At 38.2% G+C, this 57,610-nt stretch overlaps 1 long non-coding RNA gene across 3 annotated transcripts; it reads right to left on the bottom strand.

Moving 5' to 3' along the window:
* Positions 1-4,937: 4,937 nt before the first annotated feature.
* Positions 4,938-31,952, bottom strand: LOC143264584 (uncharacterized). 3 transcript variants are annotated; one of them, XR_013038362.1, is made up of 3 exons: positions 30,337-31,952; positions 6,113-6,304; positions 4,938-6,017 (listed from the first exon to the last, which is right to left on the bottom strand). It is a non-coding gene; the product is annotated as an uncharacterized LOC143264584 (long non-coding RNA). The 3 variants fall into 3 exon arrangements; XR_013038361.1 differs by having other exon boundaries at positions 6,113-6,296; XR_013038363.1 differs by lacking the exon at positions 30,337-31,952 and adding an exon at positions 15,549-16,608.
* Between the last annotated feature and the right edge of the window lie 25,658 nt (positions 31,953-57,610).

The raw sequence follows: 57,610 nt of genomic DNA, 5'->3' as shown, positions 1-57,610 counted from the left end.
GTTATTTTTCATCATTGAAAATACACACGTGGAGTTGACCGTGTGTTCGCGACGGTGATAATGAAGTTAGCACTGCATCACGCAACGGAAACTTAATAACTGACATTTCTTTAATATCGTTGCTAAACGGGCTGCTGCGTACATAGTTTTGTAAAGTACTATTATTATTTTGGTGTTTACACGAGCAGGTAGCTTCAGACACCTTTGAAATATTTATTCACACTTTTTTACTTTTAGTTTTACTTATCATATTATGTGGCGATAAATTTGGTATATTTTTTATGTTTATTCGAGCAATCTGATATTTTCTATAAATATATTCAATTTTGTACTTTATATTTAACTGTATACCTCTTATTTAGTCTTTTAATTTTCACGTTGGACATATCTTCAAATATTCTTCAATTTATAAAACAGCTCCAGCTAGCATTGGTGTCCATAATATACTTATTCTTCATTTAAAACAATAAATGGTATTTGAAATGCTTTTTATAGCAGTGTAATTATGTAGCTTTGGAGATGGTCACATAAAATTGAAACACCTTGCACATCACTGGAAATACACCACTGGTTCCTCGTTAAGAAAGTTGAAACTTCTTTAACACCAGCGTCTTACGATTTACAATTTGCCCTCACGGCACTGTTATTAAAGTGAATGCATAATGCAGCTCGAATCTCGTATCGTCGGATCAGAGATGCGAACATCAGATATGTTTCAAAAACCTAACGAAATTCAAGCTCGGCTCAAACGTTCCAGAAACGAGGGAACTGGAGGAGCTAATAAATTCTTAATGAAATTAACCGGATACCGAAAAAATTCTGGAAACCAGTTTTTAATTTCTGGGAGACGTATTTTGGTAAATAGATGAATAGTTAGCTAGGTATATTAGAATGGGGGTGTGTATTTGGGTATGTGGGGAGATATAGGTATTTGGGGATGTGGGAGTCTCAAGGTAGAGATTTAGGTGTAGGAGGATTTGTGGAAATTTGAAGGTATAAGGATTTGGATAGGAATTTGAGAATGTGGGGATTTGGGGATGTGGAATGCTAGAGATGTGAGGATGTGGAAATGTGGATATCTGTGAACCTAAGTAGGTATCCATGGATCTAGCTATCCATGGATCTAGGTATCTATGGATGTGGGTATCCATGGATCTAGGTATCTATGGATCTAGGTATCCATGGATCTAGCTATCCATGGATCTAGCTATCCATGGATCTAGGTATCTATGGATGTGGGTATCCATGGATCTAGGTAGCTATGGATCTAGGTATCTATGGATTTAGTTATCCATGGATCTAGCTATTCATGGATCTAGGTATCCATGGATCTAGGTAACTATGGATGTGGGTATCCATGGATCTAGGTATCTGTGGATCTAGGTATCTATGGATCTAGCTATCCATTGATCTAGGTTATCATGGATCTAGGCATCGTTGGATCTAGGTATCCTTGGATCTAGGTATCCATGAATCTAGGTATCCATGGGTCTAGGCATCCATGGACCTAGCTATCCATGGACCTAGGTATCTATTACTCCACATATCTATAGTCCTAGGTACCTATAGTCCTAACTATCCATGTATTTACCTATTTCTCCATCCAGCTACCTATGAACCTAGACCTCCACATATCCACTTATCAATAAATCTAAATATCCATAAACTTCATCATCCATACATCCACATATCCACTAATTTAGGAGCACCCACACGTCTCCATATACCCACACCTATTTCGCTTACATAGCACACATTTGCATTTCGTATCGCTCGAAAGACAAGGTAAATCTACAGGTGTACGCCAGTAATAGCTGAAGAGGTTAAACAACGAAGAGACAAAAGAGTAGTAGCTGCAAGCACAGAGTGGAAAGAAGGGTCTGCAAACTATTGTTAATGAGAACGCGTGGCGTAACTCGAACCGGATGAAGCCACGAGGGTTGGCACCGGTAACTTCGATAATTAATACGAGGCGGCAGACAGTAATCGATTCTTCTCTGTTCACCTCTTTTTTCTCCCCTCTCTTTTTTCCGCGTTCTCGATACAGCGATTTCATAGCCAGGAATTACGAGCAATAAAACGCACCTGTTTATTCATGACAGCGCCGATTTATTTGCGATACGAACCACGGTCCATGATTATTGGGAACGGCCGAAAACTGACCAAATTGCCTGCCCAAACGAGCTACCAATTGTTCGATGCGTTGCTCTGATTTTTAATCTGACGTAGCGTCTGAAAAATTGACGAACTGCAACTTCTGTTTACTGTAATGACTTTAACGGAAGATTTTTGAGTACCATTCAATTATTTTAGTCTGCGATATTGAAGCAATCATCTTTCCAAAGTATCCGTATTAAAAGTTTGCAAAGGATGTTATCAATTGCAGAAGCAAGTTAATTTAGAAAGTGCAAGCCATTATCAACCTTAATAACAAAATTCGCAACAGTAAAATATTACTTCAGTTTGCAATATCCATTTAATCGATCATCTGCAATTTTCACTCCTCAGGTGATTATGGCAAAATACACTCAAAATGCAAGCAGCACGAAGGAGCTGGTACATTAATTTACAAAGTGGATCGTACAAACTGTCAACCTTAATGACTCGAACTTCGAATTTGCTGCAACGAACACAAGTTGAAAATTTGACCGATCTGCTATCGTAAAATATTCTGCAAGTGTAAACAGTGCCTTGAAAAAGGAAAAGGTTGCCTTAATTGCCAAGGAAACCATCAACCTTAATGATGTAGCCAACTCCAAATTTGAACAGGGAGCAAAACTGTTAAAATTTTGAGAAGTATTGAGAAACTGTATTGCTTAAGTATGTAATTCTGTATGTGTATCTGTAAGTGTAAACAGTATGAAAAAGATTCAGGTTGAAAAGTAGCCTTAATTGCCAGAAGTGGACACGGTAAACCATCAACCTTAATGACCATCTACCAAATTTGCAACATGTCCAAATATTTACTCATCCGAATAAATATCATAATTCTCCAAGTGCAAATAGACCTCGAAAAACAGATTAAAAAGTTAACTTAATTTTCGAAGTGAAACCAACGACCTTAATAACACTCCCTTTTGCGACAAAAATTCGTAAGAAATGTGACCATAACTTCCGCTATCAACCAGAACGATTTCCCGACTCGTTCATTTTTCACGTTTTCATCCCTGACGAAGTGACTGTCATTGCAAAAACGCGTTGATTGCCCGCTTCATAATTTAGTGTACACGCACAATTCCTCTGACCGTTTCGCGGCACGGAGTTTCGGTTAAGGCCATGAACGGCTCGTCTCCACCTCGATATTCCTTCTGGTCGTTCATTTGTCAAGGGATCTCCTTAAGCTCGACGATTCGACGCCGCTCGGACGCGACACTCGACTTTAATTTTTCAAGCTTTGCCACGACTACCCATGATCGTCGCTGTTTTTCTTGCTCCCGTCCGCTTCCCGTGTTTCCAGACTCCGCATAATTATTCCGGCACGCCGACAGCTTGCATCATTTGTCAGGATGAAGGTCCATCCTGGCCTTTGCCATGGCGGCCATTTTACTCCTCGAACATCCGTCCGTTATAGACTTTTCGACACTGCCGGAGATCGAACGGAGAAAACGATCAGGTCACTTCGTAAATCTCTTCACGTCTTCCATTGTTGTTTTGCTGTGAGAAGGTTTGAGAGACTTTGAGGAACGTAGGACTGGATTTATGAAGATACTCATATAAAGATCTACATATGAAGATTCTCATATAAAGATTTTCATAAAAAGATTCTCATAGAAAGATCTTCGTAAAAAGATTCTCATATGAAGATCCTCATATGAAGATCCACATATGAAGATCCACGTATAAAGATCCTCATATGAAGATCCACATATGAAGATCCATATATAAAGATCTTCATAAAAAGATTCTCGTAGAAAGATCTTCATATAAAGATCTTCATACAAAGATTCTCATATAAAAATTCTCACATGAAGATCCTCATATGAACATCCACATATGAAGATCCACATATAAAGATCTTCATAAAAAGATTCTCATATAAAGATCTTCATAAAAAGATTCTCATACAAAAATCCTCACAGGAAGATCGTCATATGAAGATCCACATATGCAGATCCTCATATGAAGATCTTCATAAAAAGATTCTCATATAAAAATCTTCATCTAAAGATCTTCATATAAAGATCCTCATGTAAAGATCTTCATACAAAGATTCTCATATAAAAATTCTCATATGAAGATCCTCATATGAAGATCCACATATGAAGATCCACGTATAAAGATCCTCATATGAAGATCCACATATGAAGATCCACGTATAAAGATCCTCATATGAAGATCCACATATGAAGATCCATATATAAAGATTTTCATAAAAGGATTCTTATAAAAAGATCTTCATATAAAGATCTTCATACAAAGATTCTCATATAAAAATTCTCATATGAAGATCCTCATATGAAGATTCACATATGAAGATCCACGTATAAAGATCCTCATATGAAGATCCACATATGAAGATCCTCATATGAAGATCCACATATGAAGATCCATATATAAAGATCTTCATAAAAAGTTTCTCGTAGAAAGATCTTCATATAAAGATCTTCATACAAAGATTCTCATACAAACATTCTCACATGAAGATCCTCATATGAACATCCACATATGAAGATCCACATATAAAGATCTTCATAAAAAGATTCTCATATAAAGATCTTCATAAAAAGATTCTCATACAAAAATCCTCACATGAAGATCGTCATATGAAGATCCACATATGCAGATCCTCATATGAAGATCTTCATAAAAAGATTCTCATATAAAAATCTTCATCTAAAGATCCTCATGTAAAGATCTTCATAAAAAGATTTTCTTTAAAAATTCTCATAAAAAGATCCTCATCGAAGGATCCTCGTTAAAGGACCTTCACCCAAAGATGTTGAAATTGTGGTAAGAGTTTGTAAAATCATTTTAGGTAAATTGAACATAAAAGATAAGAGAATAGCATTTGAAGTTTCAGGTAGCAGGACCAGAATTTAGAGTGCAAAATCTCGCATGGTGTCTCGCCGCTTGGAGCTTCTGTACAATTACAGATTAGCCACACTCACGAATCGGACCACCCGGATGGCTCTAATCGCCGTCAACTGCCTTGTATCTCAATTCGTCCTACGGAATATTGATTTTTTGTTGGGTTATTCTGTTTTTTCTGCGCGCTAAACCGAAACATCTAGCGATTGTAGATTGCAGTCGCCGCCGACCTAAAAAGCCCGAGAACGGTTGCAATTTCGTCGAAATCACCGATTCCATCAGGGTGGTCCGTAGACGCACCGTAGAATTTATACGGGAATTATACGAATTTGTAGAAACGTGTCTCTACAAATTTGAACCGAAACCGCTTCCTCGGTTTGAAATTATATGGGATTTAGGGGAAGTGCTTAATACGGTGATTAAACATTTTGAACCTGATATTTGCTAGTACGGCGGTAGTTGAAATATTTATTCGTATAATTGCTTGTCTCGCTTTGGGTCATTATTTCGTTATGGAAGATTAGGTATTTTATCTCATGTTGGGGTAAAATATGTTTAAAGATATATTAGAGTTGATGAAATTATAGAATTACATATTTTTCTAAATAATTTTATAGATGTTTTAATAAACTGCGTATGTGCAACCCTAACTGTTATTTTACATTATTGAAATCTTAACTCACGAATGACATGAAAAATTCAGATAAATTTAAAATTCATATCGCACCACCTCGATCATCAGCACACCTTGAGCAGCACACCTGATGACTATAATATTAATCACCAGGGTTCCTGAGTGAACTAATAATTTCACATAAGACACGAGAAGTGGAGTAGTTCGAGAGGTCCCCAAATTATGTCACCCATCGTTCGCATGAACCAAACCCAGTGCTTACGAAGCTCATTACATGCGGTCCCCTGCGAGCAACAAGTCGCGAAACGTGTTATCCCGGTGTACGGTAGCCCTCAATCTCGAAATTCAATTTACCCTGTGCGCATGTACACGCAAAGAAAAAAGGTTGATTAAATGAAGCCGTTGGTCCATTCATGTCTGCTGGATTCCCGAAAAAAGAGGACCTCTTACCGTTGCGATGGACTCGTCCTGGGACCATCAGCCCGGTCCAGGTAAAAACGTAATCGCCGACCAATTGTCATAATTACGGAATACTCGGTGCTCATCCATCCTTGCATCCGGGTGCACGTACGAAAATCCTGATGCATGCGTATCCAGGGAACCCAGCGAACGGTGTGGTCCTTCATTTCGCCACCTGTCCACCTCGACAAATGACCGTGTAGAGAGTGAGTTTGGGCTGATAACAACTGTCCGGTTAAAAGGAAATTAGGGACGATGGCGGACGACGAAAACCCGCCGCCTCAAGGATCAAAGGATAATCTGCTGTCATTGCGGAGGATGTATAATGGGCCACCATGCACGTATTTCATCCTGTCGGAGGGATGAAGAAATTGTGTGGACCTTGCGAAATTACGTGACGGGATGGGTTGACGGGAGATGGGTGCAATGCAGGTTACTGTGGGTTAGAATGGAGCTAAATTCGTGTTTAACATGGGGAAGTTAGGGAACTTCAATACTTTTTTAATTGAGTTGACACAAAGTACATAATATTCATATTCTTAAGTTGCTAGATGTATAAGCTGACAAATTATCAAGTTTACAAATGTTCAAATCTCCAACTCTCCAGATTTACCAAATCACCACAACCAGATCCACAACCCAAGTCCCCAAATCTCTCAATTCACCAGATTCCTAAGTTTCTAAGTGCCTAAATCTCCTAATCTATCAAATACTCAAGTACTAAGTCCTAAAACCTTCCAATCCACCGAATCACCAAATCTTCAAATCCCCAACTCTCAACTCCCCAAATCTCCAAATCCTCAAATTCTCAAATTCCCAAGTCACCAAATCCTTCCTTTCTGAAATACCCCCAAAGTCCCAAGTCCCCAAGTCTCAAACCCCAAAATCCCCAAGTTCCCAAATCCTAAAATCTTCCAAGTCCACCAAACCTCCAAGTACCAAGTCCTAAAATCTACCAACCCACCAAATCTTCAAATCCCCAACTCTTAATTCCCCAAATCTCCACATCCTCTAATTCCCAAATTCCCAAATCACCAAATCCTTGATTTTTGAAATGCCTCCAAATTCCCAAGTTCCCAAGTCCTAAACCCCAAAATCCCCAAGTTCCTAAATCCTAAAATCCCAAATTCTAAAATCTTCCAAATCTACCAAACCCCCAAATCTTCTGATCTCCAACCTTCAACCCCCTCAAATCTCCAAATCTCCAAATCCTCAAATTCCCAAATTCCCAACCCCCCAAATCCTTCATTTCTGAAATACCTCCAAACCCCAACACTCAACTCCCCAAATCTCCAAATTTCAAATATCCACATTTCAGCACCTAACCTCAAACATCTACTACCCTTTCCAAACCACAATTTCCAACTTATTTTCCCTGACTCGCAATCTATTCGTACACACATCAACATTTGTACGACTAATGTTCCGTGGGAAAGCAATCTTTGAAACTCAATGGAGTTTTACAACCCACCGATGGACAATCGTTGAAGCAAAGGCTCGTAACAGGTGTATCGGAGGTTTCCGGGTCATATCGCGTTATCGTGGTTCCGCGAGGCGGCGATATAGCCGAGAATATCGTCGAAACGATGGTGTCATCCGTGAACCACGCTTTTTACAGCGTCGATTAGCTTATCTCGAGCAGCGTAATGGCGACGCTCGTCTGACGACGTGAGCAAAAATGAACGTCGACGAGGACGAGGGACGCGAAGTACGAAAGACGTTTATCTAAAGTCGAGTGTTATGTGGTCAGGATAACCCGCGGTTGAATTGCAACGCGTCATAAAACGTCCCAATTGCTTGTGGACATGACTGCAATACTCGGCGCCAAGGTTTTTTTTGTTGGATAAAATGAAGGGAAAGGTGCGGCGATATAGTGTGTATTGAGATAAATTGTTCTTGGTATGTTGCTAAGTTCTTGCATTCACAGATACACTACTTCTGAAGTGTAAGTGTAAGGTGTAGGTAACAAGTTTCTGGACTTTCAAGTCACTAAATTTCTAAATTCTCAAACTTCAATGAGGCAAGGATCATAGCAGTCGAGGCTCTTGTAGAACCAATCAATCAATCGATGAATCAAATCTCAAATCCATGAATTCTTGTAGTTCTAAGTACGCAAACTTTGAGTTCTGAAACTTTCAAATTCTCATATTCTCAATTTCCTATGTCCTCAAATTCTCAGATCCCCAATTACCCACGTTCCCAAATTCTCAAATTCTGAAGTCTCTAAATGTACAAATCCCTACATGTCTAAGTTCCTAAATTTCTAACTCCTCATACCCCAATTTCCTACGTCCGCAAATTCCCAAATCCCCAATATTCTACGTCCCCAAATTCTCAGATCCCCAATTTTCTATGCCCCCAAATTCTCAAATCCCCAATTCCCTACGCCCCCAAATTCTCAAATCCCCAATTTCCCAAACCCCCAAATTCTCAACCCCCCAAATTCCCAAATTCTCCAATTCTCAGTTCCCCAATTTCCTATGCCCCCAAATTCTCAAATCCCCAATATTCTACGTCCCCAAATTCTCAGATCCCCAATTTTCTACGCCCCCAAATTCTCAAATCCCCAATTCCCTACGTCCCCAAATTCTCAAATCCCCAATTTCCCAAACCCCCAAATTCTCAACCCCCCAAATTCCCAAATTCTCCAATTCTCAGTTCCCCAATTTCTCAGGTCCCCCATTTCCTATGCCCAAAATTCTCAAATCCCCAATTCCCTACGTCCCCAAATTCTCAAATTCTTAATTTCCCAAGCCCCCAAATTCTCAACCCCCCAAATTCCCAAATCCTCCAATTCCCAAATCCCGAAATCCTCCAACCCCAACCTCCCAAATTTCTAAATTCCCAAATACAGCAAACAACTCCACCACTACTAGAACTATTCGCCCAACTGTCACACTCTAATTAACCTCGCGTGAAACTAAACGGTGACGCAACGCGAAACACCGCCGTCCCCGCGCCATCTCGTGAGGCACGCACAGTGCTCGAAACTGGGTGGTCAAGCAGCCAAGTCTTTCCTTATCTGCTAGCTGGACAAACGGGATCGGGAATTCCTGCGGCACGATCTCGAAAGGTGAACGACGAGGCGCGCCTCTTCGTATCGGAAATCGATACGGATCGTATACGGGACATCGCGTGAATAAGAAGCGGCCGATACCGGCCACTTCTGTGCTCTTTATTTGGCCCGGTGAGATTAGATAGTCGCTTTGTTACAGCAAAATATATTTCGTGAGATTTGCGGGTTGATTCGCGGCCACTCTGATTGGTCACCCTTCGACTTGTTCCTTCGACGTGGTCTGCTTGCTTTTTGTCTGTCGTTCGTTCGAATTGGAAATTTATTCAAATGCCTCGGGGCAAATGGCCGGAACCTAGGGAATGTATTTATTCCGGTATCTGAATTTTAAAATTGATTCATGCCACGGGAGGTGTTGGCGTGCTGGCCAAACGAATACAGCGAACCTCTGATGCAAGTTTTGGAAATTTTGTGGAAAATTGTTATTGTTTAGAGACAATTGTGACAGACAATATTTATGGTGTACATGTATTTTGAGCATGTTTTGTGACTTTGTATAAAGCTGTCTGTGTTCATGTGATAATATGTGTACATATGTGGCAATATTTATGGTACACATGTATTGTGTGCATATTTTGTGACTTTGTATAATGCTGTCTGTGTTCATGTGATAATATGTGTACATGTGTGACAATATTTATGGTGCACAAGTATTGTGTGCATATTTTGTGACTTTGTATAATGCTGCCTGTGTTCATGTGATGATATACGTACACATGTGATAATATTCATGGTGTACATGTATTGTGTGCATGTTTTGTGTCTGTATATAATGCTGTCTGTGTTCATGTGATGATATGTGTACATGTGATGATATGTGTACATGTGTGACATTGTCTTATAATCTTCTACCACAATTTGTCATTATAGTACATTGTTACTATGGTGATCATTGAATGAGGCATTCTATTGAATTTCTACTAGCATATTTTATTATCATAATCTTTACAACATAACCATGATTAATGACGTATTAATGTATCTACCATATCCTTACCACATAACCACAATCAATGATATATTGACGTATTGTATTGTTACTTTAATGTCACCATAGCAGCCCCTCATCATGTACCAACCTAACCTAACTATATAAAATAAAATATAAATATATAACAATAAATCTACCTACACATATTGTACATCGAACAAGTACATTCTAACAAATATGATCAACAAGTATGTTCGTATGTTATTAATCCACAAAGAATAGTTCGAACATCAAAATACCTGAAGATAAAGATCAAACGCGGAAGACAGGTTTAAACAAAGGGTAATTAAATGATGCGTAAAACGGAAGAAACCTCGCGTTCTCGGCATCGTTGTTTTTTTTTTATTACTTCCCGGTAGAAGTCGGCAGCATCTTCTCGTCGAGGCGTACCGCGTCAAGGCTCGTCATACGAGTTTTCTAATGCATCTGCTTCTAAGTAAACGGCAAGGAAAGAAGAGAAAAAAGGAAGAAGAAACGTGTCCCCGCAGCACGCTCTCCTGGAAAACGTGTTCAAGTGCACACGCGGTGCGACGTCAGGTCTTTCTACGATTCGTTAAGTTGTCTCACGACAGGCACACGAACGGCACGTAAAACAAATATCGCGGTCGACGGTTGACTTGATCAAATACCAGCGTATCTGTTAAAATAGGGTCAGCTGCACCTTATTAAATTCGTGACTGGGAAAATTAACCCGTTACTTCTTATGTTCTCTAGTTACTACTTTGGCTTTGAGTTTGGTTCGTGCTTTGGCAATTTTGTGAGTTGGGAATTTGGGGATTGAAGAAGATAGGGATTCATGGACTGAGGGAGTCTTTGGGGAACTGAGAAATTTAGGGATTTGAAAATGTAGGAAGGTTAGGGGTAGATACAGATGTTAGGGAATTTAAGGATGGGGGTTTGAGAAATTGCGAAGTGTACGATTTTGGGATTTGAGGAATTTGGGAATTTAGGGATTAGGGACATGGGCGATTAGGGGCATGGAAAGAAATTAGATGATTTAGAAAGGGAATTTGAAAGGTTTCGAAACTTGAGGATTTGGGGAGTTCAAAGTATGAGAAGTTTGAGAATATGGAAATATACTAATTTAGGGTTTGCAAAAATTGGTATGTAAGGTGTTTGGAAATGCAGGGATTGGAAGTTGGAAATTTGGAAACTTCAAAGTTTGGAAGCACAAGAATATGGCTACTTGAGAATTCAGGGATTTGAAGACTTGGAAATTACAGAAATTACAAATTTCAAAATGTGAGATTTTTCTGATCTGCAAACTTAAACATATGGAAATTTAAGAAGCTTGAAAGTGTAAAAATATCAGAAACTAGCAAATGCAAAAATCTGAAGAACAATAAACTTCATAATTACCGAATATCTAAACTCCAAAGTTCCACCTCTAAATTCGAAGAATTGCATTCTCACTAAACAACCTAACCTCATAACAACATATCTCTCAACATAACCTCAAAACTCTTCGTTCCACAATTCGACAAAACCTCTCCCTAAACACCAATTCGACAAAACCGTTTCTCTAATTAAAACACTTCCCTTTCCTCTAATTTTCCCTTACTTTCCTCTCCTCTCTCAAACAATAGCAACAGCTCTCATTACAATATAAAATGTCCTCCACTCCTTCGCGTTCCATTTTTCCCGACACGTGCCCGATAAAACGTAGACAGCCGTTAACGTGAGGCAAATTTTTTAGCAAGAGGACCGTATGTTCGTTGATAAACGAGCAGAAACGTGCTCTCCGAACACCGTCGTCAGATTAAACCGAAGGTGAGATGAAAACGTCAGCGAACGGTACGCCCATAGTTTTGCGTTACGTGTGCAGAAACACGTACGTACATCTGTCACGATCGATTAGCGATTAAATGCACGCGTTCTTCGATACGTGAGTTCACTGACGATTGTATTCTTCTTTTTCTTTCGCGGAACTTTACGCGAAACACACACACGTTCGATTGGTATATGAAAATGCACGTAATTGGGTGGATTCGATTGAATGTTTCATGCATTTGTACGTCATGTTCCGGGAGAATTTAATAGAATTTAGCAGAATTTGACGCTTTGTGTAAGGTGTTAAGGTTGGAGGCGGTTGGGGATTTTAGGGATTTGAGGATTTGGGAATTTGGAGATTTGGGATTTTGGAAATTTGAGAATTTGGGGGCGTGGGAATTTGGAAATTTGGGAATTTGAGGGCGTGGAAATTTGGGCACGTGGGAAATTGGAAATTTGAGAATTTGAGCGCGTGGGAATTTGGAAATTTGAGAATTTGGACGCGTGGGAATTTGGAAATTTGAGAATTTGGGCGCGTGGGAATTTGGAAATTTGAGAATTTGGGCGCGTGGGAATTTAGAAACTTGAGAATTTGGGTGCGTGGGAATTTGGAAATTTGAGAATTCGGGCGCTTGGGAATTTGGAAATTTGAGAATTTGGGCGCTTGGGAAATTAGAAATTTGAGAATTTGGGCGCTTGGGAATTTGGAAATTTGAGAATTTGAGCGCTTGGGAATTTGGAAATTTGAGAATTTGGGGGCGTGGAAATTTGGAATTTTGAGAATTTTGGCGCGTGGGAATTTGGGAAAGGCGGGAATTGGGAAATGTGGAATTGGGAAATATGGAATTGATAATGGTGGGAATGTGGAATTGTAGAAATGTGGAATTGCAAAATGTATTTTCATTGCCAACATAAAAACAGTAATCGAATCTCACATAACCCAAATCCCCATCTCCAAATTTCCATATCATCCATTCGACTAACTCATACCCGGTCATAAAACGTTCCGAAATATCGTTTCAAAGCTTTACGAGGCATCGTTAGAAAGTTTGACGTACGGAAGACCGCGAAAGCCAGGTTTCCTGTGTTCCACGTCATCGGTACAGATAAAAGGTAGTTGGAGTTAGGAACGGAATTTTTTTTCTCTAAATGGCTCCATCAACGCGTAGGAACACCTTGATGGACGAGAAACTTAATCTCGAAGAAGAACGCTGTTATCTAGGGTTGAAACTGCGCGACGTATGGTATCTAACCCGGCTGAGACAACATTTGAGGAAACTTAGAACCTGAGCGCAGGTAGATATACACGTCCAGAACCGCTCCTCTCTGCTCTGGGAAAGTCAAACAGTCAAACAACCACGCGCACCAAGTGTTGACTCGCGGCATACATTTGGTAGGAACACTTCCCCTTCGCCTCGCAAGACAAACAACCTGTCGCGATAATGATACACCGGATAACGACAGATAAAAGTGCATTGGGCGGACAAAATATATTGGTAGCGTTTGATTCGATCGTATTGCTTGCAAGACTTTTTGGAGATCTTTGAAGTTCAACTTACCTTCAACGTTCAACTTTGACGGTAACATTAAATTTTTTAGTAAAATATATTTGTATTAATATAAAATATATATGAGGAAGATCGATTGATGGCTAGAATGTTTCATCTGGAGGTTTCTTCAATTTGATCTTGGAGAGGAGAACATTTTGTTATACTCTTTAGAAGACATTGCCATGTATGCGCACTTTGTTATCACATATTTTAATGAACACATAGGTTGATGTTTAGTTAAGGATAGAACCTCTAAACTTCATTAGGAGATTTTTTGAATTTGAACTTGAAGAGAGGAACATTTCATGGTTACAATATGTGTAACACATACAGTGTCCCAATACAATATGTTCACACATCATTCACATATGTGTCAATAAGTAAATCAGTCAGATATTGAATGTATAATAGAAAAAAATTTCTGTTTCAAATCTTTTGATTCAAACTTGAAGAGAGGAACATTTCATGGTTACAATATGTGTAACACATACAGTATCCCAATACAATATGTTCACACATCATTCACATATGTTTCAATAAGTAAATTAGTCAGATATTGAATGTATAATAGAAAAAAATTTCTGTTTCAAATCTTTTGAATCAAACTTGAAGAGGTGAACATTTCATGGTTGGAATTTGTGTAACACATAGAGTGTCCCAATAAAATATTCACACATGACCACATTAGTCCAAAACGAAAATGTACACACACCTTCATGGATAACATTATCTTAATGTTTGTTAATTTTTAAGCTTTGAAGATTGAACTTATCAAAATGTTCATGTGTCCAAATCTCCCAAACGCAGAATTTTTCCAAAAGTGCAATCAGCTCCGTTCACGAAAGTTCCCTTAGGGAATTCGGAAACGACTTCAGCGTGGGTGCACGCGAGAATCTCAGCTCCAAGAGGAGGACAAACAGCTGGCAGAGATGAAATAAATAAGGACACGAGAGGTAGAGAAGACACCGACGATTCATTCCCACAATTAAGCAACCGTTCCTGTGCCCTGGCCTTCGAATTCGTCCTTAATGAAGGATAATCACGTTTAATTGCCCGCCCTGGGGCGTTAGGAGCACCCTAGGGCCAGGATCTCTGACAGTGTTACCAACAGTTTCGTGAGACCATCTTCAGGCTCTTTGCTGCCTCTCGCAATTAGTAGAGCTAGGTCAAAGGAAACATTAACGACTTCGGTTCCAGCTAAGCTCGTACTTTCATCAAAGATGGCTCGGGGGAGTTGGTTCAATTTCATTCGAGCACCGTGGTTTTTTTTTCGTCGATTGCGGGTTTCTTAATTTGATCAGTCGAAGTGGAGCTTTGGAGATTGAAAATTGAGGAGTGAAGATTGAGGATTGAAGATTGAGGATTGATGATTGAAGTGTTTGAACAGGTGCTTTGATTTATGGACCGTTGAGGCTCTGAAGGTGAAGTTGATAGTTTGCGTGATTTTGATGTATTTGAGATCAGTGAACTGAACATTTGTTACTTATGATTTGCAATTTACATTTATCAAGTATATGTAGATATTCTAATGTTTTTATGATCTTGAAATATTTAAGTCGAGTTACTTCAGAGAATATTTGCAATTCAATTTGATCTAAAATCTTCATGATCCTCTTCTATATATGCAAGATACTCTGATAATTTTATATAAACTAACCTAAGAACGAGACATAGATTAAACTGAACATTAAGTCAGTTTAACTTTGGAAGTCAGGTTAAGTCAGGTTAACTTTGCAACTGATCTAGATTAACATAATTAAATTATCTTATAAAATCGACTAACCAAACCTTGCCTTCAGAGTCCACATTTCCACCTACAAATCTACATGAACGACACATACGAACAAACACCACACGTCAAACTTGAAATCAAAATGGTCGACACCAAAAACCAAGATCTTAAATAAATGTACATACTACTAAAACTCCTATGTTGCTCAAAACATTCCTCCAAAGTCATAATTCACAATCAACCATCTCTCAACCAGCGCCAATATTGAATTTTCGTCTACAGCTGATTATCACCAAAGAAGTCATATTTACCGATTGTCGGCACGTATCATCGGTTCATCAAGCCGACGAAAATCCCGGAACGTCCTTGATTGAGCTGTGATCGTTGTCAGACGAAGCTCAGAGGTCGTCAGCGTCTAATTGCGCGGATAAGCGCTGTAATTCCGCGGCACGGACGGAAAGTCGTAGCGTGTCAACGGTTTTAACTGCGATGTAAATCATTCCGATAAGTATCACGCCGCTGTGTGCTGCCGCCACGTCGAGCCGCGAGTAAGGTCGCGCCACGGTATTCCTCTTTCGTTGTGTTGTACTTAATCATTTTCATACAAGTCGAGGTCCTCACTCTTTTACTTTTTTCTTCTGATTAATTTGACGGGTTCAGTCGGTCGGATTTGTACATTCGGATGATCAAGTCGGAGAATTGAAATTGGGAGGATGATGATGGATTTGTAGCTTGACGTTCATGGTTTTGTTTGATGCAGAAGAGAGTTGGGTGCATTTGGTAGATGGGAAGATGGTTAGGTCAGGTTAATTAGGTTCACTCTCGTTTTAAGTATTAGCTGTGATTTAAAGGGGGATCTTGATAAGTGGTGGTAAGTTGGGAATTGGCAGAAGAAATTTGAGGTATTGGAAATTTGGGAAGTTAGGGAGTGTGAAGCTTGAGAAGTTGGAAGAGAGTTGGGGGACTTGGAGATTGGGGAACTAAGAGAGTTGGAAGCTTGCAAATTTGGGAACTTGGAAATCTGGTAATTTGGAGATTTGAGAAATTAGAAATTTGTAGAGTTAGAGGTATGGAACCTTGAGAGTTGGAAATTTAGAGATATGGAACCTTGGGAGTTGGAAATTTAGAGGTATGGAACCTTGAGAGTTGGAAATTTAGAGGTATGGGACCTTGAGAGTTGGAAATTTGGAGATATGGAACCTTGAGAACTGGAAATTTGGAGGTATGGAACCTTGAGAGTTGGAAATTTAGAGATATGGAACCTTGAGAGTTGGAAATTTGGAGGTATGGAACCTTGAGAGTTGGAAATTTAGAGATATGGAACCTTGAGAGTTGGAAATTTAGAGCTATGGAACCTTGAGAGTTGGAAATTCAGAGATATAGAACCCTGAGAGTTGGAAATTTAGAGCTATGGAACCCTAAGAATTGGAAATTTAAAGCTATGAAACCTTGAGAATCGGAAATTTACAGATCTGTAACCTTGAGAATTAAAAATTTAGAAATATAAAACCTTGAAAATTAACCCTATGCCTACCCATACACCTAACCAAACTCCGCATCCTCAAATATGTATCCTCCACAATGACCATATCCACGGTTTCTTAACGGTGTATATTTCAAATCTCTTCGAACGATCTCGCTCGTTGAACAAGCAAGGCACGAACAGGAGCGAGCGACAATTCGGCGTAACATTCGAGCGGAAATTGCGCGTGCACGCGATAAAACGCGGCTGAAATCGAATCTTTCTAACGGATTACGGTGGCCGTCCATAAAATTCAAAGTTAACGCGGCAGGAACAGCCGGTCGTAGCCCACGCGTTTCTACGTTCTGAAACATGAGTATCCTGGCGGTAGCGGCAATCGGCCGCATTAGAGGCGACACTAGATCCGAGTATGCGAATTTTTTACCTCTTCTCCGTTTCCGTCGTAACAGATACTTATACCTACGTGCCGTATTTACGGTACTTTCAATGCGAATTCCTTTCTTAATGTTCAGAAAGCCGTTTGAGACGCTCGTCGAGCAACTTGCCTGCGGTCATCATGATTTTCCGAGACGAGGAAAATCTGATCTGAAGTTAGAATTCTATGTAGGTTCATCTTCTGGACGATGCTTTTATTTAACCCTATTAATAAGGAAGTTCGAATTCTTTTTCAGTTGAGAAGTTTTGATTGACTGCAGGAATGCAAGATTAAATTTTTAAATCAAACTTGAAAATCTGAAGGCTGCGTCTCAAACTTCCAAATCTGAAGGCTGACATTTCTTGATACAATACTTTCTTGCATAAGATAGCTGTATTTATACATAGACCCTCTAATTTGAGACCTGAAGAACTTCACTAAATTCAACAACTGAAAACTTGCAAATTTTATATAAATATATAAAGACCAATTATATGATGATAATTTAACAAATTTGATTTCGAAATTTAGAACAGTAAAATAAAAAACGAATTAACGTCACAAGACCACTCATCTCCCATAAAGTGATCCTCAAAGATAGGCCTCCACTAATGGCGACAAATATTAATTGTCCGCATAGACGAGCATAAATAGTCGAACTCGTCGCGGCAATTCGAGGGTGTTCATAAATAAGGTTGGAAGTATGATTTGGCCCGATAACCACCTCGAGGGTAATTAAAATCCCCAGGGTAGTTGTAAGTCGCTTCGCAGTACAGCCTGGAAGGAATGTTAGAGGGAATATTTATATGGAGGACCAAAGAGAGGTGGAAGCCGAGGTTAGGCGGTCGCGTGGTGTCTCGAACCTTTCCTTTTTCCCTTCTTCTTCTTCGTCCTTTCTGCGCCGCGAGCAATCACCATGAATCACGGCTTAGAATCGACACACGGACTTTCACGGGGTGGTTTGAAGCGCGTGGCTCCCGCCGTGGAACTTTTGTTGCTCCCATTGGAAATGCCATGATTCGACGGGTTTCTTATTGGACACGCGCTGAGAAATGAATTTCTCGAGCTTTCGAACCGCCAAGAAGGATTGAGCTATTGTTGCTGACTCAAAAGAAAACCTCCAATCGAATAAAGAATTTTTAATTTATTTGCTGCTCCTCTTTCTGACGAATATAACCGAAATTATTATTACAGATCATTATTATCGCGGACTGATAAAATAGTCTCTTTAATAACCATCTTGAAAGAATCTGTATATCTTAACTGGACGTACACACACTTAATTTGAAATTAAAAATAAACAGATAAGTCGATATTCTTTATCAGTGATCAAAAATCAGCACGGACTTTGAGAAAGTGTCTTGACAAATAAACTTGTAAATAAAAGCTTATTTCGACTAGCTTGTCGAAACTCATAAACAATTTAATCAGGCAGGTAAAAATAAATTCTACAAAATTAAAATTTATTTTAATTAACATCATCAACAGAAAAGAAAACGTTCAAACTAATCAGGCGAGTTACAAAAATAAATTCTATAAAATTCAGACCAGCTAAAATATTTATTTTAATTAACATCCTTAAAAGAAAAGAAAACATTCAAACTAATCAGGCAGATTACAAAAATAAATTCTACAAAATTCAGACCTGTTACAATATTTATTTGAATTAACATCCTCAACAGAAAAGAAAACGTTCAAACTAATCAGGCAGGTTACAAAAATAAATTCTACAAAATTCAGACCTGCTAAAATATTTATTTTAATTAACATCTTCAAGAGAAAAGAAAACGTACAAACTATTTAATTCAATCATGTTAAAAAACAACTTTCAATATCGAAATTTCATGAAAAAACAGTGTAGCACAATTTTCAATTACCTCCGAATAATTTCGCAAAGAGAAACTCTCGGTAATCGCCGCGAGAATCCGAAGGAACGAGTTTCACGAAACGCTTTATCCGATATTTATTATCGTTTCCGAGGAATTACATTCTTTCGTTGGCTCTTAAATAAGCTTTGGTACCAGACGATAGTAGCACCTAACAACTTACGACGAAAGACAGCGGACGTTCAGCTGGTTAGGAGGGAGTCGCTCATTAACTCGTACCGTTAATGATAATTGTATGGAAATATGAAATATATGTAATGCAATATGCAGCTCGTTACAATACCGGTTCCCTACGATGCACTTACAAATACTGTACTTTAAGATCTTTTGTATTTCCACAAGTTTCCATTTTGGTCATTTTCGTATTTCATTTTAATGAATTGAGGACAAATTTTTTGTAATCATTTCTGTAGTTCTGTATAAGTTTTAAGTTCAAGTTCTTTGATTATTAATTTTTCGTGTTTTAATGAATTGAAGTAAAATATTAGACTCTAAAAAGTTTGAGCAATATTTGTTTGTATTTTGTATGATAAAAGTTCTTCGTCCTTGATGAACAATTTTGCGAATTTCATTATAGTAAATTAAAGTGAAGTTTTATATTATATCTGAGGAATTAGTTGTAATTATTGTATGTATTTCCTACTGTATCTCCTACTGCAGTTCTTCGTTCTTGATGAACAATTTTTTATACTTCATTATAATAATCTAAAGTGGTGTTTTATATTATATCTGAAGAATGGGTCACAATTTTTGTATGCATTATAGTTAGTTTAAATAAAAATTTCTTTAGTAATGTAGAATTTGAAGAATTGTAAACACACACATTATTAAATACATAAATCATAAATAATGGAGAATTATCCATCATCCAGCAGTTGCATCCCACCCCCATCAAGCAAAAAAGTCATCCAAGGCAACCCAAAGATCTCGTAGCTCGTTCAGCTCGGTTAATCCGATGAATTATTATCATTATCGTTAATCAAGCAAGAAGGCGATTGGTCCGTTCGCACGATCCTCCAATAATTTTGTATCGGTCATTAGGCTTATAGGCCAGGAGAATTTATCGATGACTTACGGTGGATCAAAGTGTGGTAATTATTCGCGGCACGAGGAAAATAATCGGTTAGCTGATTGCTCAATCTCCCTATAGTACTCAGGATCCTGGATGTTCCTTGATGATCGTTCATCCCCAAAAATCGTCCACGTTGATCCCCATTGAGCCGACTTTTAATTTGCGCATTAGCGGCCTTATATACGCCCGACAATTAGTCCCCATCGATGGCCTCATTAATATTCCCGGGACGCGCCTCTGCCAACCGCCTAAATGCAATTTCCCCCGTGACGTCGCACGATCGACACGATCTCGCGATTATGTCGATCGATCATCGCTTCTGGTCGGCGGGCGAGGACTGAAGTCGATTAAAATCAAGTCCGTGCTCCTGGGAGTATTTAGCGACCTTAGTGAGAAAGTGAGGCTGCTGAGTCGACGAGCTTCGACGACCATTTTTTGCATCGGCGAAAAAGTGTGACTGATTTACGATCGAATTATTAAGCCGTTAATTGAGTCAGTTCCCCATTCGGACAGATTGCATGGATAATAAAGGATGAATGGAAATGAGTTTTATCGGGTTATTAACGATCGAATGGTGTAATGCAATTTTTGTACTTAATTTATACAACGTTGCGCAAACAGTGGGACTCTTAAGAGTGGGATACGTTGGAAGGGTTATTTGTAATAAATTGTTGCAAATGTGTAGGAAATTATATTCTAGATTTATGATATAAAAATAATTTGATATAATCTAACTTCTCATATTGTAATGACAAGTCGGTGACGTCCTCATAGTATAATATTATTATAGTAATAATGTTCCAAATCCTTCATTTCCCACATCTCAAAATTCTCAAATTACTGAGTTACTAAGTCTAAGTCTAACTCCCCCGAATCCCAAATCTTCAAATTCTCAAATTATTAAGTTTCCACTTTCTCCGAATCCCAAATCTCCAAATTCTCAAATTACGAAATTTCCAACCCCCGAATCCCAAATCTCCAAATTCTCAAATTACGAAATTTCCAACCCCCGAATCCCAAACCTCCAAATTCTCAAATTATTAAATTTCCACCTTCCCCGAATCCCAAATCTCCAAATTCTCAAATTAGGAAATTTCCACTTTTCCCGAATCCCAAATCTCCAAATTTTCAAATTACGAAATTTCCACCTTCTCCGAATCCCAAATCTCCAAATTTTCAAATTACGAAATTTCCACCTTCCCCGAATCCCAAATTTCCAAATTCTCAAATTATGAAATTTCCACTTTCCCCGAATCCCAAATCTCCAAATTCTCAAATTATTAAATTTCCACCTTCCCCGAATCCCAAATCTCCAAATTTTCAAATTACGAAATTTCCAACCCCCCGAATCCCAAATCTCCAAATTCTCAAATTACATAATTTCCAACTCCTCCGAATCCCAAATTTCCAAATTCTCAAATTATGAAATTTCCACCTTCCCCGAATCCCAAATCTCCGAATTCTCAAATTACGAAATTTTCAAGCCCCCGAATCCCAAATCTCCAAATTCTCAAATTACATAATTTCCAACTCCCCCGAATCCCAAATCTCCAAATTCTCAAATTACTAAATTTCCACCTTCCCAAATCCTCAATCTCCAAATTCTCAAATTACTAAATTTCCAACTCCCCCGAATTCTAAATCTCCAAATTCTCAAATCACTAAATATCCAAATACAACAAACTACCTTCACTATCCTCAAATTTAAGTCTATTTGTAGCGAATTGTAACTTTCCTCAGTTGTCTCAAAATTAAACTACTTAAATAATTCCTACCAATGCTTTATAACATACATGTTTCAAGAAAGGCAGTAAATATTAGCCAAACACTCGAACACATAAATTAGCTATGAAAATGGTATTCGTTCACACATGACGTACTCGCAGTCCATAAGCGAGTTAAACGATCGACTTCCGCGATTCGTTGGACACGTTCGAGGTTTCTACTTTCCAAAGCTCGCGAGCCGGTTCCTATCGTGAAGCTGATTCCACGAAGAAGGAAGCGTCGAGGCTGACAAGAGGCTACTGACACGGTTCGATGCTTCCTGGGCCGTGGCAGACTTCCGCTTTTGATTTCTGTATCGGAGGACAGGTGGCCGTAGGAGTCTCCCGCTTGGCCATCGGTTATTTCCGCTTTTGACCCGGCTTTCCCTTCAGATTTGCATTCGATGCGTGCTGCACTTGTCGCGCATCGCGACGCAACAGGAAATTCGATAATTAGCCACGCTTGCGGACGAATTTCAAGGGCGGACGGACAATGGTTGTGGTTTAAATATGTGTGAAGCCGTTAGGTTGTATTTCTTTTAGCAAGGTTTATTCTGAAATTTTATAAAACATTTACTGATGTGGGAATTTTGGAAGTGTGGAACTTTGCGTTTATTATATTTTGCAATTTTTTATTTTTAGAACTTTGAAACGTAAGAATACTTTTAACAGTGAGATTTGGAAGGTCTTGTGCTTTTTGAGATTTTGGAATTCTATAATATTCATTCTTTGAAACTATGTAACATTGAATTGTAGAAATTTAGGAATTTTTTAATTGAAAATCTTTGAAACTTTGTACCTTCAACCCTTGAAACCTTGGACGTCCATGACTGAGAATTTGTAAAATTTTATTACAATTGAACATTATTAAAAATTATTACAAATTCTGCCAATACTTCCTTTCCTTTCTGCAATAAATAATAAATCTCCAAACAATAAATCTCCAAAAAATCCCATACTAATCATGCTAAATACCCCTCATCGCAACTTCCTGTTTACAAAAACAAGGGTAAACGATAAATACGAAACGAAATGGAGCGTAAGGTGCAAAAAGGTTAAAGCAATTTAGCCCGATAGCAGAAAAATGTTTGAACCCTAGCAAAACCAACAAGGATTTAACCGAAGCGTGTGTTACCTGTCGAAATGGCTGTCACGCTTCGACAAGGCCGCCCCCTTTTAACTTTTAACGTTTCCTGCGGCAGGAAACCTCGGCCCGATGAGTTTTAGAGGGTTAGAAACCAGGGAACATCCCTTCCTGTTACGGAATGCTTCCTGCGCTTCCGTGTCAGGTTCCGTTGTTGTATAACGATGAAATATAAACAGGTGCATCTGTTTCCATCCAACGTCCGGACATAACCTCATTTGTAAATGTGATTCCTTGTGCACGTGCAAACTTTAACCGTTTCGTTAATCTTTTAGATCGAGGTTTTTGATACTGGTGGTAGTGAAATGATAATTAACTTGTAGAATCAGTGTTTGAGTTTATTTAAGTTTAATGGAAGATCTTGCAGCAAGTGATTTTTTATATTTTTGAGTTTTTTTGGAGACTCAGTGTGTTTATTATTTTGTGTTAGGTTGAGGAGATAGGGTTTTGATTCCTATTGTATTTTTTTAAGATGTTCAAGTTATTTTTTATAGTTATAAATGTTTGAACTTGTTTGATGTATTATGTTTGTACTATTAAAATAATTGTGGTACTAACAAATATCTATTTTATCTATCTTGCATATATTACATACATTGCATATATTTAAAATAGACTACATTCATCTATTTTATAATTCAGAATACAATTATATGGTACAATACAGAATATGTTTAATTAGGAGACTTCTGTATGTATAATTAAATGAAACAATTTTCGACTTAACCTTGTTAAGTTAAGTTTAATAACCAAAGTACCAAATAAAAACCAAAAAAACCTTCCCATAAAATATTTCCATAATCTTGACATCATACTCAAAAAATATTTCCCCAATCTTGATATCATACTTAAAAAACACATCTCCCCAAAAATTCTGTTCATTCCAACACGAAAGATCCAGTGAACCAAAGAACATAATCCAGTGACACAGATTTGCCAACCGCGAATACCTAACAGTACACATATCCATCTACAGTTGCATGCTTCGCTATTTCCAACCGCAAAACAGGGGAAAAAAAAGAAGAAGGAAGATGGAAGAGAAATTTGCGCTTGTATATACCTTCCTGTTGCAAAACAGCCGCACTTCCGCGGAAGGAAACAGGTCCTGCTATTACGCACAGCTGCATCTGCCTCGAATTAAATCTCGAGGCGCATATGCAAGCGAGCACCGATTTCCAGCAACAGGTTTCATTTAATAAACCACCGCTGGAAAGCCTCCCAGCGGTTACGTAAGCGGATCCGTAATAACGGATCACCGACAAATACATTCCTTCTTCTTTATTTTGTTTTGACCGTTTTGAGTCGGAATATTTTTGTGCTTGTCGCTTTTTGGGGGGTTATGGTTGGGAAGGGAAGAGGGATGAGGAGAGGACTGGTAATTTATGGGTTTTTTGGGGGGGTTATTGAGGGTGAGTCTTAGTAATTATTCTTGGATTTTTGAATTTCAGGTTCTACATTTCGGAATTCTCTATTTCTACATCTCCAAATTCTCAAATTTCTAAATTCCCACGCGCTCTAATTCCCACGCCCCCAAATTCTCAAATTTTCAAATTCCCACGCGCCCAAATTCTCAAATTTCCAAATTCCCACGCGCCCAAATTCCCATGCCCCCAAATTCTCAAATATCCAAATTTCCACGCCCCCAAATTCTCACGCGTTCAAATTCTCAAATTTCCAAATTCCCACGCCCCCAAATTCTCAAAGTTCCAAATTTCCATGCCCCCAAATTCTCAAATATCCAAATTTCCACGCCCCCAAATTCCCACGCGTCCAAATTCTCAAATTTCCAAATTTCCACGCCCCCAAATTCTCAAATTTCCAAATTCCCACGCGCCGAAATTCTCAAATTTTCAAATTCCTACGCGCCCAAATTTCCACGCCCCCAAATTCTCACGCGTTCAAATTCTCAAATTTCCAAATTCCCACGCCCCCAAATTCTCAAAGTTCCAAATTTCCGTGCCCCCAAATTCTCAAATATCCAAATTTCCACGCCCCCAAATTCCCACGCGTCCAAATTCTCAAATTTCCAAATTTCCACGCCCCCAAATTCTCAAATTTCCAAATTCCCACGCGCCCAAATTCCTACGCCCCCTAATTCTCAAATTTTCAAATCCCCACACCCCCAAATTCCCACGCTCTCAAATTCTCAAATTTCCAAATTTCCACGCCCCTAAATTCTCAAATTTCCCAATTCCCACATCCCCAATTTCTCACTCTTCGAAATCCCTACCCCCCCTAAATTCTCACCTTGTAAAATCCTCAATCTCCCCAATCCCGAGTCCCTAAAATACCCATACTTCCAAAAGTCCAAATCCCCAAATTTCTGACCAACCCCCCATCTCCATCAGTCTCTCCCAGTCTCTCCCTATCTCCCAGCTCTTCCCACACCGCTCCAGAAAATCAATCTTCACAAAAACCGAAGTCCTCGTATTTGAACAGACCTTCAGTAAAAATACAAAGCGATTTCGCAAGAGGATTAATGTACGCGTAATGTCAAGGATAACTCGTGCGTTACAAGGCGAGTTTTGTCGGCAGCTGCAGCTCGACACCTCGCAAAAAGGCGGCATAAATCGAATCGGTCGGATGATCGGGGACCGAGTCTCGCTGCCTCGAACAATGACAAATGACATAATGAATCGTGCAAATCGATCGGCGCGGAAAGATTAAGATAAATTATGTAAGAATCCAAGAATTGCTTCGAGAAATCGCATTACCGTTGCGCTTAACCGAGAACTGGTTTAACGTCGGTGTAAATCGCGATCGAAAGCGCATCTCGTTGGCTTGATCGATAAACGCAGCTGCTGTTAGAGGACAAAAACCTATACGAACGATTGTCGGTCATACCGATTTAATTATGATTTATTCGGCTGTAAATGGACGCTAACAGAGAGCCCGGTTCGTTTGGTTGCGAAAGATCGGTTTACAAATGACTCGATCGGTGCTTAGCCCTTTGCTTGACACGCAACTTTCGACACCTTGTTAATAAATCAACGGGTAATTGCTCGGTACGGGTGTCCCAGTTTCTTCTTCTTGGTCTTTTTAGGAGGAAAGCACCGGAGATGCGAAAGATTAAGTTTACTTCGAAGGTGAATTACATTGTTTGCTGTCGGAGCGAAAGGGTGGTTTATTTTAAACTTCCGAAAATTCAATATTTTATTGGTATTATTTGGGATATATTTTTTGATAAGCTGTTTCATTTGACTGAACTTTAAAAGTGGAGGTGAATTATGGTTTTAGAATAATTTACCTCTTTGAGTGACAAGGGTGGTTATCCCTAAGACTGTTCTTTTTTTACGAATTTTTTTTAGAATCGTTGAAGTTGTGATTGTGTAACTATTTTTTTACATTTGTTAGAGAAAATGTTGCAGATATTGTTATGTAACAATCATGATTATCAATAGATTTTTTCAACTGGATTTACTATTTTAACTTCTCGATCATTCAACGCTAAATTTTGTATAAAATAATAAATAATTAATAAATACAGTAAATACAGGCTTCGGACAGCATTGCAATATAACGTATCAATATAATGTATCGAAGTAAAAATTTATAAATTAACGAGTATCCATAATAACCGCAATTTCAAGATGGCTGACTACCCACGTGTTTCTGCCGCAACATCGTGTAAAACACCCGAAAATAATTTCTGCAAACAGTATAAAAATGTCGTTACATCTGTGACATCGACTTAAGCACAGTATTTAATTTAAACACCAATTATAACACGCTAAATTATAGCCTGTCAAAGATGATGAATATTCAATAATTATTAACATTGAATAGGTTGTTCCGAAGGAGTATACAAATGTTAAAGCAGCAAAGGTGCCAAATAAATTTATCGCAATAAACTTTCTGATTTATGTATAATGAAGAACTAAAGGTGTAAAGAAAATAACAGTGGATAATTATGAACTCCGCGTGCAGCTTTATGGAAGGTGTATAATTATATGCAAGGTGTTCGTTAAGTGAAATCCCATCGTACAAAACCGATGAATGAAAGTTTATCTTTCTTGCGTCATTCGAGGCAGGATAAGCGAAACAATTTCGTACGATACACTTGTGATTTATTACTTTCTTATATAAAAATAACTCGAGGAATACGACGTATCTTGAGGAGGCATATCGAGAGAAATATAAAATTATTTAATGTAAAATTGTTGGGTAACTTTTTTTTGATATTAGACTATCAATGAGTGGATACGGTAATTGTGGAGTAATGTGGTTATCACTTTGGGTTATTTAATTTTATTTGCGAAAGTATCAAAGTTGGACATACATGTATAATAAAGGACATATATAAAGAATAGATATATGAACAGATACATGTATATAAAAAATTGATTGATTGATTGATCTTATATAGGCCTCGATTGCTATGATCATTGCTCCATGTATAACAAATATAGAGATATAGAAGCAATTCTACATATGATTCCAATATTGTTTTGTCATGGAAAGATTTCAATATCACCTGCATCAAATTTTTGCAATTGAAAAAATTTTTATAATATCAAAATTTGTGGGTTGTTTCTTTGTATCAGGAATTCGAGTCTCAAAAAGCTCAAGCTATGTCAAAAATTGTTACCTAACTGTTCTGAAGCTTCTAAAGTCTATCATTATGAAGATTGTAGGTCCTAGAACTTCATATTGTAACTTCTTCAAAATTATCAAGTTTTGAAGATCATAAATAGTATATTCTACATATGCATATAAGTAAACTCTATTAAGCATGATATACTCTCTATTAATTTTGAAACATTAAGGTTCCACAGCTCTGCATCCCTTAGGTACTTCTAAAATCCAAAAATAATTGAATCTCCATAATTATAAACTTCTAGTCCAAAAATTTTAAGATACTGAAGCTCTTAAATACCAGAATACTCATATTTTAAAGTCCTAATGTTTCAAATTATAAATCTAAAAAATTTCAAAATAGCAGAATTCACCACACCCAAAAATTCCAGCTCCAAAATTCCAATGTCCCAGTACCAAAATGATAAAGTCTCAAATCTCTTAAATCCCAAAATCCTCTAATTTTGAAGTCATAATCCTTCAAACCCTAAGTCCCTAAAATCCCCAAACAGCAATATTCCCAAAGTCCCAAAGTTCCAAATATTCTTGAAGTCATAATCCTTTAAACCCTAAGTCCCTATATCCCCAAATAGAAAATCCCCAAAATCTTAAAGTCTCAAAGATTCTTGAGGTCATAATCTCTCAAATCTTAAATCTCAAAGTCCCCAAATAGTAAAATTCCCAAAATTCCAAAATCTCAAAGATTCTTGATGTTATAACCTTCACACCCTAATCCCTAAAATCCCCAAATAGTAAAATTCCCTAAATTCCAAAGTCCCAAGCCCAAAATCCTAAAATTCCAAAGTCCCAAAGATTCCTGAAGTCGTAATCTCTCAAATCCGAAATCTCGAAGTCCCCAAATAGTAAAATTACCAAAATCTTGAAGTCCCAAAAATTCTTGAGATTATAACCTTCAAACCCTAAATCCCAGAAATCCCCAAAATCTCGAAGTCCTTCCCCTAATATCCCAAAAATCTTAAAGTTCCCTTCAGCCATGATCCCTCAAATCCTAACTCCCTAAATAATAAAACCCCCAAAACCTCGAATTCCTAACCTCAAAATCCCGAAGTCCTAACCTCAAAATCCTGAATTCCCAACCTCAAAATCCCACGCTCGACTCCCTCCCACAAACCCAGAAACTTTTCAACAGCACAATCATAATTCCGTTGAAAAGCTGGAGGCGAGAATTCCACGTTGTAGCGCGGCTCTTTTGCCACGCGATAACCTTTGCACGCGGCTTCAGTCTCGATTCACTCGACTAACGAGTGTGCGCCCGTTAATAAGTGTTTACGTGTCGCCGGAAGATAAATCGCGAACGCCTGCTTCGTGTGGGGCTGCGATAACTTTCTAGTACGAGCCTCGGTGCTGCGTGCAGAAGCGCACGAGCTTCAATCGTTATCGGCAATTCACGATACGCCGCTATGATGCATTGATCGACTGCTGTTCCCTTGTCAATAAAGTCCTCGTGAACCCGAGGTCGGCTCCAAATGTCTGCACGATATCAAGTCCCTGCCTTAGGCTGAACGATTGCCGAACATTTTCAACTCTTACAGCTTTGTGCGGTTGACGTTTGACGTTGTTGAGTCTCGCTGCTTCTGCGATATGAAGTTGTTCTTTTTTATGCGACGATTGCTGGATCATGGACTTCTGAGAAAGTGTGGCTTCGGTTGAAATGTTCGACTTTGGTCGCTGGAATTGAGGGGCATTTCGTAACCGATTTTGTGGGAATTTAGGAATCATATCCAATGATTTTGTGGGAATTAGCTCTCTACTTCTCAAGTGTCCAAATTTCTCCATTTCCCAAATGAACTCTAAAATATATTCATAAACTTCAAAAGTTCCAATGATTTTGTGGGAATCATCTAATGATCCTATCATTTCCAATGATTCCCACAAAATCACTGGAAATTATAGGATCATTGGACGATTCTCACAAAATCACAGGAAATGATAGGATCATTGGATGATTCCCACAAAATCATTGGAAATGATAGGATCATTGGATGATTCCCATAAAATCATTGGAAATGATTGGATCATTGGATGATTCCCACAAAATCATTGGAAATTTTAAAGTTTATGAATGTATTTTAAAGTTCATTTGGGAAATGGAGAAATTTGGACACTTGGGAAGTGGAGAGCTTGGAAACGTGAAAACTTGAAAATGTGGAAACATGAGAAATTAAAAGTTTGTAAACTTCAAAACGTAGAATTGTAGAAATGTTCAAAGGTAGAATCACAGAAAGGTAGACACGTGGACAGATAGAAATGTGGAAAGGTAGAAACGTTGAAAGGTAGAGAGGTAGAAACATTCAAAGGCAGAAACGTTGGAAAGTAGAAACGTTGAAAAGTTGAAACGTTAAAAGGTAGAAACTTAGAAAGATAGGAAAATAAGAGTATAAAAAGGTAGAAAGATAGAAACTTCGAAACGTAGAAACTTCGAAATGCAGAAATTTCGAAACATTGAAACGCCGAAATGTAGAAACTCAGAAACGTAAAAACTTAGAAACGTAACAACTTAGAAGCGTAAAAACTTCGAAACGTAGAAACTCAGAAGCGTAGAAATTTTGAAACGTAGAAACTTCGAAACGTAACAACTTAGAAGCATAGAAACTTCGAAACGTAGCAACTCAGAAGCGTAGAAACTTCGAAACGTAGAAACTCAGAAACATAGAAACTTAGAAATGTAGAAACTTCGAAGCGTCGATACTTCGAAACATAGAAACTCAGAAACGTGAAACTTGAAAATGTGGTAACTCACCGATTTAAAAATCCAAAAATTCGCGACAAATACACAAATTCCAAAACATGAAAAATTAAAAAACTCCGAAACTTGAGAAATTGATAATATCAACCCACAAACAATACAATATATCAATCACGTGAGATCTCCCTACTAGTTAACACAAAGCGACCACGACTTAGTCACGAAAGACCATCACTATTTTGCGCAGTAACTGAACAACGTTAAAACTTGTTTACCAGAAGTTCACGCGACGCGCTAATGCAAAACAGTCGGTCAAAAAAATCCGAGGAAACAAGAAAAGAACGGACGTACCATAATTATGAAACTCTGTCCCGTCGTACGACGTAGTAAAATTCTTTTTTCTTTCAGATCGAATCATGCAGCAATACGAAATTCGAAATTTCTCGTGCCTCTTTCACGAGGCGTAACCTCCTCAATTCTATTCTTCTTTTTTTCTCGAAATTACAAGCGATTAATTAACTCCGGTGATAACATTGCTTCGTTCTCTTTTTTCAACTACTACAAGTGCCAGATCGTGAACCGTCTCGAGTCTTTAGAAAGGTTTAGATTGCATGTACGATCATCAGGGGTTATCACAGTCGATATAACTTCGGAGTTTTCCTTCCTGAGATTAGATTAACTCTCGAGAGCGTTCTATTTCGATAATTTCCGCCGTCTTTAATCCTCTTTTTTTTCGGATATTCTACTTGTAATCAACAGTCCAAGAACGTGAAATCGATATTCGATTCGACGTTTTGCAATGACTTCCACAGAATTCTGAGATTGTTCTGTTCTTTCTTTTGTGAAGAAAAATGCTAATATTATCGATTTTCCTTTTAGTAAAACCTGAGTAGGTATGTAGCTTCTCCTAGAGTTTAGATTACCTGAATTTCGCTAATTTCTTTAAATTTTATACTTCACTATTGCATACATATTCTTTGCTTACAATTCTCTCAGATACAATTCTTTCAGGTAAAATTTTTTAGGTCCAAAAGCATCATATATGTGAAAAGTTCAAGTTTTTCGATTTTTTAAATTTTTTCCAGCCAAAGCTTGAACCCATGATTCATTCGAATTAGAGTACATAAATACCTTTGTTTCGGTGTTTCGCTTATGACCGACGTATTTAACAAGCCACACGAGGAACGTTAACTGCTGAAACGAGCTGGAAAGCGCTTCGTTAGTACGCTGTATTTCACGAATACTTAATTACCCTCGACTCCACTTCAGCGCAGATACAAATAATCGTAAAGTCAGCGTATATATTAATATTGTACGTGAACTATTAATGCGGCCTCACCTGGCCATGTCGGACGTTTATCGTCTTCAATTTATTTTTCCCGCGACGCCCACCGACGATAAATTTCAACGAGCTATACGCTTTTCGCGTATTTATTATCGTGTTACGTTTATGTTCTCCTTTCATGTTTTTCCTTTTGAGATACTCTTTTTTCTCGATATCGATATAATTTAACATCTGATGAAATTCGTTTTACACGAATATGAACAATTTGTGGTAGGTTAGGTTATATCCATTCCTATTTTTACGAAGATATAATTCAACATCAGATAGAAGTCCAAATATGGACATTTTGTAATAGGTTAGGTTACATCGATTTCTATTTGTATGAAGATATAATTTGACATCGGATAAAATTTGTTCAAGTATGAATAATTTGTAACTGGTTAGGTTACGTCAATTTCTATTTTTATGAAGATATAATTTGACATCAGATAAAATTTGCTCAAGTATGAACGATTTGTAACTGGTTAGGTTACATCAATTTCTATTTTTATGAAGATATAATACATCAGATAAAATTTATTCAAATATGAATAGTTTGTAATTGGTTAGGTTACATCAATTTCTATTTTTATGAAGATATAATTTGACATCAGATAAAATTTGTTCAAATATGAACAATTTGTAATAGATTAAGTTCTATTTTTATTAAAATTTCTATTTTTATGCAGATAAATTGTACGTAATTAATAGTGTTTCAAAGTAGGAATATTTTAAAAGAGGAATTGTTACTTGACCTACATAACCTAACAAAATTGTCAATGAGAATTATTAAGGATGTTTTGCAGAGTACAAGTAATTTTGTCTCGTAATGAATTTCATAAGACATGAAGATATAAAGTTAATAGATGAAATAATTCTTTCATCTGATTCACCCATGCTATACATGTAATATCGCATATACCTGAGACACCTTGTACCTGCAAGTTATTTTATATTTGTTTAAAAACGTCCAAAGTTTTAAACGACTGCAAATGACTTCATTACGGACTTTCCATTGTGAATCACCGTGTGCTCAGTGACTTTATAATCGCTGAAAGAACTAATAGCCTTTCCGAACTCGTAAAGTTACGTGGCTCAAAAATCCCGAACTGCTCTCAGCTCTTAAAAAGAATCGTTTCAATCTATAGAAGTGATCGCTACGTTCTAATTATACCTAAGAGTTAAGTAGTAAGAAGTCGAGAATTCGCAAAAACTTCTATAAAAAAAAAAAAGAAGGTTATTATCGAAGTATTCGAACAATTGGATTCGCAAATATTCTGTCACGTCGCAAGATAAGTTAAGTACAAAGGCAAGTATAAACGCACGCGTAAATTGGCACCGAGAGTCATAAAGCACGTGTAGGGAATCGCGTGTGCAAAACGGAGCACACTGCCGGGGCATGCTCGTGTCTCACAGAAACGATTATACCGGCCTTCTTGAACCGGCCAAGTTGGCATTATCTCCATGGAAGAAGCCACCGCCGCCATTGACGCACAACTTTAGCCCGATAAAAGAGGCTAAAAGGTATTCTTTCCCGCGACCTCCGAGCGGTGTTATCGGCGCGTGCGAGTAGCTCGTAAGAATCGTCCACGATAAAAGTCGATTCTCCTCGTTCGTCGTTCGATCATCGCTGGAACTACCGCTCTTTTATTACTCTCTTTGTTCTTCTTTCCTTTGTTCCTTTCGATATCTCTTCCTACTCTTCCTCTTTTACTTCGCCATTCTTCCTCTTTGTTATTTATAATACTGTCTCTTTAATTTCAAGTGATTTCCTTGTGGGTGAATTTGTGTACCGTGTTTGTGTAGCGTTGTGTAGGCATTTTAGGTTCATGTGCTACGGGTGCCATTTTGAGATACTTGTCAGGTCTGACATGTTCTAAAATCAGTCTTTGTTACAGATGGTAATTAGTCATTTTAGAAACATTGATATTTGTGTATTCATTTTTGTCTGACTTTACATTGATATAAATACTATTTTCTACACTTGTGTTTGGTTAGACCACGTGTGTTCCAAAATAGACTATTCTTTGATGTAGTAATCTACAGTTTTATGTTCATTTGACATCTATTTTATGTCCACATAAACATACTATATTCACGTAATCCTCTCAGTTCTGAAATTCATATTTCACATGCTATATCGAGATACTTTGGATCATGAAATCATATGCAGCGTTCTATGTTCGCAAGTACATAAATCAACAAATCAAATGAATAATGCATAAAGATACTCGTTAAACGAATATAATGTATAAATCAGATGAAATAGATATACGTATAAATACACGCATTAAATGGATATATAAATCTACAAATTAAATAGATACATGTATAAATATACACATTAAGCGGATATACATTTGCTTTACTATGTATAAATCTACTAATAAGTGGTTAAATAAATCTACAAATTAAATGAATATATGTATAAGTATACACATTAAAGGTACACATAAATCTACAAATTAAATGCATATATGTATAAGTATACACATTAAATACATAAATCTACAAATTCAATGTCTAGAAATTTAATATCTATAGATTGAACCTATAGATCAGATTGAATGAAAATTAAATGTATAAATGCAGATGGAATAGACACATAAATCCAAAATCATCTGAATATACGTAGAAGTATGCACATTAGCTTGCACAAGTGCAGTAAACGTAAATGATAAATTTACAGAAATGCATCTGCGACGCCATATATAACAGCGTGTAACATCTCGTTAGGGTTGGCAGCGTGGTTGCGCAGCAATTCCGTGAATCCCGCAGATCCAAGTATCTCACCTTGCTCTTTGTCTGGTCCCGTAGACACGTTTACTCGCTTCTACCCGCGTCCCTCGGCCGTTTCCTCGCGTGGTTCGTTCATTTTTCTCCGTCGAGCTCGTGTCCGTTCGGCAGCGCACAAAAGCCGGCTTGCGTGCGCCGGTATCTTCGACCTACGACCCTCGCCTCGGCTCCTTATTTCTCCGGGCGAGCGAGAGAGGCTCGAAAAACACGGCGTTACGGGCGCGCGTGTTATCGCGTGCGCGCAGGGGGCATCGCGGCTATCCTTCCGTCGGGGTCACCGCGAGGGGTCATCTTCGTGACCCGACCAGAACCGTCACTGCCGCCTAGCGATGGGAACGAGGCGCTTTCAGACCACTATATCGAACTATCGCTTTATCTTTGTCCTTTCGAATTGATGGAATAACTTTCGAATTAAATAACGATGGCTAACATCTGCACATTCTATGGTGTTTTAGGACAATTATTGTATGAAGTAGGACAAGTATTGTATGAAGTAGGACAAGTACTGTATGAAGTAATATCTCACTTCATTTTTAATGAAGATACTGAACCACTTAGCAAGTAATGTACTGACTCAACCATAATCTAGTATGAATCTATTGTCACTCTTGACCTGATCAATACAGTAAAACTTTGGTACAATCCTACTCTAAAAAATATAAAAAAATTTTGCTCCGTTATGAACGCAGTATTTTAATGTAATTTTAATCAAGCCAGTCGAAGACAATGAAAGGAAAGTCTCGTGTTGAAACATTTCTTCTTTCATTATACGGAGTCATCGATTTCAAATGTGACCTCCGATTTGCAAATAAATGAAGTTAGATTTACATGTACAAATTTCAAGACCTCAAGCCTTCTTCTACAACATGCTATATTCAAATCCTATTATTTTTACCTTCACACAAAGTCACGTTTCATCATCCCAAAATTCTAAGAGCCAATCTTTATCATCATTTCGTCACTTCTCACACTCGAAAACGTCCACGTGTACCTATGACTCACGACACTCCTTAAATTGTCCACAAGAAGGAAAACTCGAGAAGGAAAAAAGGGACGTGGCCAGATAACGCAAAGTCGCGGCTCCGATAAACGATAATGGAAGCTCGATAATCCACAGAAGCTGTTTGCTCATAGCCCAGTGACAATCACGTATTCGATAGATACGTGTTCATCTTCGATTCTTAGTCTCATTGCTATCTCCACAGCTCCCTCGAGTATTCTTTCGATCGATTAAGTCGCAGGTAAATATACCGGTCTTACCAGTTTTTGGCACCGCTGCTGATTAGAGCCTAATCGAAACGCTGCTAATCCGCTTACGTCAGCCTTCGGGCTGACCACTCGATTCATCATTAGCAGACACGCGATTCTATCTCCTTTATGATTGACTGATACGATACCGCCCGAGGAACCGATGCGAGGCTATTTGTTCGGCGAACAAAGAAAATTTCATTTTTATCGGGTGGAATCGTTTCGTGCATGTTTCGATTGAAAGGGATGTTAGTTATAGAGACAGAGTTTATACATTCTTACTCTAAGTCTTACTTTGTTTTATTAAGTTTTACTCTAAGTCTTTGACAATTGAATGAAAGATGTTGACTTTGGGACACTCTTGCTATGAGATATGTTCAAACTTGAAAACCATGTCTGATAATATCTGGACAGTAGCGAAATTTCAAGAAGGTTAAAGTACAACGTTTAACGTGTGGATAGGTTAGTCATGCTTGAAAATTAGTCACATGTCGAAAATCGCTAAACTTGATGTGTCTTATACTGCAGCAGATAATAGCGGTCTTACGTCACCCTCTTTCCATCAGAGTCCTTATAGAAATCCATAAGCCACAATATATAAATAAAATCCACAAGCAACGTACAAAAAAGCTCCACATGTTTATATATTGATACATACTTGCTTTCATTAGAATATTGTATCAATACCACTTCATACTCACCACTAACCCTAATCACTCTACCCAACTTCAGCACACATCACAACATCGCTTCTCCTACCTTTCCATCAATACCCATAATCTCCAAAAACGTTCCAGCTTTTTCCGAACCCGAAAGAGTACCCCATGAGTATCAAAGCTAACCCCATGAGGGGTCTTATCTACCAAAGAATCGTTTATGATCGTTTCTTAATCGAGCAGAACACGATGCAGCAAAACCAATCGTGTCTACCGACAGAACTACAAGCCGATCGAAGCGTTGTCGAAAAAGGAAGAGTAAAAATAAGTCGATGGTGGGCCTGGAGCGGCAGTCAGCGTAATCATCGAATCGGTTCCCCTCTCATTGTCCGGTGCTCAGGTAAAATTAATAAATCGCCTCTCGGCCAACAATCGAAGCGACCCATCTCGACGGCGTGACATTTAAGGGAAAAAGAAAAGCGAGAGTTAGAGGGAGCCGAGGTCGAGCCGGTTGAAGAGAAAGAGAGAGAGTGTAATCTGAATGGTCGTCAGACCGGCTGGTTGGAGCTGGTTGGGGCTGGCCGGTTCGTTTGGCCCACTGGAGCGGACACCCGGAGGAAGCACACCCGCCGGAACGTGGCACGCTTTGTAGCCTCGTGTATATACCGGCACACGTGCAACTACGGATACTTGCGATACCGACGTGCGAGTATATACGCAACGTCGTGTACAGTCTATGGCAAATCTGACTTACTTTGGGAAATGCTACTCGATTTTCACTTGGAACAAATGTGGAGTTTGGAATTTGGGAGAGGAGGGGGCTTTGGGAGTTGAGAATTTGAGGTATGGGAAATTGGGGATAGGAGAGTTTGGAGAAGTTGAGAATTTGGGGGTTCGAAGTTGGGACGAGTGAGAAGGTGGAGAGTTGAGATCTTGGGAATGTGAGAATTTGGGGATGTAGGTATTTGGGAGGTTAAGAATTTGGGGATGTGAGAATTTGGGGATGTGAGAATTTGGGGATGTGAGAATTTGGGGACGTGAGTATTTGGACATGTGAGGATTTGGGAATGTGTGGATTTGGACATGTGAGGATTTGGGAATGTGTGGATTTGGACATGTGAGAATTTGGGAATGTGAGAAATTGGGGATGTGAGAATTTGGGAATGTGAGAAATTGGGGATGTGAGAATTTGGGGACGTGAGTATTTGGACATGTGAGGATTTGGGAATGTGTGGATTTGGACATGTGAGAATTTGGGAATGTGAGAAATTAGGGATGTGAGAATTTGGAGATCTGGGAATTCGGGGATCTGAAAATTTGGGGATGTGAGAATTTGGGGATCAAGGAGTATTTGGAAGTGTTCTAATTTGGCCACGTAAGAATTTGGAAATTTAGAAATTTGTAAATGTGAGAATTTGAGGATGTGAGTATGTGGATATGTGAATATGTGAATATGTGAATATGTGAGAATGTCCAAATATAAAAATTTAAACCTCCAAATACTTCATCACCTAAAAATTCATAAAAAAACCATCTAACCAAGTTTTTAACCAACTTCAAATCACAATTGTTAATACGTACAAACGTACAAAAGCTTGATAATGTATAAAGCTATTTATCAAAGTCACGAATACGTGACAGCGGCCATCAAAGTGTTAAGATCTATCCATCTTCGTATGCTCGGTAGGCATCAACAAACCACTCGATCCACGTATGCAAGATCTATGCTTCCTAGCCCTAAGACCGTGCACAGATCGTGCATGCCTATGCGTACGAGCACGCGTGCAGCACACAGACAAGTTTGGGGTCGTCACTCACGTATGCAGATACGATAGACACGAGAGATGGTCGCGATGACTGCACCATGGACGGTTCCGGCTAGTGGTGCGCAGTTCCCTTTTGGTGTCCATATTTTATACTTTTTCTTTCCCTTCTTTTGTACACGCTTCTTGTACCTTGCTTCAAATCAGTGAGTTCTTCAGTTCTTGCATTTTATATTTTTTAATTTTTGGGTAGTGGAATTTTGTTTTTAGGTATCAAGGTTTCAAAGGTTCCTAATCTTCAAATTCACAAATCATTAAATTCCTAAAATTCCAAATTTCCTAATTTATTAAAGGTTGAAATTTTCAAATTTCCCAAACTACTAAATAGTTAATGGAGCAAATACCAAATCCCCAAATTCCCAAATTTCCAATCTCCCAAATTTCCAACCCCTCAAATTCCCAATCTCCTAAATTCCCAATCTTCCAAATTTCCAACTCCTCAAATTCCCAATCTCCCTAATTCCCAATCTCCCAAATTCCCAATCTCCCAAATTCCCAATCTCCCAAATTCCCAATCTCCCAAAGTCCCACTCTCCCAAATTCCCAATCTCCCAAAGTCCCACTCTCCCAAATTCCCAATCTCCCAAATTCCAAATTTCTCAAATTCCCAAACTCCCAAATTCCCAATCTCCCAAATTCCCAATCTCTCAAATTCCCAAACCCTCAAATTCCCAATCTCCAGAATTTCAAATCTCTCAAATTCCCAAACCCCCAAATTCCCAATCTCCCAAATCCCCAAATCCCCAAATTCCCAAATTCCCAAATCCCCAAATCCCCAAATCCCCAAATCCCCAAATCCCCAAATCCCCAAATGCCCAACATCCCAACCCCCAATGCCCAACATCCCAACCCCCAAACCCCAAACCCCAAATTCCCAATATCCCAAATTGCATTTCTGTTTCCCCAGGACACCTGTAGATAGTTAGATAGGAAAAGTGTTTTCACAGCGTGTGAGATTTTTCACCGTGTACACAAAACCATGGCGTGAATCCTATCACGCTCCTCTTCAATCCATCCTCGTCACCGACCGAAAGATATAGCTGTTCCGTGGCAAGAGAAGCAAATAGGTAGGACAGCTAGGTCTGGGAAAACTACCACGGTAGGATGAACTCCGAGGCGTGAATTTTAAGCAGCTAGGCACGTCGGATGGACGCAGTAGTTGGAACGAGCTACTGAAAGTGCTTTCTGAAAGTGAAGATCACTTTTGCTTGCGTTTTCACTCAATTTCCACGCTCACCTTCTCTTGTAATCTTATTTACTGTTACTTCTATACTATCTTCCTTACTTTATACTGGGATGTTAGCTAACTTTTTAATAACTCACATAATATGTGTTTACTACTTCTTTCTTTGGGAGATCAAAATTATATGAGGATATTAATTAGATTGTGCTTGAGTGAACATGTCATGTGTATATATTTGTTGGTCTATTTTTAAATGATACATATCATGTGTGTATATTGAGGAGTCCAGTTTTAGATAACCTACATATGCACATAGTTTGTGGTCAAGTTTTATATATATATATTTTTATATATATATATTAATTTTTATATAATACGATCGAAGTAAGAACCTATTAATTTATCTAGTTTCTAATGATTCAAATGATGTACACAATAATTTGTATCAAGTTTTAAATAATTCATATGTGTACATATTAGTCTAGCTTCATATGATCCAAATGACATGATCATATATTTTATTAGTCAGTTTTAATGTAATCCAAATAATACAAAGATCACATTGATGCAACGGAGATCGATGTTAACAATAGTTCCTTCGTGCAATCAATCGATAGAAAAAAAAGAGTGAAAGAGTGAACTGTCGGAAAATAACGGATCGCGATGCACCATTCCACATCGTCTAAAGCACGTGGCAGTCGACCCGGTTCCGACCTCTCGACTTCGTGATTCCGAACGATTTTCTTTCGCGCCATCCCACTCCCTTGTCTTCTTTTTTCGCTTCTCTCTCCTGTTTTTCGATTAGAGGAGCTAGCCGAGCGAATCGTCGGGTTCCGGAAGGCGAAGCCCGATCGTCGATACCGGCAATGGCGCACCCACGATCCTTCGAAACGGACGATCGTGACGAACATGACTGACTATTCTTTCTTCTGCGATATCTCATTCTCCTTATCTTTCAATTCAAATTTTACATTTGTTTCGCACAGAATATTAAATCCGGATCCTGTTCGACATCGTTTCAAATGAAATAGGACAATGAAGATTAAAAAACGAATGTGAAAAAGAGATGCTCTTTAAGAAATTGTTGGAAGAAGTTATCAATGTAATCAATACAATCAATATAATCAATACAATTAATATAATCAATATAATTAATTCAATCAATAAAATCAATATGATCAATACAATCAATACAATCAATACAATCAATACAATCAATACAATCAATACAATCAATACAATCAATACAATCAGTACAATCAGTACAATCAATACAATCAATGCAATCAATACAATCAATGCAATCAATGCAATCAATACAATCAATACAATCAATACAATCAATACAATCAATACAATCAATACAATCAATACAATCAATACAATCAATACAATCAATACAATCAATACAATCAATACATTCAATGCAATCAATACATCCAATAAACAATCAAAGTTTGAAGATTTTTAATATTCCTATGAAGCACCAGTTTCATGTAAAAATTCAATGAAATTAGGTTGTGCAGAAGACAAACAATTTCAAATGAAAAATATTCGACATTTTTCTTTATTGAATGTGTATCTTCATCAAGTAGCTCTATTAGAATAAGCAACATGTAAATAAAATGCAAATAAGTTGTTATCGAAATAAAGAGGGTAAATATCGAAAGCAAGTAAGAAGCTCAAAGAAGCGTTTGTTTCGCGTCTCAACACCTGACAGCACCGGTAGCCGCGCGAAAATATCTCCCCCAATCATCTCTGTGCACCGTGGCACCGCGAAAAATCAGCGACGCGATCATGACGTTTACGAGAGGCCGTCGTTCCTCGAAACCGACCAGGATAACCCCCTAGCGCTTCCTCTGCGTCGTCACGGTGCAGAGGATCTCCGGGCCGAAAATTTCGACTCGAAAGTGGCCGCTCGAGTGACTCCTTTGTTCGGCGATGTTATGCAAAGGAACGCACGAAAAAGGAAACCGAGAAGGTAATGCCCTCCTAATTTTCAGTCGAACAGCCTCGCGCTCGTTACTGACTCCAACTATCACGAGGATGCGTAAAATAAAGATGCAACCTTTATGTGTTTTGTATATAGGCTATCAAAAATGTTGATGTGCTCATGTAATTCTTTATTTGAATAGGAATTTTATTTGTGAATAGAGTTTACTTTTATGTATGAATAGGAGTGGTTTTATGTATGAACATTTAGTTTTACATATGAGCATATAGTTTCACATGTGATCATTTTACATGATGAGACTTCATTTTACATGTGCACAAGATTAAATTTTATGTATGTACAAGGCTTGATTTTATATGTAAAGAGAATTTAATTTTATGTATGAACAAATTTTAATTTCACATATGAGCAAGACTTAACTTCACATGTGAACGAGACTTCATTTCACATATGAACAAAACTTCATTTCACATATGATCAAGATTTAATATTTTTACAATGAGACATTTTGAACAATATGAACAACTAACAAGACTTAACCTTACACATGAACCAGACTTAACTCCACATATGAATGAGACTTCATATCACATATGAACAAAATTTCATTTCACATATGAACAAGATTTAATATTTTTACAATGAAATATTCTGAACAATATGAACAACTAACAAGACTTAACCTTACACATGAACCAGACTTAACTCCACATATGAATAAGACTTCATATCACATATGAACAAGACTTCATTTCACATATGAACAAGATTTAATATTTTTACAATGAAATATTCTGAACAATAGGAACATCTAACAATACTTAACCTTACACATGAATCAGACTTAACTCCACATATGAATGAGACTTCATATCACATATGAACAAGACTTCATTTCACATATGAACAAGATTTAATATTTTTACAATGAAATATTCTGAACAATAGGAACATCTAACAATACTTAAATTTATATATGAACCAGTATTTATTTCACATATGAACAAGACTTCATATCACATATGAGCCAAACTTCATTTCACATATGAGCCAAACTTCATTTCACATATGAAGATTTAATATTTTTACAGCGAAACAGTCTGAATAATATGAAGAACAAAGACAACAAAAGCAAGATGTGGAAGTTGTCTCAAACACAATAGTTAAACCCGGTATAATTTTTAGGTTAGACGAAGACTAACGAAATGCATGGAGCATAAGCGGAGCGTTAGCGTGACATTAAGCGGAACGCGAAACTACGGCGAATAATTGCAACCCGAGTAACAACACAGAGACAAATATACCAGTTTGTGTGGACGGTGGGATTGTGTGGGTGTAACTACGGCTGCACCCACTCATGCCCAACTGCTCTCGGGCAATTAACCCGAATGGTAACGAGCCGCGTCGAGTGCGTCGATTCTCGTCTGCGGCTAACGAAATCCGGTGGTTTCGTTGCCGAAATACGGAGCGTTGTTTCTTTGAAACTATTTGGTTTTTGTAACGAAGAGAACGATTAAATGACGTAAAGAGAACGATAAGAGGGAAATTGTTGAAACGTTGATTTGCAATTCTAATTGGAGTTTTTAATTGGAATTTGCAAATTTTGAAATTTTCCGAATTTTCAGACTTGAGAATTCTCCAATTACTGAATCTATATATTCGGAAATTTTTTGAGTATATCAGAACAAAGTAATAACCCAAAACTAACTAGTAATTAAAAAAGTAATAATTCAAATAAACTAGTAATTAAAAAAAAATAATCCAAACGAGCTAGTAATTAAAAATCGAATGACCACATTGCACACGCGATGACAAAAAATTTGTATTAAATACAGTGACACAAATGAAGGCGCCGATTTGCAAACCAAACGAAGAAAAATAAGAAACGACATAAAAAGAACTGGCACGAAGACTCTCGTCGAAGGTGTAATTAATTTTTTCCCGTCCACCGTAACGCCGATTCATCATATTTCAATCGAGCCACGAATCAACATGTCGCTTAAGCAAAAAGCGAATCGAGTTCACTGTTAAATCGTCGAGTCGTTAAATAATCAGTCGCGAGCACGCGAGCAGATTGCCGCCGACGTTACGCAAGGGTACTCTTCGTTGCAGTCTCGTGCATCATGCACCTGCATTCTATGTACATACATATGTTCACCTGCAGCCTGATTGGAAGGCTAATTTCAAGTGTCTTTGGCCACGCGACGATCGTCGCGACGCACCTATTACGCAACCAACTCTCCACGCTAAGCACTCTTATCAACGTGTCTCTTATCTAACTTCAATAGCTTCCTCGTGACACACCCACGTCGATACGTGGGCTGCTGATAATGTGGAAGGTCAAACACCGGATACGACAAATTTCGGGACGTCCATTTTCTCCTTTACCATTTACACTTGTTCCACTCCCGAGGACATTTCACTGATAACACTTGTAAAAATCAAAATTAAATTCGATAAAAAATTCGTAAAATTACCCTGTATTTTATATAACAATTGTCGCTTATAAATTGTAACACTTGTTCCACTCCCGAGGACATTTCACTGATACGACTTGTAAAAATCAAAATTAAATTCGACAAAAAATTCGTGATATTTCCTTGTATTTTATATAACAATTACCACTTATAAGTTGTAATCATAATCATAGCCCTTTCAGTTTTGTAAAATATTCCTTGAAATGAAGAATGAGACAATAAAATATGAGACATGTTCCTTGAAATAGAAGAGACATTACGTATTCTTTGAAACGAAGGATAAGAGACTTTACGTAGACCATGAAGTATAGATGTTTACCATCATCACTCATATATTCATTCGATTAATTATACTTTAACGATCCGACTGTTGAACAGCACTGTAAATAAACAATAAATCAAGCTAATCTAGCAGTGCCAGTCAGGCTCATCTACACCGTGCATCACTATGTAACGAATTCCCATTAAAAGTATCTTTTATGGGCGTTGTCCGTGGTATAATTACCGAGGATCATTAAGGAGCGGCTTAAGCACAGAATCACGCTCGCAACCTCTCCTTTTTTCACCACGAAAGGCGTGAAACGACAACCTAGAAGTCACGCCGAATAATCATTCATCTGTGAGATGTCTTGTCTGATTTTCGTTCGGGGGAGACACTGACGAATCTCGGTGTAAATCGTTTTTCATCATCTTCTAAGTACTATCATTAACTGGTTGATCATGGTGGAAATTATATCGCGTGACAATACAGGGGAATAGGGAAGACAATCTGGAGAAATATGGCGCGTGGGAAATGTAATTTATGGGGAATGTGACGTATTCAACGTATGGAGAATGTAGTGTGAGAATACAATGCGTGGAGAGTACTGTGTATGGAAGATACAGTGAGTGGTAATCTAATGTGTAAAGGTTACAACGGGTGCAGAATACAATGTGTAGAGAATACAACGCGTGGAGAATACAGCGCGTGGTAATTCAATACGTGAGCAATACAAAGCTTGGTAATCTGATACGTGGTAATTCGACGCGTTGAGAATACAGCGCGTGGTAATTCAATACGTGAGGAATACAACGCTTGGTAATCTAATACGTGGTAATCCGACGCGTGGAGAATACAGCGCGTGGTAATTCAATACGTGAGGAATACAACGTTTGGTAATCTGATACGTGGTTATCTAACGCGTGGAGAATACAGCGCGTGGTAATCTGACACGCGGTGATCCAACGCGTAGTAATCTGACATGTGGTAATCCAACGCGTGGAGAATACAACGCGTGGTAATCCAACGCGTGGAGAATACAACGCGTGGTAATCCAACGCGTGGACAATGCAACGCGTGGTAATCCAACGCGTAATAATCTAACGCGTGGTATTCCAGCGCGTGGTAATCTAACGCGTGGTATTCCAGCGCGTGGTAATCTAACGCGTGGTATTTCAGCGCGTGGTAATTCAACGCATAGAATATACAACGCATGGTAATCTAACGAGTGGTAATCGAACGCGTGGTAATCTAACGAGTGGTAATCGAACGCGTGGTAATCTAACGAGTGGTAATCGAACGCGTGGTAATCTAACGAGTGGTAATCGAACGCGTGGTAATCTAACGAGTGGTAATCGAACGCGTGGTAATCTAACGCCCCATAACCTGTCGTATACTGATCGAGCGCTCACTTATCTAGCGCTTAGTACTCTAACGCACATATACCTACCGTCCCCTTATCTAACCTACACTAGTCTGCTCCCTCACCCTCTAACAACACATAATAACTGAACCCCACTAAATTAACACATGGCAATGTAACATATAATTTCCAAATCATAGAGAATCATTCTCGATCTTGCACCACGAAATCGTGAAGCGTTTCTATCTCTCGTACGCAAAGAATTCGACCAATTACATCGAAACTCCTACTGATTTAGGTGTAATTATAGTTCGCTAGTAACTGGAACACTTCACGGTAGCCAGCTTCTCTCGAAGCGCAAAGAGGAAACACGGTGGTGGTTATCGTTAGCCGTTTCGACGTTTCGACAGCCTTGGGCTGTGATTCTCCTGGCGTGGCGTGATCGTTGATCAATCGTGCTAACCAATACGAGAATTCTTCGATTCAGAATTATGCAGATGAACACTTCTGGTACCGTTCGTTTTCCTCGATGATTGCTAGAAAGAGCGGAGAGCGGCTGCGAATCGGGGACTGCTGTTTTGGAAAGTTTATTGTGATAGGTATGTCGGTTTGATCGATGGACTGTGAAATGGAGAATGCTAGATACTCGTAATTCTTCTTGTTGAAGATGATTGATTGGGTAAAGAGAACCATGTATTCGTTTGGGTGATGTAAAAAGTTTGTAGAGAGAAATAAAAGACGTGTTGGAGTTTGAATACATATATGTACTGCACATTTCACGATCACTTATGTAACCTTTAAATAATTCGATTTATTGTACCTTATACATGTCTACTTTATTTTATAATCCTTCATGAAATTCGAGTGCAAGTTCCATAAAAATTTAACATCTCAAAATCTTACATTAGTTTGCTAATTATTAAAGACAGTAGAATTAAGCTAGAAAATATTGAACGTACGATTGTACAATATGTAAGTTACAAAAAGGATGTTTCACACAGCAGCAGTAAACAAGTTTTTACTTAACATCAAAAGGTATCGCATAAAAACTGGTGCAAATTTGCAGTTTTTGCAAAGCATTCCAAGCTTCTCTTTCCAATTCACGCGTTCACGATCGAGCAATTCCTAAACGTCCCAAAGTGTCGATTTCACATTCGAGGAAGCATGAAGTTTCTTCGGTGCAGTGTAAAAAGAGAATGAAATAGAGAGAGAAAAAAATAAGGGACGTTTCGCGGTTTCACGATCGAACGAACTCGACTCCGGTAAATTCTTAATGGAACTGTTCGCGGACGATGGGTCAAGCGAGTACCAAACCGCAACCTCCGGTTCCCACCGGCGACTCAGCGTTATTAATTACGAAATATTTAGCGTTAAATTTTGTGGAACGACCGCTGCCAGCAATGCTGCTTTCAATCTTTGTTGCAGTCGAGGAATTCCACGGAGAGATCGATGAACGACGACCGCAAATCATCGCCTTCAGCATCGTTCTACCGTGTTCTTCCTTCCTTGAATTTCTCTTCATAATTCCTCGGTGAAACGATCGTGGAGTTAATTCTACGTTCTATTCTGGTTATTTGGAATTATTGGGTTAGTAACTGGACTTGTAACTGTAATTGAAATTGCGGGAAATGTGGGACGAGGTTGGTACTGAGGATGTTCGCTATATGGCCGAGGGGAGTTGTGGAAGTTTTGGGGTTTGGGTGTTGGGAGTTGGAAATTTGGGAATTTGGAAGATGGGGAATTTGGGGATTTGAGGGGTGGAGTTTGAGAGTTTGGGGAGCTGAGGAGTGGGGTTTGAGAATTTGGGGATTTGGGAATTTGGGAACTTGAGAATTTGGTAATTTGAGAGATTGGAAACTTGAGAATTTGGGAATTTGAGAGATTGAAAACTTGAAAATTTGGTAATTTGAGAATTTGGGAACTTGAGAGATTGGAAACTTGAGAATTTGGTAATTTGAGAATTTGGGAACTTGAGAGATTGGAAACTTGAGAATTTGGTAATTTGAGAATTTGGGAACTTGAGAGATTGGAAACTTGAGAATTTGGTAATTTGAGAATTTGGGAACTTGAGAGATTGGAAACTTGAGAATTTGGGAATTTGAGAGATTGGAAACTTGAAAATTTGGTAATTTGAGAATTTGGGAACTTGAGAATTTGGTAATTTGAGAATTTGGGAACTAGAGAGATTGGAAACTTGAGAATTTGGTAATTTGAGAATTTAGGAACTTGAGAGATTGGAATCTTGAGAATTTGGTAATTTGAGAGATTGGAAGCTTGAGAATTCGGAAATTCGAGAAATTGGAAATTTGAGAATTCAAAAATTTGACAATTTGATGACTCGAAAAATTGTAAACCCAGAAATATCCTAACCTTCTAAAACCTAACCTCTCTAACTCCCCCCAAAAATCTCCAAATTACATTATCTAAAAGTATTCAACTCTCGAATCTTCATTACTCCAGCAGTCCTTCCACGTATATCACCCAAAAACGGCAATATTAAATATTAACGACCAAGAGAAATGTGTTAACCGCTTGTAAACACGCGAAGAAACAGCGATATTATATTTATAAATTATCCGGTTCAAGATTCGGTCCTGTTCCGAATCTTATAACGGCGATAAGAAAGCATCGTAAAGCGGTCTCCGCCTAATGAGAATCCGTTCGAAACCGACCGTTTGTGCGTTTCACAAAAACCGGGTGCCCCCTTCCATTAAAAGTTGCAAACGATCCCCGTCTAATGAGATACCGAGACGTTAATGGCCGCTTTAATTGGGTTGTTAATTTTCGGAGATGAATTCATAGGGTAAAAATGCGAAAGGCTAATAGCGCCGAGTGGGAGGAGTCCCATGGATTAAATGGGCTATTTTCAGACCCTTTGGTGCCCCGGGAACCGAGGGCTACGTTTTTACCCGGACGTCCAATCATCGAATCTTCCTGCTGTGCTAGGAAATCATTTTTTCATTTATTTTAACTTTGTTTTTAATAATACTTGGAAATTATCGTGAGTTGGATAAATTAGAACATTAGGGGCTTCGTTCGAAATATATTCTAATTTTTGGGGGATGTTGTTAAAAATTTGCTACTGTTAATTTATATTCTTTGATATAATACAATGTAGTGAGGTGTAAGGTGTATAAAGTGTAAAAGAGTAAGGGAACATTAAATAAGAGGATATTCTTCAGTAACCTTTTCATGGGATGACTCTGTTGAAGTTAGAAAAAGAAATGATACAATTTGTTAGTATATTTATATTTTACTAATTTTATATAAAAGTAAGAAACATTAAATAGTTCTCATTCTTCAGTAATTTCATCATGGGATGACTTTGTTGAGGTTAGAAAGAGAAATGTACAAAATGGTACTGTCCACATATGTCCACATATGTACACATATGTCCGCATATATCTTTGATAACTGAATTTAAAAACCAAGTAAACCGTTTAGGTTATGCTACTATGAACCATATAGGTTATGTTACCACGAACCATCTAGGTTATATTAACATGAAGCATATAGGTTATGTTATCATGAACCATATAGGTTATGTTACCATGAACCATCTAGGTTATATTAACATGAAGCATATAGGTTATGTTATCATGAACCATCTAGGTTATGTTAACATGAACCATATAGATTATGTTACCACGAACCATCTAGTTTACATTAACATGAACCATATAGGTTATGTTAACACGAACCATCTAAGTTAACATCAGATCCAGATCAGCTTAACATGAAACCTCTCCACACAACCTCCATGCAAAAATCAGTTCTGACAACAGGTGCTAGGTGTATACTTAATCTCGGAAACTTAGGCCCGTTCTAATTACGGTGCAACGTCTTCCTCTTTACCCGATTTTTCAAAGCGTTCCAAAGAAAAAGTAGCCGGGACATCCATTCATCATGGTCCGTCCACTTTCGGGCAGCTGCATTGTCTTAGGTCTATCTCTGCCTTCACGGTTCCCATTGTTTCTCCATCTAAGACACGCACGATCGGCTCGAGGTAGATCGCCTCGTTAAATAGCATTTCAGCGCCGATTAACCGAATCTCGTAACTTCTGTTCAGCCACCCCGACGAATCGGGAGGCTAGCCGGAAAAAAAGCGTGTTCTCGCCGAAAGCGACCGACACTTCCACTACTTTTTCTGCCTATTGTCTTAGTTTCACGCTCGATTAACGAGGATCCGATGCGCCTGCAACGAGCGTTTTCGCGCTGCTGCTGAAACAATGAGGTTCGATTAGAAAATCTTGGGAAATGGCTGCTTTTGGAAACTGCCGAATTCTTTCGAGCAGTGAGGAAATACAATGGCTTCGTCTGGTAGGACCTGGTACCTGAACTCCATATGGCTGACAATTTCTAACTTTTCTGTTGTATGAAATTGTTTTTAAATTTTTAATTTTGTGAATGATAATTGATCGGTTGACAGGAACTTTTCAGTTGGAAGTAAAATTAAGGTTTGGTACAATTTTGCTACTTTTGGTGCAGCTCACATATGTGATAGAATAATTTGTTGAAGTTTAAGTTTGCTTATGAAGCACTTCAAAATGTACTATATGGTCATTGTATATTTTATTGATGTTATTAATTACTATAAATGTAAAGAATTTAGAAATGACCTTGACTATGACCTTGTGACCTTGTCAGCGACCTTGACTATAACCTTGAATATTAAACACATGTGTAGTGTATAATTGACAGTGAAGTCCATGCAATAAATATTATATGATAAAGTGTAACAATTTGACTACGTATAAATATCACATACGATTAATCACTGCACCATTTAAAAAATATTTGAGCTATTAAGAGGTTATCACAAAAATATATATTCTTAAACAATACTCATTTTGTACAGTACCTCCAGTTCCTTAAATCTCCCCAAACAATTCCAAATAATTCGTAAATCCCTATATTTCTATATCTGTAAATGTCTATATCCCTAACGAACGAATAAAGCTCATAAAAGCAAAGTGCACCTCAATCGATCATTCGGAAGAAAGAAGAATCTCAGGACCAGCGAATAATTAAATTTCGATGAAGAACTCCGTCCGGACGGTGTGCAAAGGGGGATAAATTTATGCGACCACCCCCAGAACTTGCTACCCTCATTAACGATATTCATTGGCGTCGATAATTCAGCCATTCATCAAGCCGATCTAACGATCCGTTCGGTTCTTGCGGCAGACCGGGCGAAATCGATTAAAGTGATCGACTGCGGGCATCTTTGTATAGAAAATGAAAGAAGGTAGATCCGCAGGGGTGATCGTTGATTTTCGTGAGCGAACACGCACGCATCCGACTAATTCACGAGACAATGCATCACCCTGTTCGGACAGAACACCTCATCAGACTGCTTCAGGTTAATGAGCAACGCGAAGAAATATGTTTTTATTTTTTGTCAGATCACGCGCTGAGCTTTGGAGAACGGATTTTGGAACCCTACGGAGGTGAAGCTTGTCCCCTTTTTTTGGTGCTTCAATTTATGAATTTGGATTGACTTTGTTTGGAATATTTGAGTCGCTTCGATGTGAAGTTCTGTGAATCTTTTGGAGATTTATGTGGGGCTAGATTTTTATTCGCATGTGTGCAAATTTGGGAATTTTTAAGTTTCTGTACTTTTCAAGTTTTTAGATCTCCAAGTCCTACATTCTCAAATTTCCACATAGGCAAATCTCCACTTGTGCAAGTCTCCACATATCCAAATCTCCACATATGCAAATTTCCACATATGTAAGTCTCCACATATCCAAATCTCCACATATGCAAATTTCCATATATCCAAATCTCCACATATGCATATCTCCACATTTCCAAATCTCCACATATACATATCTCCACATTTCCAAATCTCCACATATGCAAATCTCCACATATCCAAATCTCCACATATCCAAATCTCCACATATGCAAATTTCCACATATCCAAATTTCCACATATACAAATTTTCCACATATCCAAATCTCTACACTCCCAAATCTCCACATATCCAAATCTCCACATTTCCAAATCCTCATATGTCCAAATCCACACATTTCCAAATCCTCACATGTCCAAATCCACACATTCCCAAATCCTCACATCTCCACATCCACAAATCCCTAAATCCCTAAATTCCCAAATCCACCCTTCTTAACACCTTAACTCCCCAAATTCTTCCCTTTCGAGATTCACTCATTCCCACATCCATAGACCCCCAAATCCACGCATCCCCAAACTATCCTTCACTACCCCTCTCCACAACCCCTAAAATTCCCAAATACCCAAATCTCCAAATTCCCAAACTTGACAATCTACCAGCTATAAAACTTCTACGATCAAACCTCATCCCAGTGCTATTGAAATTCCCCCAAAACAGTCATCCAGCATTCCGACAGCATGTAGTCACTAAAATCCGTGTTTCGAAGACAGTGGAAACTGTATCGGTCTAAAAACGTGAAGCATCCGTTATTTCTTGCCGGCCTATCAGCATTCACGGTTCAAAGCACCGCTTAACGACCATCCAGAAGAAAGGGTTCTCCCCCTTCCTTGGCAGATAAGGATGTTCTCGTGGTGGGTCATCGATCAAATCGACAGGATGTACAGTACTCATTAGATTCGTCAGTTTCGGCGGCATTTTTCTCACTGGTCTCGTTCCTTTCACGAAGAACCGAGGACTTCTGTCCGGTTCCTGGAGCAGGTGAATCGCAGTCGGTGGTGGTTGCTCGTTCAAAAGGACGTGGCACGATGCTCAGCACGGGTTTTAGGATAGCACCGTTGTCCAGGGCCGCCTCAACGGGGGGCACCCGGCACCCTGTCGCGTTGCTCCCTTCCCGAATCGCTTTGATTATACTCGGGCCCCTGGTTAAAACCTTTGAATAATTAGCAGCCTCTGGCGTGACCGGAGGAGCTCTTACGCGCAGCCATTTAATTACTCCGTTTAATCTAGGAACAGGGAACCTGCACGGAATATCAAATTTTAGTTATCATTCTCTTTGCTTCTTTTCCAATCTTGTATTCGTCGAATCAAAAGAAGTGTTTGCACATGAGATTAAAGATAAATTACTTGCACAAAGTAGCAAGGATTAATTAAAACAAATGATTTAGTACCTTGAATATGTTTATTACGTGAATATTTTTCGATGCGATAGGCAATTAAAATGCTGTAACACTCACACCGCTTGCGTGATTTAATTAATAGCAGATGGAAATGCCTACGATAATTGGACAATATTTCATGATATCAACGGACCACCCAGATCGAAATTATTAAAAGTAGCCCTTTCTTCGTTTAAATCTTACAAACTGTTCATGTGTATTCCATTGATTTGTAATAATACTTGACACGCGTGGTGATTAATACGATACTCGAGTTAAAATTAATGTCGGCGTCATGTCGACGATCACCACGATGTAACGAATGGAAATTCGTCACGCGAAGTCGCAGGACTTTTCGCAGCGGGGTGGTCGAAAAGCTCTCCTCGCGCCTCCGGCAACCTTTTCAAATTTATTTCGACTTACGAATGGACACCCTCGAATTTCCATCTCGAGATCAAGAATGCATTCGGGTGTTTGGGTAGAGTTTTGGAACCACGTTTGGAAGAGGAATGGGGTCATTAATTAGATTAGATCGAGAAATATTTTTTTGGATCTTTGTAAAAATCAAGATTTGGTAATTTGAGAGATTGGAAACTTGAGAATTTGGTAATTTGAGAGATTGGAAACTTGAGAATTTGGGAATTTGAGAGATTGGACACTTGAGAATTTGGGAATTTGAAAATTTGGGAACTTGAGAGATTGGAAACTTGAGAATTTGGTAATTTGAGAATTTGGGAATTTGAGAGATTGGAAACTTGAGAATTTGGGAATTTGAGAGATTGGAAACTTGAGAATTTGGGAATTTGAGAGATTGGAAACTTGAGAATTTGGGAATTTGAGAGATTGGAAACTTGAGAATTTAGTAATTTGAGAGATTGGAAACTTGAGAATTTGGTAATTTGAGAGATTGGAAACTTGAGAATTTAGTAATTTGAGAGATTGGAAACTTGAGAATTTGGTAATTTGAGAGATTGGAAACTTGAGAATTTGGGAACTTGAGAGATTGGAAACTTGAGAATTTGGTTATTTGAGAGATTGGAAACTTGAAAATCTAGAAATTTGAGAAATTGGAGACTTGAGAATTCAGAAATTTGACAATTTGATGACCCGATTTAGATTTTTTAACTGATCACAGCAGTTCAAAATAGCTCGAAATAATAGAAAATTTGATAACTTTATAACATTTTTATAATTTTTATTTTATAAGGAGTATTACTACGATGATACATCATTCTACATATGACACATATGATACCTTGTAGAATTTCTATAATGATACAATTTCTACAACAACACAAATTATAAAATATTTAAAAGATCTTAAAATATCATACAAATATCCTTATATAAATAGTTAAAATTCATCTGTAATGTATAATAAATAGTCAGCTGTGAAATTCCAAATAAAATGAAGTAATAAAACGTTAAAAATTCCGCGTAAAATGTCCGTCCGTTCTTTTCGATGAAATCATTAAAACTTCAGCAGAAATTCAACGGCACGTAAAACGCAGAAGATTTCGAAAGAAGGCTCCTGCATCTTAGTCTATACATTCTCCCTCGTTATGCGATTTTAGCGTCGTGAGCGTGCACCTAAAAAGGCGTGCCTAAACAATGAAGTTTATGGGCTAAGGCCTGCGGGAGCGGCCATTAAAACAATCGACAGTTGCGCTTACAAGGGATGCAAATGTTGGCGCGAGCACAATGGCGTTTCGGGAGAGGCTGCGGCAGTAAATACCAGTATAATTGCCAGTCTCAAAAGTTAAGGCAGTTTTAAGAGGCCCTTCGGCCCCTTTTCGAGTTCCCTTATATGCAAACCACCGTAGACGCGTATGTTACCTTAGAATTTTAGACTGAACAACTTTGATTCTTTTCATTTTGTGCTTTTAATGACTTTAGTCCTTTTTTGTTTCTTGACGGTGTCTTTTAAATCATACATTTTGAAATTGGAGAGTTACTCTGAGGAATCTTCTGTCATATCAATTCTGAATATAATTTATTATAATTCATTTATATTATAGCATGTGTGTAGCATGTGTAGCATGTGTAGCACGTACTGTATGTGTGAGTATTATGTACAGGGTGCCTCATTTATAGAGAATGCTTAAATTATCTTCATTGCTATTACAAGTACGAAATAAAAGTCATAGGAGGTTATACAGATTCAGGAGAAATATTTAAAAACCACATCAAACTTTCATCAGGTAATTTTAGTCTACTTATGATTGCAATGCAGGTGGACGTACAACATCAATGAAATTAGATGTACAACTAAAATGAAACACCCTGTATATGTATATGTATATTCACATTTCTATGAAATCTTTCTATGAAGTAGTTGCTTCATAAAATAATATATGCAATTTGACAAAGTACCAAAAAAAAATATCAGCATAAATACAGAAATGTTAAAGGAGTAACAAATATAGTAAGAAGTGTAGAAACGTAGAAAATCGATTTTCAAAGAAGAAGGGGCCGCTAAAGGTATCTTTTTTCGTTTCGGAGTTAATGGTCGCGTTTGTAAGTTAGCGAAAGAGAACGACGACAGCACGTGTTGCATGGTGGAGAAGAGAGGCGAGCCGGCCACGAAGAAAGAAGAGAAAAAGAATTGCAGTCACGAATCCAAAGCAAATTATGCGACGCTCATGCGCAACGCCACGCCCGCCAAATGGCCAATTCGTGTTTGCAGATTGCCTCTATCTCGGCACCCTGTCGTGGTCCAAGATTGCAGTTTCCTCTTTCCTTTAAAACAGCTGAACAGAAACGAGAGCGTGCCGGCATTGTGACGCGTGCACGGCACGATAAGAGTTCCAGTTACAGAAATCACGTGAATTTCGGTGAATCGTTGAGCAACTGCTTGTAAATCACTGATCTGGGGAACAGAGAAGCACTTTTAGCTTAATTGATAATTAACACGCAATTTCGTAACACTGATGGCGCAGAAGCGTCTGTTTGAATACTGAATGAACGCTCTTCAAGATAAACACCTTCGGACGCGATATTCAATGGCTACCGATTCTTCTTTCGATTCGATGAAAAAGTCAGATACTTTTATTTTTTTGTGTGGGGTCTCTTGTAGCGGGAACATTTATTTTTATATACTTTTCGGGTGAACAATTTTTTCTTTTGTAATTTAAATAATAGTAGTGGAGTTTCTTAAAGTTTAATGAATCGATACTTGATTTAGGAAGCAGTCATTTTTTGACGAAGTCACAAAGGTCTCCACCAAAGTCCTGGCATACCTAAATTCAGAACTTAAAGATGAAGTTTCAGAACTTCAAGGTTGCAAGGTTCTACAGCAGAAGTTCTGAAATACCTAATTCTGTGCCAGTATGTCAAAGTCCTTTCCAAATAAGTTCTCATATCCCACTATCCTTGAATCCCAAACTTATCTTCCCAATCCCTAAAACTCTAAACTTCCAAAATATAAAGCTTCCAATATTCCAATATACCAGTATTAAAAAAATTCCAAAATTATAAATAACAAAAGTTCCAAACTGATTCCATAACAAAAGTTCCAAACTGCTTCCATAAGAAAAGTCCCAACATGGCAAAGTAGAACCTACAAAATAGAGGTCCGCCATCTTGTCCGTGCTCTTTTTGTCGTACGAGCATCTTTTTCGCTTTCACAGGCCGTTAACTTTCTACGTCGGTGCTCCATTACTCGTCGCGATTCGAAAATTCGGTATCGATGGCGAAACGGACGTGAGGCCCATTCAGTGTCAGTCAAGATTAAGTGGAGTGCCATCAAAGTGTCGGTTTGGACCTGGCGGTTCTTTCTGCATCGTAATCCGCATCGGTACTGTAAAGTGCAGCCATATACGGTACGGAAACTGTTAGTAGAATATCTTCTGTATAATCATTTTATTTGGGACTCATTTGCAAAATTAACCTAACTTATAATTATCGTTAACTTGTTGCAAGAGTGCTGCTACCACATGAGTACCATATTCATATGAGTATATTGTAAGACATCAAATATTCTACGTTATTTGTTTGTAAGTTTATTAACATTCATATGTTTGTTATATGCTAACTTGTTATTATTCACTGCTATTCAAAATTCAGACCGTTCTACAAATTCTTGTAGAGTAACTCAATTTTTGAAAGAAATGCATACCTGATAAACTTTAATGTTAAACAAAAATGTGAAATAATACAGTTGCAAATAACACTCCTACATGGAAAGAAGTTTCAACCACGACATTTTACAAATTTTAATAACTAATTTCAAAGGCTAATTTTATTTTTATAAATTAACATCTAAAATCCACAAGAATGGACATCCATCTTGAACATCATTCCACAAGATGAATCCAATTCACTTAATCCAAGTAATACACTTAAGCAATAGTTAATATTTAATGGTGTATCGATGTTCTGCAACATAATATATAATGTTTATCATTTGATTCTTTTCTCAGGGCCTCTTCTGTTCATTTTCTTGTTTTTTGATTAGGAAGGTACGCACGTGCGCACCCAGGAAAGTCGGTCGTGGCGCGTTTGCTTTGAAAAGTGGGATATGCTAAGTATGCACGAGCCGCGGGATACCTCGGGCAAAAATTTCGCCGATTCCCTTTTCTTCCTTTGTGCACCGATATGGCGGGCACTCGCGATAAATCGCCCCTATTTTTTACGGGGACGCGTTCGCTCGAGCTCGTTTTTAGGCCCGCGAAATTGGAGCCGCGAACACGCGGGCTACGTGAAAATATTCCCGCTGCAAAGAGATATTTTTAAAGCGTTCTTGAATTTATCGCGGCATTGTTGCCCCGAGGTGAGAGCAACACTTTGATATTTTCAGATTCCTGCCTTCTATAAATATCTGGCCAGCGTGCGAATACTTTTGCGTGGGTATCAACTGTATGTATTAAATTCATGAACCTCTTTAATTTCTGCAAACATTTCATTACAATAATTTTGCTTGTGCATTTTTTTTTTTGCTATAGAAAAGATGGCGAAGTTTGAAAGGTATTGAAACAAATATATGTATTAAACTTTTACATATTATTCATATTCATAATAGGTAGATCAGTCAATAATTTCTTTCATGAACTTCATGATGTGAAATAATTGAAAAATTTCGTCTTGAAAGAACAACAAAATTTGTTATAAACTGTATCTTCGTTCACATAATTCTAATGTATTAACAATAATCAAGATATTCGTGTTT

The sequence above is a fragment of the Megachile rotundata genome, chromosome 6 (genome assembly GCF_050947335.1).
Source record: "Megachile rotundata isolate GNS110a chromosome 6, iyMegRotu1, whole genome shotgun sequence".
Lineage (NCBI taxonomy): Eukaryota > Metazoa > Arthropoda > Insecta > Hymenoptera > Megachilidae > Megachile > Megachile rotundata.
The sequence above is the reverse complement of the archived record's forward strand: the minus strand, read 5'-3'. Positions and strand labels throughout refer to the sequence as shown.